Source organism: Siphateles boraxobius, unplaced genomic scaffold, assembly GCF_051911475.1.
Source record: "Siphateles boraxobius isolate OS27281-9 unplaced genomic scaffold, OSU_SipBor_1 9, whole genome shotgun sequence".
In the NCBI taxonomy this organism is placed as follows: domain Eukaryota; kingdom Metazoa; phylum Chordata; class Actinopteri; order Cypriniformes; family Leuciscidae; genus Siphateles; species Siphateles boraxobius.
Genome location: NW_027509219.1, coordinates 21234821 through 21286128, shown reverse-complemented (window position 1 = coordinate 21286128; position 51308 = coordinate 21234821). Strand labels below are relative to the sequence as shown.

Here is a 51308-nt window from a genome sequence, read left to right as displayed (position 1 = left end):
TGTGTGTGTGTGTGTGTGTGTGTGTGTGTGTGCTGTTGATGGTTTGTACACGCTAGCAGGTTTGACTGTGATTGTGTGTTGTGTTGGTTTTGTTAAGATTGACCTTTATGTCGTCATGGTTGATGCGCAGTTAAAGTGAACACTGATGATATGAAAAGTGATTTAGTGAAGACAGATAATCAGAGCACAGACTCCCCTCAAGTTAACATCTAACTCACTTGTTATTTCTTTCTGTCACTGTTAATGCAGATGGAAACAGGTGTGGAGGCTTAGACTTGACCTCGGTCACCCCACTGAGTCAGTGTAAACACCTCTTTACTCCAATTCATTCTCTAATTCCTGCTTTTTACACAATCACGATTCACAGCTCATGTGGTTTTGCTGTTTTCTCGCTAGGCAGTTAGAATTAAACCATGTAAACATTTTTTATGTATTTTACAATCATTTACTTTATATGTGAGCGTTTAAATGACATCTGTGTAGATAAAAATGGTTGATCATCTTCAAAACAACATGCATAACACCTTTCTTAGTAATAGCCAGTATTCTGATGGTGTGGTTGAAGCATTTTGTTTTCTGTGAAATGTTTTTCATGTGGATGTTTGTGTCATACCAGGAAAATTGAGCGGTGTGACTTTAAATATTGTATTTGATCAAATTTGCTTATATATATATTATAGAAATGTGTCCTGAATGTGAGCAATAGAGCTTCTGTGAAAGCAGTTGAGTAAAAAAACAAACAAAAAAAGAGGCGGTTGAGAAAAAAATATAGAATTTTGTGACTGGTATCAAGGTCTTTTGAAACATTCTTCTTTTTTGAAACAGGCTCATGTTCTTCTTGTGTGTGTACCTACTTAACTATATTTTGGGGACAAATTTGTACCTGTACGGTTGGCTGTACTTGAGGGCCAATTTTGTTTTAACTTGTGAGGACAATTGAAGGGCTCCTCACTGTCTGAAAGGCTCATAGTTCATGTTTTACTTTAAAAGTAGAAGTAGACAGTATAAATAATCATAAAAATTATAAGTATAAATTATACTTATGGACTTTGGAATGTTATTTTAACATTATTTATTTTTTTATTGCATGGCTTACTTCATAAGCAAAAGCAAATGGACAAATTTCCCTGTAGTGATTGACATATTCCATAAATGTTGTCGACAGAACCAAGAGCATTCCTTTAACTTAAGACTGAATCCCAACTTCAACGCCAAACCAACAAAGCTTATTCTCAGTCCCAGCTTCAAACTGTAGGCTAAAATCAGCCTTGCCCTTAACCCGTGCTTCCTTCCTAACTAACCACAGCCACAATCTTAACCGGAGCATAAAAACCGCCTTCATAATCTTAGTTTGAACCTCAATTTTGACCTCTGTCTCAACCTGAACTATCACATCACTGATTGTTGCTTGCTTATTATGCTGTTTACTATAGTATTTTTGTTAGCACAATCTGTCACTTGTGCTATTCTATACTGTACCCTATATATTGAATTGAATTATATATACACTTTAAAAAATTTTTTTAACAAAGATATTAAACATTTAAAAAATCTTAACATCCCAAACTTTTGAATAACACCTCTTGTGTGTTGTTTCATACCGTGTCTAGTTTGCAATTGTCTGTACAGTACTTCTGCTGTAATGCAGTCTGAGCCTTGTCACAAGCATTCAATGCCCAGTGAACCCTGTGATAGCTGTGCAAATGACAAATAAAAATAAACTTGACTTCACTTCACTCAGCCTCAAAACAAACCTCAGCCTTAATTTAAACCTCAACCACAAATCCCTTGTAAAGGAATGTTCCGGGTTCATTACAAGTTAAGCTCTATGGACGGCAGCATGCTGTCAGTATCCACAGAAAATAATTTTGAATCATAATAATAATAATGTCTTATAATACTGTATATAAAAAATCATGACTAATAATAATATTTCATCTTGATTATAATTGACTCAGTTTGTTAAAATAAAATAAAATAAATAATGTGTTTACAGTATAATACCCTTTTAGTGCAAGTTGATGGAGCAAGCATTGTCCTGGAATAAACGTTAAAGCTACTCAGTAATTAGAATAAAACGCACCAGCTATATGTATCACTTTCAGGATACTTTGTTCCTTTAATGTCCGTTTTAGGACAGAAAGTTCCTGTTTCTTGTAACTGCATGGAAAAGAGCAACTAGTACATTGTTCATAACTTCTCTTTTTGTATTCCACAGGAGAAAGTCTTACAGGCTTGGAACGACATGAGGGTGAGTAAATGATGAAATATCACTTTAAAATTGTGCAGCACTGCCCTCTTGTGATTATTTGAGTTGACAGGCTCTCTGATGGCATAGTCATCCAGTTTGTTGTATATTTTTGTATGTGAGTTTAGTTATATTTCTTTAATCGTGTGATTTCTGATGATCACTGATGCTACTGAAACACTGATGCTACATTTCCAAAATGAACCCCATCTTAATCATGAAACTTTGCAAAGTTTTGTGTGAGTGTAAGAGCCTAAACAGTGAACTTCCCCCAGGACCCCTAAGGTCCAAAAATCCTCCAGTCACTAAGACTTTGAACCACACTGAAAATCCCTCTCACTCCTCAGGTGGTTTATCCCCGTTGTGTGTGACCATGTGTATTTGTGTGCTCGTGTGTGTAAATGTGTTTTGGAGCCAGATGACAAAAGGAGAGTTTGAACATGGCATGAAACCGGAAAGGTCCACAAAGAGCGAGTGACAGAGAGATGGGGACAAAACCTTCTGGAGGAGAGAGGAGGGGCTGAGCCTTTGATCTGTCTGCTTTCTGAAAGAGGAGGAACAGAATCACAGGAGCAAGACGAAAAGAAAGCGAGAAAGAGAACGAGAGAGAGAGACAGTGAGGGAGATGGAGCGAAACAGGGAGAGAGACTGGAGACTGGGGGGGGGGGGTGTATTCAGGAGCAATAGAAGCGGCTGTAAGTGCTGGAGGAGGAGGGGGAAGGTCAGAAAGAGAGAAAACTGGGAAAGTGGAGGGACAAGGAAAAGGGTGGGAGAGAAAGGGGGAATCTGAGGAATTTCCAAATGAAAGGAGAAGGTTTTTCTTTTAATGCGATTAAAGTTTTCCATCTCACTGCATCTCCTGCAGACAGTTAGACTCTGGGAGCAACATCCCTCAAGAGTGTGACAGAGTTTGTGTGTGTTTCTATGTGTTCGACTTTGTGAACTTGGTGGCTTTGAATATAAGAAATGTGGGTGGAGTTTGAAAAGTGTTTGTGAGTGAGCAAATGTATACCACAAAATTAATTTCAATATGTCCCTCCTTTTCTATGTTACAGTGAGGCACTTACAATGGAGGGGGAATTGGGCCAGTCTGTAAATGTTAAGTTACTCACTTTTTCAATAGTATAGCCACAAGAAGTACACAATATATGTGTGGGAAAAAATGCTTACTAAACCTTTAAGTTATATCCAATTGTACAACTTTGTTACAACCATAAAAAAACAAAACTGTTTTTTTTTCAGTCAAATAATACTTTTACTGTATACTTTATGTATTTACTTTAATACTGTATTTGAAGGAGTCTCTTATGCACACCGAGGCAGCATTTTTTATATAACAATACAGTAAAAACAGTAATATTGTGAAATACTATTACAATTTAAAACAACTGTTTTCTATTTTCATCTATTTTAGTGTTGTTTATTCCTGTGATGCCAAAGCTGAATTTTCAGTGTCACATGATCGTTCAGAAATCATTTTAATACGCTGATTTGGTGCCTTCATTATCCATTTCATTATCCTAGCTATCCTTCATTATCGTATTTCATTGATCTGCTTAATATTTTTGTGGAAACTATAATACATTTTTTTCAGGATTCTTTGATGAATAGAAAGTTCAAACAGCATTTATTTAAAATATAAATCTATAGGGATGCGTAATATATCGGTATCGGCCGATGTTCATTTTTAATGTTATCAGTATCTTCCCGATAAGAAAATTTGGCTGATATATTAAAGCCGATAAATAATGATTTATTGATTATTTATTTCCTTCAGCTGAGACACTTCAGATGCGCACTGTTCGCCATGATTGCTTTGAATTGCTTAAAAAAATTATTAGGTAATACTTTACGATAAGGTTCATTAGTTAACATTAGTTAACTACATTAATTAGCATGAACTAATAATGAACTGCACTTATACAGCATTTATTAATCTTTGTTAATGTCAATTTCAACTACATTATTAAAATCTTGTTAACATTAGTTAATGAACTGTGAACTAGCATGAACAAACAATGAATGACTGTATTTTTTACAGCAACAAATGTATTGCTCATGGTTAGTTCATAGACTAATTTTATCTAATGAATCTTATTGTTCAGTGTTACCAATGACTGGAATCACTTCAAAACCGGAAAATACAGTTAAGTGCGACATGTGCTGTCATATAGGCCACTTAAATTCTAATGAGAATCTAATGATAAATTCTCTCAAAAATTATATAAATTAAAAATTTCGATTTATCAGCCAAAATATCAGTTTGCAGCTTTCAAATATAAAGAATTATCTGTTTTCGGTATCGGACAAAATTTGCATCCTTAGAAATATTTTGTAACATTATAAATGTCTTCACTCTCACATTTGATCAATGTAATGCACCTTTGATGAATAAAAGTATTCATTTATTTTAAATCCAAACTGTTAAACCGTAGTCCTCACAATAAAATCAACAAGGGAGAAATTGAAATGATTTTTGAAATTAACATTATGCCACAAAAGCTGTTAAAGCCATTAAAGGAAAGTTCCAGGTTCTAAAGGATGAAACAGAACAGCACACTGTATTCCACTCTATTGAATTCTTAATGTACTAAATGTGTTCATCTGAACCAGTACTCTTCCATCCACAGATATCAAGAAACCTTCATCCGTGAATTCATCCATGTGTGCTGTCTTGCTGACATCTCTCAGTGACTCATGAACCTCAGTTTAGGTTTGTGTGGGTACAGAAATGGCCTTTCGATTTAAGGGTCTCTATATGTTCTCTACATCGGCGTCTGTGGAGTGGGAGTGTGTGGAGATTCTGGTCTCGCTAAGGAAGATCAATTTTAGGATGTCCTTGTGTTTACTGGGGTCAGGTATGTGTATGTTTGCCATATGTAACAGGTTTTGGATTTAAATCGAAGATTTTGAGCTGTGATAAAGAGAATCTGCATGTGCGATACCTAAAAAACAGAAGCATATCACAACCGTGCCTCACATTTGATCAAACAAATTATTTCATCTAGCACCTTAAAAGAACTTTACAAAATGCCTCAACAATTACCTCACAGCCCCAAACTAATTTCTCCTCTTTGTTATGGCAACACAGGGGTTTTTCAACTCTGAAGGGACCACTGAGAACGCTCTCTCTCTCTTTCAAACTCTCTCACTTAAACACACACCCAGCAGGATTCTCCTCCCAGCATGCACTTCTGTGTGCAAACACATTCCCTTAGCCGCTGACCCCCGGCCCAGCTGTTACTATGGAAACCAGAGCCCCTCTCCATGACGACTGCTACCACCTCCCCATGACTCAGCCCAGGCCAGGGATCTCCAGGTGACCAGTCCCGCTTTTTCTCTTTTTCTTCCCTCTTCATTTGTTTTCACTTTTTTGGTTTTTGTTCCACTGTTTTTTCCCCCACCTATCCCTTCATCTATCCCCTCACTCTTTGTCCACCTTCCTCCTGCATGTTTCCTTCTGTCACATTAATTAAAATTTACAAGATTTTGTTGGCACGATTACAGGTAGTAACTGCTTTTGCCAACTGTTCAGATTAGAAGAATTAATTATAGCGAAATATGCAAAGTTACCAGAAACAAACTCTCAAAGCTGTGTATGAATTACGTAGATGTATTTGTTTGATCAAAAATACAGTTAAAACATTAATATTGTGAAATATAACAATTTTAATGTTTCGAACGTTATTCATTCATGTCCAGTCTTTAATGTCGCATGATCTTTCATAAATCATTCTAATATGCTGATTTAGAGCTCAAGTAACATTTATTATTATCAATGTTGAAAACAGTTGTGCTGTTTCATATTTTTTCTAAACAGTGACACGTTTTCTTTTTCAGGATTTTTTAAACCTCATCCTTCCCTTGGATCAATTTGACTCTAGATTAATTTTTCAAAGTTTTTTAAAAATTGATTGTTCATTGGAGTTGTCCAAAATCTTAGGACTTTTGTCTCACTTGAACCACGAATACACACAAAAACAAATTGACTGGATTAGAGGATTTTATGTGGTTGAAATGAAAAAAAAAAGGAACAAAACCTTCCCTCGCGGGTCAATTTGACCCCCTTATGAATGAATGGAATGGTTCAGTATACGTAAAAAAACCTAAAACATGCTCAAAATTAAAACTAAACTTTACCTAAAAAGGATTTTATAATGTCTACATTATATCTTAATTGTATCTTAATGTATTCTGAAGAGAAAAAAATTGAGAAACTGACTTTAGGACCCAGCGGAACAGCTTATTTGCTCCATATAGTGCTATAAGGCCATCTAGTGTCAAGAGTCATGACATTTCATGTTATATATACACTGCCGTTCAAAAGTTTTGGGTCGGTAAGATTTATAATGTTTTTAAAAGAAGTCCTTCTGCTCACCAAGGTTGCATTTATTTGATTAAAAATTCAAAACAAACCCAGTAATATTATGAAATATTATTTCAATGTAAAACAGCTGTTTTCTATGTGAATATATAGTAAAGTGTAATTTATTCCTGTAATGGCAAAGCTGAATTTTCAGCATCATTACTCCAGTATTCACTGTTACAGGGGGGTATTCAGGGCTTTGGGGGATCATCATATTAGAATGATTTCTGAAGGATCAGCAGTGTATATATGTTTTCCACAGTAGGTCAGCAGAGACTCCCAATGTGAGATATTTTGATCTGAATTAATCAGGGTTATGGATGAAATGTTGTTATTTTGAATTTAAGTTAAAAGAATGTTAAAGATTGTGTTTAATTATAATTTATTATATAAAATCTAGTAATTTAAAGGTAAATCGAATTAACAGAAACATATTATCCAAATAAAATGGAATAAGCTTTCTGGACAATTTTTTTATTTTAGGGCTTCGGGTCATTTTTACCCGTGAGGGAAGGATTTTTTACAAAGTGAGAGGGAAGGATGAGGGTTTTAATGTATAGAAAGTTCAAAAGAACAGCATTTATTTGAAATATAAATCTTTTGTAGCATAGTCACTTTTAATCAAATGAATGCATGATGCAAAAATCTTACTGACCCAAACTTTTAAACAGCAGTGTGTATCATGCATGGTTGCATAATCACAGATGTTATTGAAGGCAATTTTGTATGTAGGATGAGCATAGACAATTCAATAAGCAACTCATGTATGATCAACATAGGAATTGTCTTCTGTTCATTACATGGAATAGAATTAGTAAAGTCTCAAACATTGATCGAGTGTCTTTAATTGGGATGCAAAATTTCATAAACCTCATCATAAACTTCTCTGCACTAGCGTTAGATTTCAGTCCCCGAGCAGCTATTAGCGTCTAATAACATGCACACACAGGCAAACACATCTGCTTAATTTTACACAACCTGCAAACATCACCACAATGGTTAGGAAGTACTTAACAGATGCATTTCGCCCAATCAACAACTCTCTAGTGCCTGCACACCCGTAGCTAAACTTGAATACTTAACCTACGACTTGCAAGATTAGTGCTGGTTTTATGGATCATTCCAACAAATCAAAATATAAAAATGGTTGGATGTTCATGTTTTAGAGCAGGTTTGTTTTTCCCCTGCTTTTCTCATTGCACTTTTTGTTTTGTTTTTAGTTTGGCTACATAATTAGATTTTTTTTAATAAGCGCCGTGCACTAACAGTTCCAATAATTCTTCCAGCGAGAATCAGTGCTGGCTGAAGGTTAGGTGTTGAGGTTTATGATGTTCTCCTCAGCCCTCAGCCAAACTACAGTTTTCTGTTATTAAAATTTCAACCTTCATTTAAGTTCCTCGAAGTTCAGTGTGTTCGAATGAACGAGAGAAAAAAATCCAAAACATTTAACGTAGACCACTGCCACACTTACTGGCTACTTCTCTCTGTATTTTACTGTCTCTTGGCATCTTCTGACCTTTATCCCAAAAGACTAAGTGTGTGTGTGTGTGTGTGTTTGTGTTTGTGTTTGTGTGTGTGTGTGTGTGTGTGTGTGTGTGTGTGTGTGTGTGTGTGTGTGTGTGTGTGTGTGTGTGTGTGTGTGTGTGTGTGTGTGTGTGTGTGTGTGTGTGTGTGTGTGTGTGTGAGTGTGGCTGATTGGGAAATAGAGATATTTACCGCATTCCATCTCCCTGCTGTAGCCATGACAACCAACCAGCGGGAAGAGCTGCCTGTCTCACGCAAAAAACATACGCACGCACTGACTAACACACACACATCCACACACGTCGCTGCCCCATAACCTGGACATAGAGAGTGGGAGAGAGATGTTACATAGTTGACAGTAGCCTAAGGCCTCAAAAAGGTATTGATTACCTCTCACCGTTTAACTGTTATTTCTCCAGCTGCATAACCAGCACTGTGTAGGCTACTTATTGTTGCTTTATGCCCCTGTTAATGTTATTAGCAGTTTCTATGGACACTTTAACAGATTGCTGTTGCTGTCGAAAAGCTTTGGCAACACTTTTTCCAGTAGGTGAATTGGCAATGAAGCTTCCTTTAATTGAAGAGTGAGACAGAAGGAGGGTGAGAGAAAGAAGGAAATTATCCTGGAGGGGACCGTTAAGGACTTCTAATGTAACCCCAGGAACCAAGAGTCTCCACAGGGACAGATCATGGAAAGTTTGCAATGCATTGTGTAGAAAATAAGACATGCATTAACTGACAGCGACAAACTTTAGTCGCAATTTTCCAGAGATAAATCTGTCATTTCAACAGAAGATTAAGTTATGACATTTGGATAAAAAATTGCAAGGCCAAATTTTTTTATTATTTTTTAACAAAACATATGCATGATTAATAATAAGAATAAGATAAAATAAAATATACATTTACAAAATAGGGTGAATTTCCATTTCATGCCAACTTTAAAGGTAAACTCTCTCTCGCAATTTGATTTTTTTTTTCAATTTCAAATGAGCTTTATTAGCATGACTGTGTAGCAAAATGTTGACAGTACATTAACATATAAATAAAATATATGCATGCATATAGATAGTATAGTAGGGTTTTCTCCCAAAATATGTCCGATTTTTTTATTTTTTATTTTTTATTTGGTAGTGTCATAAAACCTGGTACTATTTGTTAAAATGAAGTCGGCATATGAAATGTTCTCAGTTCTCGCGGCTGCCATCTCGGTCTGTTCCGTCCTCTCTCTATAGCCACATATATACAGTGATCACTCAGCCTGTATTTGGTTAGTGTCTTTCTCACTTTGAGTTCTTTAACATAGCTCAAATATTCTGCTGGCTTGTAATCTCTTTACACGTGTAAATAGAGTTTCATCTTCTTTTTTAATTTAGTGGCATCTTTCCAATAGGAAATGCAATTTTGTCTTTGTAATTGTGTAATTTGTTTGGGCCAGATTGTGCTGTGCTGGTTTGGATGTAGTTTTGGCAGCAGCTGTTAAAGTGCGCTCCTGGAACTGCAGGGCTTCAGCCTGGTATGAGCTCAGCTCACTGCATTTTAGGTGCTTATAGAATTTCAGAGCTCTTTTTGGATACTGATTTATTAGGGGTATTGTCCTAATTCAGCTCTGCACGAGTTGTTGCTCTGTTTACTTTTAGGTTGCGTTTACAAATTTGGGTATGCAGTTTCGATTTCCTCTTTTTCCCATTTCGAAAATCTTGGGTTTTTAGGGGTCCCCATATCTCACTGCCACTAGTGCAATTGGTTTGATTATTCCTTTTAGGATTTTAAGACAGATTTGAATTGAAATTTCATATTGAATTGTATTTTTAATCGTGTTGAAGATTCTCGTTGCTTTTGCTTTCAATTCATTCAGAGCCAGATTGAAGTTTCTTCAAATTAAAACTCATTTTTAGTTTCATATAGGTGTATTCGTGGATTTGTTGGAGGACTTGGTTTCCTGCTCTGAATGTGTATTTATTTCCCTATACCTGGATCAATTTTGAGAAATCATTAGGTCAATTTTAATAACCCACGTTTGACTGAAAGTCTCTATGATGTCAAGTAGCTGTTGTTAGTCCATCTGACTAGACAGAATGACTAAATCATCTACAAAGAGGACACATTTATTTTCTGATTCAGTCATTTAGGCCGAAGGCAGTTGAATTAGTTAATGCTTTGGTTAATTTGATTATGTAAATGTTAAATAGAGTGAGGGTCAATGGGCAACCTTGTCTGACTCCTGAACATTTTTTGTTTGTTCCCTATTTTTACAGCACATTTATTGTTTTTATACATGGTGCTGATTAATTCAAATGTCCAAACCCATTTTCCAGTAGTTTTGGGAGGAGTCCTTTGTGCCTGAATCAAAAGCCTTCACAAAGTCAACAAAGCAGGCAAAGACTTTTGTTTGGATGTTTATCAATGATATGGAGGGTGTAAATGTGACATTTCTCCAGGATTTTGTGGGTTTGAGAAAGTTCTACAGTCTTTATATTAATAATCGAACAGAATATTTTCCACAGTTTGATTTTGACTCGTATTCCTCTGTAATTGTTTGGCTCAAATTGTCTCCTTGTTTAAAGATGGGTGTAATCAGGCCTTGATTCCAGGTGTAGGGAAAACATCCTACACTCAAAAAAATCATTTCGTTCAATATTCCATCATGCCTTGTTAGGTTTTAATGCATGTAGTTTATCTTTCAGCTTATTTACTGTGTTTGAGTAATTTTGAGTATGATTTATTCAGTTGTTTTGTACAGATTTTCAAAGTGTGTCCTCCATATGTTCCCATTCTTCCTGCAATTGTTCCAAAAGTTACTGGTATTTATTGATTCCTCCATTGCACGAAATTACTGTTCTGTTTGCTCTTCCTTTTTTGCTCTTAGAGTTTGTTTGTACACTTTAAGAGCTTCATAATATTGATGGCGGAGTTCTTGATCATCAGGATCTTTGTATTTTTGATTTGAAAAGATTTCGTACAGTTGTTCTAATACTTTTAGTATAATTATCAATACTGGCAATTGTAATATTTTTGGTTTCGCGAATGGGTGGCGAACTGGCATTTTTCATGCAATCTCATTCATATGTTTACACTATGAGGGGTAAGTTTAGTTTTAGTAAGGTTAGTTTTAGTTTTCTTTTCTAAAAACTGTATGTTTCGTACAAATTCATATAAAATAACCAACTCGTATAATCACCAACGTATGATTATGGTGGACTTAACCCTGTACTGTTGCTGAAAATCAATATGTACAGTACATATAGCCTACGGTATAACGAGAATCATATTAGAGCCTCACACATGACATGCGGAAAAAATATATATAGGCTATATTGTGGCCACAAATAAAAAAATTCTTTCCCACTACTTAAGTATTTCATGACCATGTTTTAAATTGTGTCTAAGGGAACAAATTAGTACAACTTGGCCATGATTTTACCAAAACAATTAAATGAATTAACGTAGCGAATTAATAAGTCATGGAAATCCATTTTGTCTTCCGCATGTCATGTGTGGGGCTCAGTACAAAACGATACATCTTATAAACATTTTCCGCAACAGTACATGATTGTTGGCCAAATCGTGGCCTCGATATCTTGTTCCTTCTTCCGCATGCCAAGCTCAGGGCTTCGTACTTTTGCAATTGGATCGAAACCATACTGAGCTCCCCACTACCTTGAACAGGAATTGCAATAGCTTCTGCACGGTCCGAGTAGAGAAGACTGCTTTCCCAACATTTCTGGATAAAAGGATAAGAAACAGAGATTTCATTCTTGACTGAATGAGGGGATGGTCTTATGAACTCAACCCTGACAGAGAACCCCTGAAAGAAATCTACAGCAGACGGTACTAACAGTCGTGCTCCTCTCTCACTAAATAAATGCACACTGATGATTGCCTTCATCCATATAGTACGTTGAGTGTGGGAGTAATACATAAACATAAAAAGGCTGATTTAAAATTGAAAGCACTGAAAATAGTGTCTAGATGTGTGTGTGTGTGTGTGTGTGTGTGTGTGCGCGTGTGTGTGTGTGTGCGCGCGTGTGTGTGTGCGTGCGTGCGTGTGTGTGTGTGTGTGTGTGTGTGTGTAGGAGGGGTTGCAGAGCTCTGTCAGAACTTCTCTTCCGCAGGCTGTCATGATCAAAGAGCTGTTGGACCCCCTATCAGACTCACACCTCATGCTCACACATACACATAAAATGCCATTCACTGCGCACACACACATACTACCATACACAATTTACCCAGCCATCCATTTTACTAGTATCTACAGAGCTCTTCACTTAAAATTACGTAAATAAATCACATCACTGTCACTAATTAAAGCGTGTGCGTGTGAGTATGTTGTGTAGTCGTGTGCGGTTGTGTTCTCATTTACTGGCACTGGTCTAGCTGCTGATTCAGTGATTCTAAAACTGTTAGTAGATGCTTATTTCAGCTGTGCGTGTGTTTGTGTGTTGTGTGCTTGAGCGAGAGTGTTTCAGGTGCCATGCGTGTCTGTTCCCTGGTGTTTGCGTGCATGTGTGCCCATGTGTGGCGGGCTGTTCTTTGTTAGGTAAATCCCAGTTGATTATGCAGTTCATTGTGTGGTTGTGCTGGTGCGGCGTCCAGAGAGCTGAGCGTGGAATTCTGACAGGGAGCCTCGCTGCAGACCAGATGACTCTCATGATTTTCCTGTCCCTCTTTTTGTTCCAACGGCCGACGCTGCTGTTCGCACAATCCCTCCGTCTAATCGCGCATGCAGGTGTGTCCAACTTTCAGCTGTGAAACTCAGGTAGTGTTTTTCACAAGAGAAACCACAGTCCTCTGCCTGGTAAACCGACAGGCAGGCTACCAAATTACTGATCAGCACTCTGTAAATACAGCTATTACCGAGCCTTGTCCTTCCACGCAATTGCTTCCATTTGCATTTCTTCAGGTTTGTTTGAACACTTACAAATGTTTCAAAACACCTGAATTCTCTGGCCGAATGAATTCAGGGTCCTTCAAGCATGCAAACTCTTAAACTATTCTCACCATTATCCTTGAAGAGATGCACAATTGTGTCTCGGCTCTTTTATCCTTATTACTGATGGCAGTGTCTCTTGGGTGGATCAGTGCTTGTGATATTTCACATATCACAAATGTCATCTGCTGTTTATTTAAAAATGAAATAAATAAGTCTAAAAAAGTGCAACTTTTTTCTCGTAATTGTGACTTTATATCTCACAATTGTGATGTAGTATCTCGTAATTGTGATTATATCTTACAATTTGACTTTGCAATGTGTCTATTTCAAATTTCATATTTCAGAATTCACAATTACCTGTTTAATTGTTTTATGAGGCATTGGAATTTGATAGCAAATTGAATGTTCATCAAAAGTTAAATATCTAGTACTGGCACAAATTATACATTTACTCCTAGTCTGCACCTGCTCTCCTGGTGTTTTATTTTTCTACACCTTCTCCGAGTAAAACCTCATCAGAATTATCCTAAAGTATTAAGATTTGTTGTTCTTTTGGCATTATGATAAAAAGGAGTCGCATTTATACATATTACAGGGCTTTTTGAATAGCTGATAATGATGAATGGATTTGAATCTGTATAAATCACACATTAGACCAACAATTTTCCTGTAATGTTGATCCAATATACCCAGATTTGTCTGAACAAAGAGTTTCATATTGGAAAATGTTTCTGATTTGTTTAGCGTTTATGAGTTCCCAGCATGCATTGCATTATGAATAAATTATGCAGTTACTGTTAGAATTATTTTGGCTGTTTCTAGACTTTATTTAGGCTGTTGTTATCTTTGTTGCCACCATTTAGTGTTTTTTTTTTCTTGTGTGGTGATTATAGGAACTGTTCATTTTACAATTGGGATATTCACCCCAAATTGAAAATTCTGTCATTTACTCACACTCATGTTGTTTCAAAGCTTAATGACTTTTCTTTCTGGAGCATAAAAGAAGATAGGCTATTTTGAGAAAAAACTTTTTTTTTTTGTCTGTACAGTGGAAGTCAATGGGCACCAAAACTGTTTTGGTTACCAACATTCTATATTTTCTTTTGTGTTCTGCAAAAGAAAGAAATGGTAAGAATGACATATTCCCCCCCCCCCCCCCCCCCCTCAATATCTTTTTTTCATTGACAAAGATATAAGAGTTTACTTCATTCAAACATCGTAAACATAAGCTATCTAATAGCCTAATTATTACTTAAAAAAATGTTGATTAAATTTAAAAGTTATAGTTCCTTAGGATTCGTAAAATTCCTAATGCTAGGAAGATGCATGTTTCCTTGTTTTACTTCTCTCTCTTTTTTTTTATTTAGTCTGGCACTCAAACGCTGTGCCCTCTAAAACCACAAGACCACTCACTTGAAAAAAAAGCATCAGGTTTATCCCAATTGGCAGTGGAATTACAACGCAGCCTCCTCCTGCCTATGTGCCAACATAATTATTTTTTCTACAGGCACAATGCAAAACAACAAAAACAACATGCAGCCGATGCAAGAAGAGTGACATCATTTGACATTTGCCTCGAATGGCTAGGCCATCGCCTGAAGAAAAGAAACCCTCAGCCTCCAAAAAATGCCTTCGACCCCATCTTTCCATCCCTCTCCCTCTTCGTTCCACCGTGATGTGCCCCGCTCGGCTCAGGGGAGACAGCAGTGGAGGGGCAAGAGGAGAGAGGGCGCGAGGAAACACTGTGGAATGTGCTGGAGAAAAGAAGGGGGGCAGTCAACCCTCCAAATGGCTGTGGAAGGTTTTTTTCTTCTTCTCTCACTAGACACTTGGAGCTGTCTTTTGTCTCAAGGGTCTGAGTCTACACTACAGTGTTGTTAGGACAACCAACATGCCAGACAAAGTATAAAAAGGGGAACCACACACACACATAGATTGGAGAGAGCAAAGAGGGAGGAAGAGAGACAGGGCAAGTGCAGGATGTCCTGTTGAGGTGTTCATAGAATAAAGGGGCAAGATGAAGGAAGAGTAGCCACACACACCTACACACATTTTTTACTGCTCACACTCCCAATGTCTCTCCTGTACTATTAGAGACAGAAAGAAAATGCTTTCTGGCGGTATTTGAAAAGAGGGTTAAAAAAAGCCCTATTCAGCGGCCGCAGCCCTTTATTAACGCGCGCTTCTCTAACAGATGAGGGGGGGAAATCCCCCGCGCGCACACGGAGGTTGGTCTCGTGCTCAGGTATGATGTCCTTTCTGTTCTCGCTGCTCGCCTGCCATTGGCCGTCCGGGCTACAAGGGAGGGGGTCTGTCCGCCCACCCCTCCTCGCGGCGGCCCCCTCGCCTCTGTTTGCGCGAGAGTGAATGGAGGAGCGCACATCTGCACAACGCTACTCAAACTCCGACCGGCTGACTGACTGACTGACGCTGCTGTGCCCCGTGAAACCGGGACTCTGATTGGGCGAGGCGACATCCACCTGCTGGCTCACAGTCGTTAATACCGATACCTATTCATGATCATCCGAAAGAGGCACTGGAGCTGGAAACACGGGCATTTGGGTCGGGAGGACGTGTTCCGATCCATGCTTTGGAATGAGGAATGCCGTTCCGCTAACTTTTCACCTCAGCCGCTGCTATATCGCAGACCTCTCCCCTCCAGAGTCTGGAGCAGCCGGACAGACTTTCACCGTTCATCATCTCTCTCCTGTCAGACTGCTGCGCCATGGCTCTTCTCGTCCGGTCACTGATATTATCGACCAAGGGCTATTCTGTCTATCTCTGTCTGACTCACTTATCTCTTACAGGGCAAAACTCGTGTAAAAAGAGTGTACGTCGAATTGTTAAAACAGAAAAGAAGGTATAGTATGGCACGCAATTTTAACATCCAAGCCGTAACTAGTTTTTATTTGTGTTGATACATTTAAAATATATATATTTTTAGCCTAGTAGGAATCCATAAAAGTCAGTGGGCTACTGTCTTCTATTAAATACGACCAATTGCACTTTTCATTATAGGCTATTAAATTCATAATATATCTATTAAATTGGTCTCTTCTCTAGTAGCCTAATTACTCCTTTGGTATTAGTCTCATTATCCAAATAGTCTCAAGAACTATTCCATTGTCATTTGTAATTAAAACCTATGAGGAGCTGTGGTTCATATAGGCTAGCTATCAACTATTCTTTTCCAACTAGAATAAACTAATGATTGTAACCTACATATTCCAGTTTTAATAGTTTTACCTATTCATTGTATTCTAGAAGCCTACTTATTTTTAGTTAATACTATTCCTACCTATTCTAGTTTTTATACATTAGAACATATACATTAGGAGCCTATTACCTATGAGACAATAGTGTATATCCCAGATATTACTAGCTTTTTAGTCTTGCTAGTAATGTTTTATTAATTACATCTAAAGTCAATTAGTTTCAGTAATAATATTTAATTAGAAAAAAATAATTGTAACTAGTGAGATAAAAAAAATTAGATCATGAATAATTGTTAATTTAGCCTACCAGTATGTAGTGAACAGGAATATTGCAAGGATGTCACACGGACGTTTCCAGTCGTTTCATCATCATCATGTGTTGGTCATCCTAATGTCATGTATGACGGGTGGCGATTTGCGCTGCTAGTTTTTACGCACCGAACTGTAAGTCAGCCGCTGGAGAACATAGCTCGACCTTCACCACGATGTGTAGTTTTGCTTAACCTGTCTTTTAATTTATTTTACAAGTTTTTTTAATGCAGAGACTCTCGTCGGTTTGTACTCCTGTCGCGCGTGCACGGTGGAGAGAAAATTCTGACCAGCGCTTTCACGTTTTTACTCTCAGACACCGCAATGGGTGGACAACAGGTGCATGTGCCGGAGATCCGTGTTATAAAAATGTGTCTACTGATGCCTTCGACCTTAAAATGCATCGATTATAAGGGGAATGTGAGTTTTATTCACAAAAAACGGGGTTTCTTCTCACACTGGCGTTGACATTTTAGCTCCAGCGGGTAAAATCTAGCGCTTTTTTTTTTTTTTTTAGTTTAGGGATATGACGTTATTTTTGTCAATGTTGTATCGGAAAGATTGTCCTGTAATGGTCACTACGGTGGTGGTGACGACTAGCTATTGCAGTGCGATATAAGAGCACGGCAAACTTGTAATACCAGACATGTCCACTGGATGTCGCGCTACCACCTTAAAAACTAATAAATCACGTTTTCTGTTTGCTCGCATAAAGATTCGATGGAATTATTGTGTGTAAATGTTTGAAAGAGATCTCTCTCGTTGCTCTTTGCCCCGTATGGCTTTTTATTCCTATCTGAGAGTGCTCAGGACTCATATAGGGATGGAAGCCATGCAGGGCTGGGGGACTGTCGTCATAGAGACTTAGTGCCAAACACCACTCTTTCTATGCCAATCATGTGACTCATACACCTGTCCTGGCATTGGTCCCGGCACAGATGCCCATTGAGTCTGGCTGACTGCAGGGAGCATATCTGATTCTACTCTGCCAATCAAGTACACAGACGGTTCTCTGAAGTCTCTTTCACTCACTCACACACACACACACACACACACACACACACACACACACACACACACACACACACACACACACACACACACACACACACACACTCACTGACTGACTGGACATCTGCTGCCAAGTGATGCCAAAACAGCTGTTCATTTGCATCAGGTACACACACACACACACAAAGTCAGGCCCAAATGTTAATGAACTTGACTGAATGAGGTTAATGTCCAATATAATACAAACTGCAGCAATTTCTAATATAAATAAACAGAATTGCATACCATTAACACTTCTTGTCTGTTCTGGTAAGCTAATATCACACCGCATCATAAATATGATCTCTATGTTTATGATCTCTACCTGTGTTTAACAGCACTCACTGATTGGTGTTTAGCTCAAATTTTCCCAAGCTTATTTGAAAACCTTCAAATAATAAAATAATAACTGTACAGTTGTCTATGTGTGTTCATTTTTTGATCTATAAAACATAAAATGGGATTGTGTTGTTAAAAAAACACTATAGTGGTTTTATATGGTCAGGACCATATATAGGTATATCATCATTATCAAGCTAGATATTTATGCTATGATGATTAAAGTGATAGTTCACCCCATAATGAAAATCCCTCAAGTTGTTCCAAACCTGTATGAATTTATTTATTCTACAGAACACAAAAGAAGATATTTTGAATATTGACTTCCATAGTATGTCCATCATATGGTCATAATGTGTCCATAATATGGTCCATCAACCGTTTGGTTACCGACATTCTTCAAAATATCTTCTTTTGTGTTCAACAGACGAAAGAAATTCATACAGGTTTGGAACAACTTGAGGGTGAGTAAATGATGACAGAACCTTCATTTTTTGTTGAAGTAATCTTTTAACACCTTGCTAACAATAAAAGAAATATGTGCAACATCCCCTCCTAGCGTTTAAATCACCACATTGCAATTATACAACGTTAGTAGAGGCGGATGTGACGTATGTTCGGATCTCCTGTAAGCAAAGTGCATGCTTTCGGTGTTATGAAAGGTGGGAAAGGGATTGTGTTGGGTAACAGTGGTCTTCGGATTACATTACACAAGACGTAGACGTTTAATGCAAGTCTATCACTCTTTCTCTGAATGCATCAGAGAGCATTTAGTCCTGGTACAGTCCGCGATCTCACAGAAACGGCAAATGGCAAAGAGAAAAGCTGCACAGCAGAAAACGGACACAAAGAAACAGAAGCAGATTGCAAAGAAAAAGCCGGCACCCAAAACCCCAAAAAACAAAGGTATCTACGCTCCAAAAAAAATGTACTTTGTCTCTCTGATGCTCAAACTTAGAATAATATGAATATGAATGAACAGTAATAGTTTTAATTTAGTGCATGGTTGATGCAGACAGCTGCAGTATGCAGGTGTGCAGCCATTCTCGCTCGAGTTGTCTTGCGGTGCTTGTTTTTAACGGATGCATTTAAAATGAAGCCCTTATTCTTGTCAGTTCATTGAATCAATGTCACAAATAAATGAGTGTGGGCGTGTCCAGCGTACATATTTGGGATCATGTGTGTTTTGGGTGCCTAGGGTCAATTTTAAGGGGATAGTCCACCCAAAAATGAAAATTCTGTCATTGTTTACTGTGTTGTTCCAAACATGTATGAGTTTCTTTCTTCTGTTTAACCCAAAAGAAGATATTTTAAATAATGTTGGTAAACCCGGCAGTTGACTTCCATAGTATTTTTCCCCACAATGGAAGTCAGTGTCTTCTGGGTTCTGTTTGATTACCAACATTCTTTAAGATATCTTTCTTTGTGTTCAACAAAACATTCATACAGAGTTGGAACAACTTGAGTTTGAGTAAGTGATGACCAAATCTTCATACTTATTTATTACTCTGACCCCTAATTTAATACTCTGGCCCAGGGATCTTCAGACATTTTATTTAGACAGTATTTAGAATTCTGTATAAAACAACAACAACATTTTTGAGTAGAATACACATTTAAGTAATAAAATGGAGACTGAAATGTCAATTGTGTCCAGCATTGACTGATGAGGTAATAAATGACTGATCTGCTTTCTGCTCTCTTGTACATATTTGTTCTGCTGTCATCCATGTCCTGCTTGTCTGTTTCAGAAAATGGTATTGTGGACAAAAACAACCGTAAAAACTCCAGGGTGACGTCCCTTGTGTCCAAAAAGGTCAAAGATGCCTCTGACGAGAGGACAAGCAAGTACTTCCGGGACAGCGAAGTTAAAACTGAAGAGCCAGAGGACATGAGTGACAACAGTGAGGAGATGAGCCCATCAAACCAAGTGAAAGAAGAAGAGGAAGAGAGTGAAGATGAGGAGGACTGGGAGGAAGTGGAAGGTACATAATCTCATATTGTGAATGAATGATATTTGTTTAGAGACTATATGTTTATACATTTCAATATCATTAAGTAAGTGTTCTAAGTAGGTATGTTTTTCAGCACTCATACACACTGATGTTACCCTGTTTTGAAATGTGTGCTTTCGCAGAGATGGCAGAACCGCTGGGTCCTGTGGACTCGACAGAACTAGCAGAACTGTCAAAACCTGTGGAGATTGAGATCGAGACTCCAGACATGGCTCGCAAGAGGCAGAGGAAGTGAGTGTGTGTGTTTGTGTGTGAGAGAGAGAGAGTTTAATAAGTGGCAGATTGCTAAGTGATGAAATTCTTTAGAGTGGTAAATGTCCACAAGATAGTTGCAATCAAAAGGAGCCGTGATGGTCAGAAAGATTAATAGAAAAATCGTAACACCATGACAACTGTTTCCAGAGAGAAAAGGAAAGCAGAGTTTGAAACTTATCTGCGTCGAACGGTGAAACGATTTAACAAGGAGCTGCTGGTGGATACCCACAAGGTATGTGTGTTTATGTCTGTTTTTTTCTTTTTCCAACTAAAAATACACATAATAACATTTTGGAAAGCCTTGAGGCCCCGATATACTCAGCAAAATTCTTTTTCGTTCTTTGTTTTGGGGTAAAAAGAAGTTCAATATACATGAGCAGTCGTATACTGTTAGCGAACATCCAATACCACCCTTTAAATTAATTTGTTAATATTTGCTGCACGTTTCCCTTTCAATAACAAAATAAACACAGCAAAAATGACAGCGATGAGAAAACAGTAGTTCTGAAAGCATCTGATCATGGGCGATGTGGATGTTAGCACAAGGTCTTCAATTCTGCACTCGAGTAAAATTAAGCCACGTTTATTTATGTACCCCTTTATACAATAGATTGTTCAAAAGGAAGCATCTTTACAGTATTACACATGAAAAAACAGTACAACTTGATTTTCTATCGTAAAGCGGCTCTCCAGTGTGTTCATGTTTTTACTTGCGGACGTCTGACCTTGGCGAACTGAACAGAAGAAATGAACCGGAGAAGATTTCCATGTGAAACAAGGTGGAGCCTCAGAACAGACCTACCTATTACATAATTGCCACGGACCAGTGGTAGTTCTATGGTGTTTACCAGCCAGAACAAGTTTTCTGGAAAGTTCGCTTTGGCAAATTGTTTCAAACTCACAAAACGTAATACTTTTTGGCCTGATGTTGTTCGAAATGACATCACACCAGTTCGTTCTTCAAAATCGCTTGAAGTATATCGGGCCCTTTATGCTCATCAAGGTCATCATTTATTTCAAATATTTAAAAGAAATCAGTAAAATAGTAATATTGTGAAACATTATTACAAATGGAGAGAAAATTTAAATAAATTTTTTCTATTTTAATATATTTTAAAAAGTAATATATTCCTGTGATGACAAAGCTGAATCTGCCATTCCTTTAGTCTTCCATTGTCACATGATCCTTCAGAAGTATTCATTTCTTTCAGAAACAAAATCGTACTGATCCCACTTTTTTGAATAATATAATTAGGGCTGTCAAGCTAATTTTTTTTTAATCTAAATAATCTAAAATTAATTGCACATCAAATTTGGCTGAGAAATTACACCCAAACGATTATTTAAAGTCATTATTGTGTTAAAAGAGAAAAGCCTCAAATAGACATTACAAATAGTCGTTTTAGAAGTAAATATTTTATTTGAATCAACATACATTTTTAAGCTACACAAGCTTTTTTTGTATGATTTTTTTCAGAAGCTTCATCTGAATTGGTATTTAGATGTACTGTATATTATATAATATAATATGTTTAAAGCAATAATATGCAGTAGTTATGTATAATATGAACTCACTTTATTATGTTTTTGGCTTTTTTACTTGTATACTGGTATATGATTTGATTTCTTATTTACTCTGTCTAACAGGTTCATTTGATTTGCTTATTGGCTGGTGGTTTGTTTAGAAACAGTCTCGTCTGTGAGCCTGACCTGTTGGCTATTGCCTTGTCAATACTGCCTGCCCACTTTACCACAGTTGCTATAAAACGCATGAACACTGGCTTCCTGGAGGGGCTTCTCAAATGGTAAGCCTGATTTGCCTTCTTGGCGGAGTATTACAATTGATCACTTAAAGGCATATTCCACCCCAAAATTAAAATATCATAATTTACTCGCCCTCATGTATGACTTTCTTTTTTTTGTTAAACATAAAAGAAGATATTTGAGAAATGTCTCCAAAGTAGATAAAGTGAAAAATAAAAAGTTTAATGCGTCTTAGTGCCTGTTTACACCTTGGAACTTAATGTGTTTTCTCTGATCGGATAGCTATCCAATCATGAAAAGACAAGATGTAAATGCCCTCCAAAACGCTTTTGAGACTGATATAAATCTGATCACTCAAACCGCTAGAGGTGGTTTGAGATGCATTCCAGGTGAAACTGGACAAGTGTAAATGCATCTGCTTGTTGAAGCCACATGTGTAAATTTTACTCCTCCCAAAATGTAAAAAAAATAAACGTGTGAGAGCCTTATAGGCTATATGATATGTTATAGCTAGATATGACAGCACTGCTGCAACACACATCGCCGCAGTAGCTGAGTATCTCTTCAGCATGCCAACGTGCAAACTGCTGCAAATGAAACCAAAAGTTAGTTGCAGATAATTAACACATAATCATCTTCATTAAAAGTAGTGAGACTAAAGGGTCTTACCAGTGCTGATGCCGCTCTCTCTCCTGTTGCGGTCTTTGATCTTGAAACTAGCTGATGATAGATAAAATGCTGCTCATATCTGTTGGCCTATATGGCGAAGTGTAAATGGAACCCTTTTAACAAATCAGATAGCTATCCAATTAGTAAATGACCCATATGAAGTAACCAGGAGTAAACAGGCCCTTAAATAATCAGATTGCTCTCTAAATTTGATTTACACAATTTACATGTAGCCATGAAAATGTGCCTCTGCAAAAGAAAAATTTGATCAAGTATTCCTGTACTATATGCAAATATTGGATTGATAATCTCTGATTGTGTTGTATGTAAATGAAACATTTTTGTGGTGTTACCCCCTCCCAGGTTTCAAGTGACGTTCACATTAAACCCCGCCTTACCTGAGGAGAAGGGAGTGGAGTTGAGGACGGTGTTGGAAAAACGAATTGGCTGTTTATCAGCAAGGGACCATGAGGAGATGACCTATGTGAGAGAGATCTTAAATGAATGAATTAAGCAAAAATAATGTGTATATAAGTAATGTAACTTGTACCCTAATAAGATACAAGCTACATTACTGTTCAAAAGTTTGGGGTTGGTTAAATTTTTTAAATGTTTTTGAAAGAAGTCTGTTATGCTCAACAAGGCTGCATTTAATTGAGAATTTTTTTTATTACAATTTAAAATAACAGTTGTCTATTTTAATTTATTTTAAGATATCATTTAATCCTGTGATGGCAAAGTCACATGATCTTTAAGAAATCATTCTAATATGCTGATTTGATGCTCAAGAAATATGTATTATTATTATCAATGTTGAAAACAGTTGTGCTGCTCTATATTTTTACTGAATAAAAGTTTTAAATCCTTTCAAAAACCTTGCTGACCCCAAACTTTGTGTGGGAGTGTATTGATGTTTAACTGAGTTTGGTTCTGACCTGTGATGTCACTTTCTGTAGCTGTTCTTATTGGTCCTGCGGTCATTGAGAATCTTCTGTCGCTTGGTGCTGTCTTTGCAACCTCTTCCTCTGAAGCCACCACCTGGTTCCAAGGTGATTTTTTTTTTTGGATTCTCACCGTTTCTTCTGCTTGTGAAAATTCTTTCTTTGTTTTTTGATGGACTGAGCATTTTTTCTTGCTTTTAGAACAAGACCACACCTACCAAGAGCTCTCCAGAGAAAAATCAATCAGAGAAACCCTCCCCAAAGCCTAAGATATCCCCTGGATCCAAACGCCCATTATCAGCGACTGCTGCAGTAAAAGAGGAAAGAGGTGGAAAGAAAAAGAAAAAGGAAGGAGGAGAGAAAGAGGCAGCAGGGGGCCTGAAACCCAAAAACAGCAGAAGAAGAAGTGTAGCTTCAAAAGTGTCATACAAAGAAGCCAGCAGCGAGGAGGAGGAACAGAGTGAAGAGGAGTTTCAGCCAACCAATGAGGATGACACTGAAGACTCCGACGGGCCCATGAAAGTATGCAGAAAGTCAAAGCTGAAAGGCAAAGGTGGGACTCCTCGGAGGTCGAGCGAGGTCAAACAGGAGGAGAGAAGTGAAGAGGAAGAAGAGGAGGAAGAGAAAGAGATAAAGAAACAAAGACGTAAAAGAAAAGAAGGGAAAGGGGCGGATGAGTGGTTGGAGGTTTATTTGGAAAGTACCGGGAGGTGGGTGTGTGTTGATGTGGATCAAGGAGTCGGCCAACCGCAGCTCTGCTCCAGTCAGGCGACTCAACCGATCACTTATGTGGTGGGCGTGGATGACGAGGGCTACCTGAAAGATCTTAGCAGCAGGTATGACCCCACGTGGCTGACATCATCACGGCGACGGCGCGTTGACTCCGAATGGTGGGAAGAGACTATGGAGCTCTACAAGTCTCCAGATACTGAACGAGGACAGAAGGAGGATCAGGAGGTACGTTTGCACTCTCTCTTACACTTGTGATCAAAAGCTTGGGTCAGTAATTTTTTTCTTTTTAGTAATAGTCTTATTCAGTTAGGACTCATTAAATTGATCTAAAGTGAATGTAAAGACAATTATAATGTTACAAAAGATTTATATTGCAAATAAATGCTGTTCTTTTGAACTTTCTAATTATTAAAAGATCCTGAAAAATTTATTCAAATGTATTCACAGTTTCAGAAAATAAATATACTCAAACAGAAAACTGTCATTTTTAATTGTAATAATATTTCATAATATTACTGTTTTACACTATTTTTCTATCAAATAAATACAGCCTTGGTGAGCATAAGAGACTTCTTCTAAAACTTGCCAACCTCAAACTTTTCAATGGTAGTGTTCACTCACTACATCACATGTGACGTGCATTAAGATTCACCTGTGCTCCTCATCATCAGATGCAGGCTAAGTTACTGAACAAGCCGTTGCCGACATCCATCGCAGAATATAAGAACCATCCACTGTACGCACTTAAGAGGCACCTGCTTAAATACGAGGCCCTCTACCCCTCTACAGTCGCTGTCCTGGGGTACTGCAGAGGAGAACCAGTTTATTCACGGTAAACCCCATATATTTTGTATGCTACAAGTGAATGTAGGTATCTCAACATTGTAATGTATGAGATGAAAGATGGATTCCTTTTGTAAATCTGCTTCAGAACCAGGCATACTGTTTGAATTATAAAATATATTAATACGGATAAACCACACATTTTTTGATGTTATGACAAACAACCAAAGATATTAAACCAAATATCTTTTTAAACCAAAGATATTAACCTGATATTAAACCAAAGACTTTACATATACAAAGACGATGCACTCATATTCCTTGTGAATGGGGGAAAATGCAACGCACAAAATAGCTGAATAAGTCCCGCCTTCTAAATAAATTATTTCTATTGGTAAAGTCATTGCATCACTGCAGCTGCCATTCAAAGCTCTGGTTGGCTGGTCAAGCCTGAATTAAAAAAAAAAAAGAAATTAAATAAGTGTTATTTTAGTATTTATTTATACAATATTACAGATTTTTTTCATATTTTGAATTGTCTTATTTTTATTTTACATTTAATATTTTCATTTTTCATTTAAATTTTTGTTTACGATTTAATATTTTATCATTTTTAGTTTTTTCATCTGATATTAATTTTCCATTTTCTTCCAGCTTTATTTTAATGACCAAAAACTATTTTTAATAGTTTTAGTTAACAACAACACTTAAAGAGAGCATCAGATGATGGCAAAGGTGATCTAAATCTATGGATGCATTCTTTTCCATTTCTGTGGATATATTTTAGATTTTAGAGTTTTCCCACATCTGAGACACTAGAACAAATAGAAGTGCAGGCCAAATTTTATTGGTGTTTGTTTATATTCAGAGACTGTGTGCAGACGCTCCATTCTAGAGATACCTGGTTGAAGGAAGCAAGAACAGTTCGACTAGGAGAAGAGCCATACAAGGTCTGCTTTGAGCATGATCTAACATGTTTTTTCGTACTTATTTAACCTTTATACAATAAATATGCCATGACTTGTTTTTAATATTAAGTGCTGTCTGTCAGATGGTGGTTGGTTTTTCCAATCGTTCTCGTAAGGCCAGGATGATGTCAGAGCAGAAAGGTGTGAAAGATCTGCCTCTTTTTGGAGTCTGGCAAACTGAAGAGTACCAGCCTCCGATCGCCGTTGATGGCAAAGTGGGTTTGAATTATTTCATTTTTTTAAATAAAATTTAAGAACATAATTGCATGAGATATACTGATCTGTTCTTTGCTGAAGTTCTAATCTGAATTTGTGTGTTTCAGGTACCACGTAATGAGTTCGGGAATGTGTACATGTTTAAGTCGTGCATGTTACCAGTAGGATGTGTTCACCTCCATTTGCCAAATCTGCACAGAGTGGCTCGAAAACTGAACATAGACTGTGCTACAGCAGTGACGGGTTTTGATTACCATTGTGGATTTGCACATGCAGTGTAAGTTTGTGTGTTTTATGTGTTTAACTTCTCCTAACCAGGTGCAATACGATAAAAGCGATAAATGTTTTGTCCTATCTAGCCACAACTGAGTGACAGGACATGTGGACATTTTGTCACTCGCTTGGTTTCTGTTTATGCAGATTCATACTGTGTAGCCCTACCCACTGTGAAATGTGATGGGTCCAAACTCATGCATCACATTACAATTCGCCTACTTAAGCTATACCCTTAAAATATGTTCTCTTTTTGTGAAGAAACAGTGCATACTTTTTGAACGTGTAGTAGAAGAGTAGGCAAGTTTTGGGACATACTACCACATCATTATTGCATCTTTCACAGACCTTGCTGTTGCATAGTTACCTGCATCCTGTCACTGTAAAATGGGCTGGCCCATCAATCGTCTTGTCACAGTTAAGGTCTTCATATATACATGTCACATTTCAGTTTATTTGATTTACACAACAATAGAGTGGTGCAGGTATAATGTAACTATAGGCCAACCGGCAGTTAGCTTGAACTTGTTCCCTCAACCAAAACCGACCAAAACAGATTTTTCAATAGGCTTTTGGGATATCGCAAAAAACAAGATCTGTGATCAACATAAGTTTATGATACTGTCCGTCAAGATCATTTAACTTCTATGAATTTTGAAGCCTAAATGCAGTTGCCAGAAGTAAAAAAATAAAGGCTATAAACGAACTGCACAACGGTCCCACGACTTCAACGTCGCCATCACTAAGCTTCCGACAGTTTTTTTCAGCTTGTATATAAAAACATTTTCCAAGAAAGTTTGAGTTAGAATAGTTTGTAATAGCACAATTGTATGCATTACAAGGCTATAAAAGCAGACTGAGTTTACCTGTTCAGCGTGATGGCATTTAATCTCCTCGACAGCCTCTGTAGTCCCATTTGGCCACTTGTTAGCAACCGTCTTCTTCAAGACGCATAACAGCTTAAAAAAATCGCGAGGGGGTAATATTGATATTTTTTATGTCGTAGAATAAAACGTGAAAGTATCTTGAGCTTGTGTTCACCACAGACCTTATTTCAGCCATTTAACCAAAAACCCATTAAAAAAAACCTTCGGGATGAATGAATGAGGGATTTATATAGCGCTTTTCAAATGTACTACTGTACACCCAAAGCGTGGGATAATGAAACGGGAAGTGCTAAAATGCTAACTCATACCTGCACCACTCTATTCTTCCTACCATATTGAAGAGAAAAGAAGTAGCATGTTGATCTGCCAAACACATCTTTTTAAAAGTTCACAATGTTGTTGCAGATGAAATAATTATTTTTCAGCAGGTGAGATTGATTATTAATCACTAAACCTCTTAATTATCTAAACCTCTCTACTAAACCTTCAGACTCGCACATGTACTGTTTGCAATGATTATGGGCAATATTAGATTACTGGTTACCTTTGCGATACTCATTTTAACATACTATGATTTGGGACACACAGTAGGCGAATTGGAACGCAGCACTGATTAGCTGTGATTGTGTATGTTTCACAGCAGTTTCACATTCAGTGTGGAAATGTTTCACATCTGGTTAGGACACACCTGTAAGAAATGGGTAGTTCTTATTGCATTCATTTCATACATGGTAAAAGAATAAGAATATAACGTGTATAAATTTATGTCTGTATGAAACATGCAATACATATAAATGTATGCATGTTTTCTGTACAATCTGTAATTTGACTGGATCAATGTGTTTCAGTAACGACGGCTATATTGTCTGTGAAGAACACCAAGAAATCCTGAAAGCAGCCTGGGAAAATGAGCAAGATATCCAGCAGAAGAAAGATCAAGAGGTGTGTTGATTTCTTGGTCTTTTTCTAGTGTTACAGAAAATTGTCAACTTTACCCAACATCTGAAAAAATTTTTTAGCAAGGATTCGGAAGTAGTTCTTTTGATTTTAATGTGAAAAATGTGTGCTTTGTAAATATTATGTTGACATCATTGTTCGAATCTTTTAACAGAAACGTGAGAAGCGTGTAGTGGCTAACTGGACCCTACTGGTCAAAGGCCTGTTGATAAAAGAGAGGCTGAAGCGTCGCTATGGGCAACAGGGGCTCGCATCGAGGACGGGGCTTATGCAAGGGAAAGAAGGCTTGGGTGAAGGACTGTCCTCCGATGAGGAGGAAGAGGGCAGGGATCAGAGAGCTCCACCCTCTCTGGCTAGTTCATGGCCGCAGAACAGGCAAGAGGAACAAGAGGATAAGATTGTAAGGCGTGTAACTAAACGAGAGAAACGCGGAGAGCAGAAAAATCTCTTCCCTTTTGAAAAAATGTGACTAAATCGGCCCTTTATTACTTTTCTTGTCTTCCTTTTAAATGTTTTTTGCATTTAAAAGCATATATTATCACTAACTGTGAGCCACTCTCCATTACTCTCCACAATCTTTATATAATCGCAAGTAAGGTGCATATGCAGGAGATTTTGAAGATGTCAAGCATTTATGTCATCATTTCAGACTCTACATTTCTTTTCTATCAGAATACATATTTTTATAGAACATGCTGTTGAAAAACAAAACCATGCAAATAAACAAATAGTTTGTTGCAGCTTTTTGTGTTTGTGAATGAATTCCGAACAGGTCTGGGCATTGAGTAGACGAATCTTTCACTCTTTTGAAGGTGCCCACCTACTGATCTCTATTTACCATTTTTAAATGAATCTTTCAGACTAATTTAGTGGATACTATTGAATACACGACACATTATTAAAGGCGTCTTGAAATCGCAGGACTTTTATTTCCTGTGTTGCAGTATTTTCAATTGAAACAGGAAGTTTGACTGAATTCAGAATAGCACAATACCAAATCACTTGATTTCTGCAATATCTTTCTATGGCAGACATAGTATGAGTATAATGGTAGTATGCTATTAGTATTCAGTCAAACTTCCTGTTTCAATAGGAAATACAGCAACACAGGAAAGAAAAAATCCTGCGATTTCAAGATGTCTTTAATAATGAACCATGCCCAACTATCTCTAATGCCACACAAGGGTACCAAGCATATCCCATAATAATTTCAAGAACTCCAATGTACGTTAAATTCATTAGATATTACATATAATTTGGTAGTAAATGTAAAGTGTTTCCTTTTTGTTCTCTGTGCTGAGTATGTGTATTTTGGGAATGTTTGCAACTGCTTTTAATCACTTGATTAGATTAAATTACGATTCTCAGTACTGGCAGGAAATGACTGAGGTGCCCTTGAGCAAGGCACCTAACCTCAAATCGCTCCCCAGGAGCTGCAGTGAATGGCGGCCCACTGGTGTGTGTGTGTGTGTGTGTGTGTGTGTGTGTGTGTGTGTGTGTGTGTGTGTGTGTGTGTGTGTGTGTGTGTGTTCACTACTCACTGCTCCTAATGTGTGTGCACTAACTTAGATGGGTTAGATCCAGAGGACAAATTCCAAGTAAGGATTACCATACTTGGCCTTCACTTCATGTCACCTCACTTCGAAATTAAATTGTGCTGTCTGCTATATATGGACTACTAAACAGACATTTTAAACTTGAAAATACTGAAAAGTTGTGCAAATATTGTAAGTGTGAGTACTGGGACAGACCCCTTGACTTTAAATAGATATAAGTTACATATAAGAACTACAATACATAACACGCGTTATCTAAATTTTTTTTTTTAATCTTTAATGTTAAGAAAGCAGCTAGGTCTTAAATCATGTGCTTTTAATGAGGGCTCTTTTCTCTTTTTGCCTTTGCACTTACAAGAACGTTGCACATTATAAATCAGGTTTCTTGTTTTGTTGACCTACATTTGCGTTAGCGCACGCGTGTGTGTTTGACTGCAAGTATGTATGTCAGTTTTGAGTATGTGAGCTCGTGTGTCTCGTGGCCCCTCCCCAGTAACAGGAGTCTGCTCTGTGTGGAAAACAGCCTCACTCGAACACGGAAGTGACGCCGCTCTAGAAATCCCCCCTTACTTCCGATCATCTTCAGCTCTGCTGAGACTCATCTAAGTGAACGGATCGGCTCTCTGTCCCAATATCTCTCTTCAGCCTGCGTCGAGTGGTGACCCGACACGGTCCGGCAGGTGAGTAACGTCAGTGTGTTGGGTACGACGGGGGGCTTTAAACGATCAGAGCAGCGGCTTTATCGAGCGAACAAAAATGGCCTTGTTTACATACGAATCCCCGAGCTGGAGTGTCCGCTAGCGGATGATTGTGAATAAGACTTTAAAACGATATTAAACGATCTGTGCATTCGCTTAAACAAGTTTAATTTGACTATATGCACTTCACACTGCGGGATATGTGTATTGAAACTGTAAATTTTAAGAAGGAGAAAGCGGGAGAAAGGACTGCGCATCGCTCGCGCTGCTATATGTGCAGTGATGATCTAACGTTAGAGTAGCGACAGCTGGTGCGGCCCGATTCATATGGAGTAAACAAAGCAGAAACCGTACTGTCCGTACCGTGAGTTTGCAGTATTTGGTCACCCCCACCCGACACCTGCGCACTTAAACCATGATCCCTAACCCAGCTGAGTGTGATATTTTGCGTGCCACCCAGCGCCGCGCGCTATTTATAGTCCCGGGTGGAATGTGAGGGATATACGGTGCCCGCGCGTGTGGGACCGGGCCAGGTCGTCCCATGACTGGTTCCAACCAATCCGGTACCGGACCGGACAGCTGCAGTCGCTCACCAACCCCGTGCTCACGTTGAGTCGAATGTGCAGTGATTGTTTATTCAGTTGGAATCGGTGACTCTCATCACATCAGCAGGCGCGCGCGCACACACGCTGAGCCCTGATCTCTGTGATCATCAGACGCTCGGGCACGCGGCCTGCCCTGCTCCTGATGTCCGGTTGAACCGTGTCAGTACACCGTGTAATCCGTTAAAACGAAGCACTAAGCCGCTCTGCATGTGAGTTTATGATTGTCTTACGCTCAAAGAGATTCTTGGTGACCGTTAATACGGAGACAAACATATACAAGTACAACCTTCAGATAGTTTCCAAGGTGTGTTGATTGTAAATAATGGAACAGCTCCTTGACCAGTGGTTCAAGCTTAGCGAGTTTCATTGAAATTAAGTACACTTGCAAGGCCACTTATTTAAACACAATTTAAATTCTACCTTGGAAGTACCTACCGATCCAAGTTTGGACACTAACTACTCATTATTATTATAGAGTGCAAAAAAACATCCCATTCACTGCGAGCTTTTAAATCGATAGCAGGCTACGTACTTTTGTTGAAGCTGTTAGGTGTGCATTATTTCAACTTATTTTTTTAAATAATTGTTAAACCTTGGAATTCCTGCTGAAGAACTACATTACCCATGATTCTGCAGAGAAATATCCAGCAATCAGAGATTCACGACAAGCACCAAAAGAACAAAATATGTATATCATTTAATTATACATAAATATAAAAATCCTGATTTGTTTAATTTGATTGTCATTTGCAATGCTTCATGGGTTTGCAGTTCTTTACCTCATTAAAGCGTATCTCACATTTGTCTTTTTGTTCAATTTATTGCTTCAAAAAAAGTTTAAAAAATGTTATTCACCTTGTAACTTGTTGGTTTGGTTCATGGCTTATAACTCTGAAGACTTTAGATATCCCTATTGAAAAAAATACTTCTCGTTCCAAGGCTGTTGAATGGGCGGCTCAGTGGAATACTTGATTCTGATTAGTCGATTACTGGATTAAATATCAATTAAGCTGTTCTTATAAATATTTAACAAATAAACAAGCTTTTATAAATAACTTTAATCAATATCTAATGTCCATGTATTTATTACGCAGTTGTATAGTAATAATATTAGTATATTATTATCCGTTATTATCGCACCGATAATGTACAGTCAGATGGTCATTAACGCAAAACAAATTCCAAAAATAAAAGGATTTGGAGCAGAGATTGAGTTCAGTGTTCTTGGATGCATTCTTCTCACTTGTTGAAATAATTTAAACTCAAATCAATATTTCATGTCATGCCCATACATTTATTTATGTAGCTGTGTATTAAATGGGGAAAGGTACAGTCAACCGGTCATTTTCACAAAATAAATACCTTTAGGAAAATGGCGGACTGTCTGAATAAAAAATAAAAAAGTAAAAAATAAAAATGATAGGTTTGTATAGAAATTCATAGAATCATTGACCATTTAAGCATAAGCTTTTAGACACTAAGTTTGTGAGAAATTTTAAATAAATGATAGTTACTAAATAATGTGTTTTTTGTTCTCTCTTTCAGTATTTTTTTCTCTGTCTGAGCTCATCCCTCTCTCCAGTTCCTCATGAGTGACGGGGAGTGTGATTTCTTTTGCTTTTTTCGGTGCTGCTAAAAGCCACAGGCCCCCCTGGGATTGGTGGTGCAGTCTGGGGCAGAGAGGAGCAGCTCAGTAGCTGCTGATTAGTGGAGAGCGGCTGTCAGTCAGGGAAAGGTCAGGCCCAGAGGGCTATGTCTGTGGATATGAGTAGCCAAGCTTCAGACAGTAACGAGGAATTCGAAGATGATGAAGACATCGTAGAGGGCGACATCCCGGATTATTATGAAGACCTAGATGACGACGTTGCGGTAGAAGAACCATTTGACCCGGAAAAGTACCTGTTCAATTGCTTGACATACAGAGATAGTCAGAAGGTACTAACTGAGGAAGTCAACAATGTAGCCAGTGCCCTGAAGGTGAGTGACAATGTTTAGTAGGATTAGTGTTGTGACTGACAATATTTAGCTGTATATTTCTATCTTCCCAAACTATAAATAAAGACTCTCCCTTATCTCCCCTTTAGGTGTCACCAGCTGTGGCCAAACTGGTCCTTGTACATTTTCACTGGCAAGTGTCTCAAATACTCGAAAGGTAATTAAGTACAGCAAAGCATGCACACTTGGGTAGTTGGCATGAAAAGTTAAATAGTGATAGTGGTGTGATATTCTATACTTCATCTAAAAATCTAAAAATTCTTAATTTTTTTCAAAAAAAATTTTTTTATCTCAAAATGATTTAAAACATTTTTTTCTAATCCTTGTATAATTACTCATCCTTTTTTTAAGACATCTGAGAGACTACACTACCATTCAAAAGATTGGGGGCTTTAAGAATTTTTTTTTTAAGAAGAAGAAGAAATTTAACACTTTATTTTACAGTGTCCTTGTTAAATATGTTACATATACAGTACTTACCATAATAATAACAGTAAATTATGGATAATTACATGCAACTAACCCTAAACCTAATCATACCCTAACCCTATAGTAAATCCATGTTGTTAATTAATATTACTCCGTACTTAAATATATATAATTTATGTATGTAAATAATGTAACAATCACACCTTAAAATAGTGTAATGCTGTTTTTTTTTTAAAGGATCCTGTAAAAATGTATCAGCATAATTAAAATGATTTCTGAATAATCATGTGACACTGAAGACTGGAGTAATGATGCTGAAAATTCAGCTTTACCATCACAGGAATAAATTGCCATTTAAAATATTAAAAGAGAAAACAATTATTTCAAACTGTAATCTTTTACTATATTACTGGTTTTACGGTATTTTTGATTAAATTAATTCCGCCTTGGTGAGCATATGGGACTTAAAAGCATAAAAAGAATCTTACCATCCCCAAACTCTTGAATGGTATTGTATATGGAATGTCACCGCATGACTAGGTGAACATGAAAAAGACTTTGTGAAAATGCAGCTAAATACTGCTAAAATAATCACTACATTCAAATAATTTTTATCCTAAAATCTTGGCGTTGAAAATAAAGTCTGTCTCAATATTTTTCTTGTGTTTAAAGGTATAAGTCCAACTCTTCGCAGTTGCTCTGTGAAGCCCACACCCAGCCCACAAGCACCTGCAGATCTCTCACTGTGAGTTCCCATAATGTGTCTTTACTCATGACAACTGCCATTTCAAGCTCTTTTTTAAATTGTTAACATTAGTTTTTTGGGGTTTCTTTCAAAACCCCCTTAAACTTGAGTTCCAATGTGTTGAGGCAATTAAAATGTGTAACTTGAAACCTGTTCTTTGTCAAATTGCATAATTAATTGAGCATGTCATAAAGCCGGGCTATTCAATTGGTGGCCCGCGGGCCAGGTCCGGCCTGCCAATCATCTCCATCCGGCCCGAGGGGCACCCCAACCTCCCTCCTTCTCTTTTCCTGGCGGTGCGGCTAAATTTGGTTAGATATGCGCAACTTAAAATTTGGTTAGACACAGTGCATATAGCCGTACAGCTGCAAATTTGGTAAATTTGGTTAGACACAGTGCGTATAGCCTGCAGCTGTACGGCTATACGCACTGTGTGTGTACCATGAGCGCTCCGACTGACCTGAGAAACGTTTTCAGTCCGAATATTTCAGCAGTTATTATGTGTGTCCCGTATTTCTGCCGACTGAACCAGCGATACCAATCATTCGTGAATTAATCATTCTTTGGTTCGATTATTTCCTTTCTATGAATTGGCCAAACTTGCTTGCATAACGGTCTGAAACGATTCGGATTCGTTCGGACCGTTCTGTCACTGAATCATCTGAAGCGGTTTCTCGTCAGTAACGACGAATAGAGAACAAATAGTGCTGTTTTCAGCTGTTTCACTAGTTTACTTTGAACTACGCAGCACGGCCCAGTGGATAACGGTCCCGGACACTATTATTAAACGGGATTGAGACATCCAGTGAGAAGTGTTTCAACCTGACAACTTCTTTCTGATACAAACCACAAATCACTCAATGATTTTAACTAGTTTTAAATCGGATGAAACAGCCTCAACATTCCCAACTGGACTGATGAGGTAAATAGCAGAAACATTGTGCCATGAACGAAGTTAGAAGGCTATCCCCTAATCACCACCCTTACAAACATTTACCGTGAATGTACTGTAGTAATTTACCATGGTTTGGGCAGAAATGTGGAATATTGAATATTATAGTCATGAGGTGATCCCACATTCAGGTGATTTACATCCATCTGTCAAAATGCTCACTAGTCTTCCTTGACCAGCCACAGCACTTTACATTCTGCATGGTAGTCTCATGTGCTTTGAAATAATTCTAGAGGGCTAGAGGAATATATAATTAATTGTGTGTATAGTTTTTACCTGTTCAGGCATTTTTTATACAGTGGGAGTGAGTGAGTAGCCATGCATGGTTTTACCTATGGTTACGAAGTCTCACTGTCAGAATATTTTAATTTAAGCCTTTAATATTTAATAATGGTCCTGTCATAAAGTTTTTTTTTTTTTAAGTGAAAATGACCAGCTGACTGTACTTTATCCCGCTTCTTACACGTCTTGCCAAATCATAAATGGACATGAAATATATTGATTATACGTTTTTCAATCATTGTGGTATCTTAGAAGTACTTCCTTCTCTTGACATGTCTGTGTTTTCAGGCTGGGACCTCACTGCATTGTGGGGTGTGTCTGCAGCTGGTCCGGAGAGACTCTCTCCTCTGTCTACCCTGTCAGCACTCCTTCTGCAAGGCATGCTGGGAGCAGCATTGCACTGTACTTGTCAAAGACGGTGTGGGCGTAGGTGGGTATACACGTGCACATTGGGCACAGTGTGCCGTATGTATTGCTGATTAGAGCGATCTGGTTATCTGATCTCTTCTATGGATTTTGTCTGTCTATAGAGATCTCGTGCATGGCGCAGGAATGCTCTCTTCGCATACCAGAGGATTTTGTTCTTCCTCTGCTGCCCAGCGAGGAGCTGAAAGATAAATACAGACGCTACCTCTTCAGGGACTACGTGGAGGTGTGTGTCAGTCTAGGGATGCACAGAATGTGTCTGTACCATATCTGTTATCTGCCAATTTTAGAGATTATTAGTCTATTATATCTAGATTACTTTGCTTACATTAAACAGTTTGTTTTAAAACCTTATACAGGGTTTCCACGGGGCATTAAAAGTCCTTAAATGGATTTTGTGAAAATTAAGGCCTTAAATGGGATTAAAAAGCATTAAATTTGATTCCTACAGGCATTAAAAAAAAAATTATAGTTTTGAAGAGAATTTTATATCAATTTATTTGAATATAGCCTTCATAATTAATAATCTTTATTTGCTGTCGCAAAATATGTACGTTAGTGTGATAAACACGTGGAACCAATTTGGTAATTGCTTCCGGCCGGAGCAAAAGGTGACTCGGGCATTTTGTACAGCGGTGGATGGGTTGGAACCTTGGAAAAATGGGAAAGTGCAAATTCCAGCCAAAGTGACTGGAAAACGAAACTTTTAAGACATGGTTGCAGTCCGTTAGGGGTAAAAATGAAGGATTTTGGCGTTTGTAAAAAAAAAAAGCATTTAAGTTAGTGACAATGGAAATAAGCGCCGTAAAATCCCATGCAGTGTGACGGCCACAAATCGGCGTAAAGAATCGATTTAAGTAGTAGGCCTACATCGTGTTTAATGAATGTTTTATACATTGTGTTACATTTGTCGTCTAATGTCCATAACCGCCGTATAACGTTAGCCCTTTGGAAAAAGGAGAACGCGGCACGCCTAGCATTTTCTACGCGTTTTTAGGCGCTATATGTGAGCGCAGCCTTAGTGTACAACGCGACAAATACTCACATCAAATGTTGACGCAAAGGAACGGGACACTGCAGTTCAGTGAGTTCACAAAAGTTCATCATTTGCATGTGCTTTAAAGCCTTGCCGGTTAAACATGTCATTCACTGCTGATGCGCTGTTCTAACATGCGCTTTACTGAGCGCGAACACCCGACGCGCACATGCACTAAAAGCCTGTCTGTCTAAAGTGCCTGGTTACTGGACTAAGTTATCTTTCGAGTCTTATTTCGCTAATACTCTCAAATACACACAAGGTTTACACAAGGAAAGTTGGTTATGTCTAAACTGAGAGCAAACTGAGAATATTGAGAGAAATCTGCTTGTCAAATGCGTGTATATTAGATGCGTCGTGTACAGGTCTTAAAGAGACAGTAGCCCTAATATTAAACATGCAGCCGCTTGTCTTTAAAGGGATAGTTCACCCAAAAATAAAAATTCTGTCATTATTTATTCACTGTAATGTTGTTCCAAACCTGTATTAAGTTATTTCTTGTGCTGAACACAAAAGAAGATATTTTGAAGAATGGGGGTAACCAGACAGTTGCTGGTCCCCATTGACTTCCATCGGGAAAAATATACTATGGAAATCACTGGGGTACATCAACTGTTTGGTTACCCACATTCTTCCAAATAACTTCAACAGAAGAAAGAAACTTATTCAGGTTTAAAACAACTTGAGAGAGTAAATGATGACATATTTAATGTTATTAAAACAACAAAACACAGAGGAAATCACTCACTGCTCTTGACTGATAACTTTAATAGTAGCTTTAATAAGAATCAATGTATAATTTATACAGTGAAGAATATATTTGGCTTTGACTTTGACTGAACATTTGCTCTCACTTTGCGGAAAAAATATTGGGATATATATGGTATATCGATATTCAGCCAAAATATATCGGGATATGACTTTCGGTCCATATCGGCCAGCCCTACGCGCCACTGATAGCAGCGGCAATGAGCACTTTGGTTACTTGATTTAAAAAACAACACATTTCAGATTGCCTCTTATTTAACAAACGAGCGAAATGAATGCTCTGCTAGTTAACTGGAGAGGTTTTATTTATTTGTATTGTTACATTCTTGCCACGAGATGTTTAAAAAATGGTGGGGACACAATCGACCTTGGCAAAAGTGGTGGGGACATGTCCTACCTGCAAATTACGCCTATGTGTTCCAGGAAATATATATATATACATATATATACCGTATTTTCCGGACTATAAGTCGCTCCGAAGTATAAGTCGCATCAGCCCAAAAATGTGTCATGACGAGGAAAAAAACGTATATAAGTCGCACTGGACTATAAGTCGCATTTATTTAGAAATTTATTTAACAAAATCCAAGACCAAGAAAAAGTTGGTCTATTACAAACAGAAGGCAGAAGGCATTTAAGTTATTCAGCTACACACAATACCACAAAGAACAACAGGCTGAATATGTGTCCGGTATGTTGCTAACGTAACGCATCAACAGTTAGCTACACAATAGCATAAAAAACATACCTGAGAGGCTGAATAGGATCAAATAAAATAAAAAAAACATAAGACAGCGAGTCCAACAGTTATCGGTAAAGCAATTTCACCAAGCTCCCGCGATCTTATTCCACATCACTGAAGAGAGATTTTTTCAGCGGTAAAACTAGCTGTAGTCTAGAGCGCATAGAGCGCTCTCTCGTGGCTGTAGACAGTAATGTCACCCCCAATTTCGGCAAATGATGCATTCACGTCATACCACAAATACATCAAAAACTCGCAAATAATAATCTGGGGCCGTCAGCGATCCTGTGACGCGTAAATCTTGGTAATTTTGATATATAAGTCGCACCTGACTATAAGTCGCAGGACCAGCCAAGGTATGAAAAAAAGTGCGACTTATTGTCCGGAAAATACGGTATATATATATATATATATATATATATATATATAAAATCTGTGGTTAGTCATGGGTCGTGTATGGCATTAAAAAGTTTAAAAATGGCATTAAAAAGGCATTCAATTTAATTTGAAGATACCTGCAGAAACCCTGTTATATTATATATTATATTATAGAATTATTATACACTACCAGTCAATACGTTCTTTTTTTTTTTTAAAGAAATTAATACTTTTATTCAGCAAGAATAAATTAAATTGATCAAAGACTGAAAGTAAAACATTTACATTGTTCCATTTCAAATAAATGCTGCTCTTTTGAACTTTTCATCAAAGAATCACGGTTTCCATAGACATATAATAAATGTATCTTGAGCACCAAATACGCATATTAGAATGATTTCTGAAGGATCACGTGACTGAAGAATGGCGTAATGATGCTGGAAACAACATGTTTACTTCATTTTTGATCAAATATATTTAGCCTTGGTGAGCATAAGAGACTTTGTTCAAAAACGTTAAAAAATATTACTCAATCTTTTGAATGGTAGTGTGTATTCAATTATAATGTAAAAACATTTAATTTAGTTTTATTTATTTATTTTATTTTTATATTGGCCATTTATAGGGCTTATTAGCCATAACATGAAAATTATTTTCACAGAATTTTGATGACATCTCTCCAGTTTTATCACATTCTAGGAAGGCACTGATCACTCTTAACCTGCTCATGTTTGTTTGTGTCTGCAGAGTCATTTCCAGCTGCAGCTGTGTCCTGGTGCCGACTGTCCGATAGTTATACAGGTCCAGGAACCTCGAGCTCGTAGAGTCCAATGCAGCCGCTGCCAAGAAGTCTTCTGGTATTACACACCATTACACACACACTCCTCAATTCCTAGCATAATACATGTGATGTGAAAGAGTGCACGTGATTGCATATGTGTTTGGATTGACTGTCCGTCTGGCTTCAGTTTTAAGTGCAGACAGATGTATCACGCCCCCACAGACTGTGCTATCATCCGCAAATGGCTGACGAAATGTGCAGATGACTCTGAGACGGCCAACTACATCAGTGCACACACTAAAGACGTAAAAAAGCACACACAGATACATTTAGGATTGTCAAATGAAGTATATACTGTCGATATATTATTAATATCATTTTATCCTAATGTTTGGATTTTTTTTCCACAGTGTCCTAAGTGCAATATCTGCATTGAGAAGAATGGAGGCTGCAACCACATGGTGAATAGTATATTCATTCTTTTCCGTTGCCTGCACACTTTGTAGTGCACTTAATAAAACACCCAGCATGTCAGAGTACTACTTTATTAGTTTGTCAGCTTCATTAGATTTTTGTTGTTTTTGAAAGAGGTCTCTTATGCTCACCAAGGCTGCATTTATTTGATAAAATACAGTCAAAACAGTAATATTGTGAAACATTATTACATTTAAATAGTGATGAAACTGTCACTAACCACAATAAAATTCCTGATTGTTAGTATTACTGTTATATATTTTTATTATCATTTAAAACTGTATTTGATTACCATGATTTAAAAATAAAAATAAAAAGTAAATACTGTCCAGCATTAAAGTCAGCATGAAATAGAATTGTAATAGTCTCTTTTTCCCCAACTCTGATTTATATCCCATTGAAACAGCTTCTCGAACAAGAAAAAAAAATGTAGGGCGGTACTTGATTTTTGCCATCAGAAATTGATTGGATCATTGGATGGTTGTGGTTTGCTATTGCTGTGATGTCATGTGAGTGACAGGTGGTCCCATCCTCGCACCAGTAAACACTTTATCAGAGAAGAGATGTTGTTACAAGAGGGAGGGGAAGTTATTTTGATTAAAGATTACGAGGCCAGATTCATTTAAAAAAAATAATGATGTGCATGGATAAATTATATATAATAAATACTGCAATATTACATGAAAAATAAGTATTGTCCATTTAATTTTCCTGGTGCAGCATAGGTTTTGTTTTGTGTGAAAACATAGCGGAAGGCAGTGAGAAGTTTTACAGCCTTAATACGACACAAGTGCTGAAATTTATGACACTGATTCTGATTGACTCTGATTATGATTCTCTGAAGGGAAACAATTGTCTTCAGAAATGTTTTGATGGCATTTACTCTCTCATCTTACCTCCATTTACAGCAGTTACCAGGGAAAAATCTCAATTTATGCTGTTGCCACCTACTGGCAGCGAGTGTATTTACAATTTTATTCAGCCTGTCTGCACTTTTTGTTTAGACCAATGCGAAAATCTGACATAATGTATATGCAGTTTTGTAAATTTGAACTTCTTGATGAAAAATAAGCTAATGAGCATTCCAAAAATCTCAATTCGAATGAGGTATTTTTATTAAGGGAGCAGATAAAATGCCTATAATCATGTAATCAATATAACCTATATAAAATAATTTATTTCTTAAAATTGGTTTAAATATGGTTAAAATGTGTAGTTTATTCACCAGTCTTCAGTGTCACAATATCCTCCAAATCATTCTGATTTGATGCCCAAGAAACATTTCTAAGTATTATCAGTGTTGAAAACAGTTGTGCTGCTCAATATTTTTGTAGAAACCGCAATCCACTTTTTGGGCTTCTTTGATGAATAGAAAGTTCAAGAAATACATTTTATATCATTTTTTAGTAACAATGTAAAAGTCTTTGCCATCGCTTATTTAATTGAATGCATCCTTTCTGAACAAAAGTATTTTATTTTTTTTAAATCGTACTGACACCAAACTTTTGAACAGCAGTGTATGTTTAGACTGAGAATGGTGATACAATGGGTATGTTTTTACCTAACATATATTTTTCTCTCTTTCTCTTTACAGCAATGCTCAAAGTGTAAGCATGGTATGTTGTTTTTTCCCAGTGATTTTTAGTTACTTGAAATCCCTTTTGAGTAGGAAAGTGGTCTAGATTGAAATTGCATTGTTTTGGCTGTTTAGATTTCTGCTGGATGTGTCTGGGGGATTGGAAGACTCATGGGAGTGAGTACTATGAGTGCAGTCGCTACAAAGAGAACCCAGACATAGTGAATCAGAGCCAGCAGGCCCAGGCCAGAGAGGCGCTCAAGAAATACCTGTTCTACTTTGAGAGGGTAAGACAAAAATGATAAATCAAAATAAATTTCTTTGGGGGGGAGAAAGATAGACCAAAGGCCACACTCATATAGTGTAGACAGGCATGCTAAACATTATCTTTGTTCCAAAACCTACCGAGCTCTTCAGTAGTGATCCTGACACAAAAGGTTGTTCCAAAAATTAGGCAGCAACATTATAGTTTACTTGTTACAGAAAGGTATCAATAACATTTTCTAATTCTAAATCTAATTTAAAATGGACTCGTTTACCCAATGTGTGTGCTATCTGTTTTGTTATTCTAAGAGTAGCATGCTGTTAGCTTAGCAACATGTTGCTGTTGAAAGAAATTACGAGTCGAGTCTATATCTGTGGTGCACATATACAGGTCCTTCTCAAAAAATTAGCATATTGTGATAAAGTTCATTATTTTCCATAATGTAATGATAAAAATTAAACTTTCATATATTTTAGATTCATTTCACACCAACTGAAATATTTCAGGTCTGATGATTACTGATGATTTTGGCATACAGCTCATGAAAACCCAAAATTCCTATCTCAAAAAATTAGCATATTTCATCCGACCAATAAAATAAGTGTTTTTAATAAATAAAACAAATTTCAACCTTCAAATAATTATGTTCAGTTATGCACTCAATACTTGGTCGGGAATCCTTTTGCAGAAATGACTGCTTCAATGCGGCGTGGCACTGAGGCAATCAGCCTGTGGCACTGCTGAGGTGTTATGGAGGCCCAGGATGCTTTGATAGCGCCCTTAAGCTCATCCAGAGTGTTGGGTCTTGCGTCTCTCAACTTTCTCTTCACAATATCCCACAGATTCTCTTTGGGGTTCAGGTCAGGAGAGTTGGCAGGCCAATTGAGCACAGTAATACCATGGTCAGTAAACCATTTACCAGTGGTTTTGGCACTGTGAGCAGGTGCCAGGTCGTGCTGAAAAAATAAATCTTCATCTCCATAAAGCTTTTCAGCAGATGGAAGCATGAAGTGCTCCAAAATCTCCTGATAGCTAGCTGCATTGACCCTGCCTTTGATAAAACACAGTGGACCAACACCAGCAGCTGACATGGCACCCCAGACCATCACTGACTGTGGGTACTTGACACTGGACTTCAGGCATTTTGGCATTTCCTTCTCCCCAGTCTTCCTCCAGACTCTGGCACCTTGATTTCCGAATGACATGCAAAATTTGCTTTCATCCGAAAAAAGTACTTTGGACCACTGAGCAACAGTCCAGTGCTGCTTCTCTGTAAGCCAGGTCAGGCTCTTCTGCCGCTGTTTCTGGTTCAAAAGTGGCTTGACCTGGGGAATGCGGCACCTGTAGCCCATTTCCTGCACACGCCTGTGCACGGTGGCTCTGGATGTTTCTACTCCAGACTCAGTCCACTGCTTCCGCAGGTCCCCCAATGTTTGGAATCGGTCCTTCTCCACAATCTTCCTCAGGGTCCGGTCACCTCTTCTCGTGGTGCAGTGTTTTTTGCCACACTTTTTCCTTCCCACAGACTTCCCACTGAGGTGCCTTGATACAGCCTCTGGGAACAGCCTATTGGTTCAGAAATTTCTTTCTGTCTTACCCTCTTGCTTGAGGGTGTCAATGATGGCCTTCTGGACAGCAGTCAGGTCGGCAGTCTTACCCATGATTGCGGTTTTGAGTAATGAAACAGGCTGGGTGTTTTTAAAAGCCTCAGGAATCTTTTGCAGGTGTTTAGAGTTAACTATTTGATTCAGATGATAAGGTAATAGCTTGTTTAGAGACCCTTTTCATGATATGCTAATTTTTTGAGATAGGAATTTTGGGTTTTCATGAGCTGTATGCCAAAATCATCAGTATTAAAACAATAAAAGACCTGAAATATTTCAGTTGGTGTGCAATGATATATATGAAAGTTTAATTTTTATCATTACATTATGGAAAATAATGAACTTTATCACAATATGCTAATTTTTTTAGAAGGACCTGTAGTTGCTGCCTATACAGTTTTCTGTTTCAAAAAGAAAGCTGCCTGTGAGGGAAACGAGAGCTCACTAGATTTTGGAACTGAGCTATTATATCATTGTATTTATATTAGAGATGTCAAATCGATTAATCTCATCTAACAAAAGTTATTTTTTGTTTCAAATAATATATGTGTGTGTGTTGTCTATACACTGAACAAAATTATAAACTCAATACTTTTGTTTTTGCCGCCATTTTTCATGAGCTGAACTCAAAGATCTAAGACTTTCTATGTACACAAAAGGCCTATTTCTCTCAAATATTGTTCACAAAACTGTCTAAATCTGTGTTAGTGAGCACTTCTCCTTTACCGAGATAATCCATCCACCTCACAGGTGTGGGATATCAAGATGCTGATTAGACAGCATGATTATTGCACAAGTGTGCCTTAAGCTGACCAACCCCAAGTAATAGCGATTAAATGATTTGACCGCAATAATTAGATTGCAGAATGCAATTTTTCATCTTAACTGTACTGACAGTTAATTACTTTAAATATTTATATGCTAGCATTAATCCTTACATTGTCTGTGGGTGCTCAGTGGGAGAACCACAATAAGAGCATGCAGCTGGAGGCACAGACATACCAGCGGATCCAGGAGAAGATTCAGGAGCGAGTCATGAATAATCTGGGTACCTGGATCGACTGGCAGTACCTGCAGAATGCTGCCAAGCTACTGGCTAAGGTACTGGCTGAATCCAGCTGTATTCCACACCAGGGCTGTATCTAGTGCCATTTAAAAAAAATAACAACATAAAATAAAGCTTCAGGTTTGCTGTGCTTGTTTTTAAGGCTGCACAATTTGGCCTAGCATTTTGTGATTTTTATATATCTACAGTATATAACTATAAAATATTATTATTATTATTATTACTAAATAAAAATATTAAACAAAGTAATAGATCTTATTATTTTTATATTTCACTATTTAATATAAATTGAGTTATAAATTGAATTTATAACAAGTTTGGTTGGCACATGTTGCTTTCCCAAATGCATGTTATAAGTGACCTAAACTTACTGTGAACTGAACTGAAAACACAGATCATGAGCTGCTCACATATAAAAGAACAGTGCCGCTCTTCACTCTAAAACACTCTGCGCATATATTAACAAGCGTCCAGGTTTCCACACACTCACACTGTCTTTGTTTTCTCTTAGTGTCGGTATACACTGCAGTACACCTATCCTTATGCCTACTACATGGAGTCTGGACCCCTCAAAAAACTGGTAAGCAACTGCGTTAAATGTGTGAATCTCTCATTGAACATCAAAGATCTCTTTAAGATCTGGCCTTGGTAATGGGATATCTCATTTTTATTTCCTGTAGTTTGAGTATCAGCAGGCTCAGCTGGAGGCGGAGATCGAGAACCTGTCATGGAAAGTGGAGAGAGCAGACAGTTATGAGAGAGGAGAGCCGAGTGCTAATGATAGAGGGGTGAGAGATGGAACAAAGACTGAAGGAAGTTGTGAACAGGAACTAAAAAATAAAAGCACAAGTTCATCTCTTCTTCTTATTTTCCTCTATCTCTCTGCAGGATCTGGAGAATCAGATGCACATTGCTGAGCAGAAGAGACGGACGCTGCTGAAGGATTTCCACGACACCTGAACATCCGTCCAGAGAGTTCACCTCAAGTTCGCTCTTCTCTCAACTGTCTTGCCCCCTTCTCTCCAAAGATACCCCTCCACTTTTTTTGTCAAAACTACACTGCATCTCAAAATATTTTGTCCGTTTCTGTTTTTCTCATTTATAGCATCTCTTTTCAAAGCTGTATTTTTACCCTTTTTGTTTATTTTTTTCCTCAATCCGTGCCCCTGTTTTGTTTTGTTTGCTTGGTAATCTTTACTTGACTGCAGGGTTTGAGAATAGCACGATTGTATCCTAGCATTCACATTCACAAACATTGCATTCTCACATCCCCATGTCAGCTGACATTACACACACGTCACATGCGCACCCACACACACTCAAAACACTCCACCGAAACGGTTTAACTCTTCTTTTCCTCCTCCATTGCTCCTGCCATAACTTCTGCCATCTGTTCTTCTCTCTCTTGCTTTCTCTGGTTTTTTTTTCTTTGAAAATGGCTGTTGATAGTTAGATCATTTAAAAAAATCTGAAAATGTAAAAAAAGATGAAAAACAAATGATGCTGTAATTTTCAACGGTTGTACATTAATACAGAAATAGAGTTACTGAGAGAAAGTTTTTAAACCAGACAGTGACTCTTGTGTTTTCTTGTGTACACACACTTTTAAAAAAGTATTTGCGCAACACTACAGTTTTGGAAAGAACAAAAAAATTCTACCAAGGGTACATTTACGTATTTGATTACAAAACAGTAAAAAGTGTAATATTGTCGTAGTATTAAAATTTAAAATAGCGTTTCTATTTTAATATATTTTAAAATCATTTATTTTAATATATTTTAAAATTTAATTAATTTCTGTGATGGCTAAGCTGAATTTTCAGCGTCATTACTCCAGTCTTCAGTGTCACATGATCATGTTAGAAATCATTCCAATATAATGATTTGGTGGATCAGCTCACTGAGGATTTTTTTATTATTCAATTATTTAATTTATTATTTTATTAATAATATTAATTTAATAAATTATACCACAATTGAAATGCTTGTGCTGCTAAATGTGTTGTGGAAACTGATTATATGATAAATCTTTTTCAGGATTTTTTTTATATAAAGTTAAACATTTATTTGAAATAGAAATCTTTTATAACATCAAATGTCTTTACTGGTATTTCTGATTAATTTAATGAATCCTTGCTAAATTAAAGTATTTTTTATCATTGATCCCAGACTTTTCAATGGTAATAATGTTACATTTATATATCGCTTTTCTGGGTACTGAAAGTGCTTTACATATGGAAGTGGGGAATCTCCTCAACGACCACCAATGTGCAGCATCCTTCTGGATGATGCGACGGCAGCCATAGTGCGCCAGAACGCCCTCCACACACCGGCCTACTGCTGGAGAGGGGACAGAGTGATGAAGCCTATCAGTATAATAATAGTAGTATATTGAGTAAATGTAGTATGTGCATTTGAAATGGCATATGCATGTAACCACAGACTTTTTCAACCAGAGTTACCCAGAATGTCAGAGCTGCCATATTTGAGTACATCTCTTTTATTTATTTATGCTATATCAGGATTGGAAGAGGCACATTGGCACAAACTGAATACTTGGACTGTTCTTACAAGATAATTATTACTATAGGCAAACCATGACCATGAAATACAACATTTGGTATTTATAGAAGTGAATAAACAATAGTGTTTTATGAACCACTTCATGATTAAGCTCATCTCTAGTCACATTATTTCACCCATTTTTTCCCCATCAAAACCAAACATACACAACAAGGAACAGATGCAAAGTCAAAATTTCTGTTAGAGAAAAAAAAAATTACAATACAAAAATATTCATATTTTCTCACAAGGAGGATAAAAGAACATGGTCAGAAATGTATACAAAATATGCTTAATTTTACTAACAACTAGTGAATATTGACTGTTTTTTATTTAAATGTTAAAATTAGTTAAATATAAGTAAAAGTTGAAAAAATAATTTCACATTAAAAAATAACCTTTCAATTGTGTTTGCGTGCTCTGGACGAGCGACATTAGGTGTCCTCGCGCGCTCCCGGGCCTGCATATTCAGGTCAGTTCACTCATTCCAAATAAAGTCAGCAGCAGAGCAGAGTGCGCAAGATAAAATTAAATCGAAGTCCTTCTCGTGCTGTGCACACATGCGCGCGACATAACGAGAGCCGACCCTCGTATAAACAGGAAAATGAACCCCGTTTTAGTGAATAAACGCCGCCCTGCTACAGCCCGGAAGTGACGTTCGAAGACACCTTATTTATATCTGCGGAAGACGAGGAGGACGTCCTCCACACAGAGACACGTGTGATGCTTGTGGGCACTGCGGGCCAGCTTCAGTCCCAAAAACAGGAGTACACGTTGGGTCTTTTTTATTCAGATCGGTCTCTTCATTAAAAACCTGTGCTTTTTGCGATATTTAATGTCATTAAAGGCTTTGAAGAGCGTGTCGGGTTGAAGCTAAGAGAAGAACAGAACTTACTGTCTTGAAAATAACTCTTGAGAATTTGGACTTTGACGCTTTTCATACACTATGGCGGACTATTTAATCAGCGGACAGACGGGCTACGTGCCTGACGACGGTCTAACTGGACAGCAGCTCTTCAACTGCGGAGACGGACTTACCTACAAGTAAATACCCCTCAAGTTGTGCCTCTCCATAATTAAGCTTGCTATTAAACAGGCTTGCCATTCAGCACTGCAGATGTGCTGTTTAAAACAGAGCTAAAATGAGCTGCTGTAGGTGTCGTTGTCGGTCCGTGTTTATCTGGTTTAGTATCCAGTATGTTATATTGTGACAGCACGCTGTCATTCATCTATTATGCAATTCTATTTCACGTAGGTCAGTACTGCATAAACATATAACCGTGGAAGGCACATATCAGTGCGGTGGTGCCACCTTTGCCATGTGGATTCACAAAAGATTAAGTCATGTCGGAACTCGGGAGTACTGATGAACTGTGGGCGATTCAGCACTTGAGATGCTCTGCTACCATTCCATAATGCCAAGTTCAAACAAGCCGAGTCATTCTATTCTTAAACCACTGATAACCCAAGCAGCTTTTCCTTTACCAAAATCAATTGCTGTCTATGTTAGGTCTTCCAAATGTGCTATAAATAGGTTGAACTTTGTGAAGTATGTTGTGGTTGTTTTCTCTACCAATTCTCTGTTGCCATGTAAAGCATTTAACATCTCCGAGTTAAAGCTGTTTTTTTTTGTCTTCAGAGACGCCTTTCCGTTTACCATTTAACATAAGAATTGTACGCTAAGAAACTGTTTACTTTGCACATAAGATTGCAGAATTGACGTACTCCGTTTTATCATGAAACGGGGCGTTACTTAACACTAGTAAACAGCATGGTGTGTGACATGGATAAAAAGACTCTTTGGAACATACATAATCAACATGTTGTGTATATCTGTGTACGAGCTCAGAGCGCTGAAAGTGTTGAATTTTGGTGAGTTGGACCTGAATCATGATCAAACTCCAAACAGCGATTTCTGCCGAATTGCCAGAATAAACTTGCAAATATAAGAATAAGAAATGCACTGTTTCCAAATAGGTTTTCCAAACAACCCTGAAATTAGTTTTTCAAAAAGTTTTCTGATTGTCTATGCGGTGTTAATTCTCATGGTAACTTTTTTCTGTTATATCTGTCCATTAATAGTGATACATTGTGTTAAAAATCACAAAGCTTCAAATTAATTAATCACCATCGCTCACATTTCCACACCCTTACGACCCTTTTCTCTGTTCTCTTTTTAGTGATTTCCTGATTCTGCCAGGGTACATTGACTTCACAGCTGAACAGGTGGTAAGTTAAACAATCTCCTCTATATAATATGTTTTCTCTTCTGGATGGATGATGTGGTTTAATTTTGTTTGGCTCTCCTTGTAGGACCTGACATCAGCGCTGACCAAACAGATCACAATGAAAACCCCACTGGTCTCGTCACCAATGGACACTGTCACAGAGTCTGACATGGCCATTGCTATGGCGGTAAGAAGATGATTGACAGAATTCATCACATAAAGGGGTCTTACTGCATATGCATTTGAATAACCACTAATGTCTATATGTGTGTAGTGTGCACATACCTTTACAAAAGAATCTGAACAGTTAATTTGTAAACATGTGGCGCGGCCTCGTATTTTGATATGAATAAAATCAATTAAAGACCCATGAATTAAGACATGAGTTTTGTCCCTTGTAAATCTGTCTGTTAAAAAATCACTTTAGCAGCCATACACATTTTACAGTCTTTCTCTTCCAGGAAAGGGGAGCAAAATATGGATTGATGAAAAAGACTTATGTCAAGTCTCCCCAAAACCACATGCCACTGATTAGCAATAGCATATTTATGGTTTTTGCTGGGCATGAATAAACAAATGGCTTTTTTTCTATTTTATTTTATTTTATTTTTTTTATATATATAAATAAGACCCTTTGGTACATCTCATCCCTCAATAGAGAATTCATCAAAAAAGTCTTTGTGCTTAAATTTACCAAGAATGATCTTGCATGTAGGATTATGTTCTAAGGCCTAATGTCATGTTATGGTGTCACAGCTGACTGGTGGGATTGGCTTCATTCATCATAACTGCACTCCAGAGTTCCAGGCTAATGAAGTCCGCAAGGTCAAGGTGAGTCTTTACATCTCTATGTCTTTGTCTTTTTATGTTTGTGTACCATTTTTCTCTTCTCTACTCATTCTTAATATATGTTTTTCTTCTGACCCCTACCCTGCAGTTGCCTTGTCCTTCTGAATAAGAAATCCACACCTCATTCTGTTTTATGTGATATGTATTGATGTGACACCCAAGTAGAAATGCCTAATAGAACATCCTTTTTTACTCCTCCACTCGACTTTTCTCCCTCCCTTTCCCTCCACTTGGAATTTTGCCCCCGCTTAGAGGTACGAACAGGGGTTCATTACAGATCCAGTGGTGATGAGTCCTAATGAGCGGGTAAGAGACGTCTTTCAGGCTAAGGCTCGGCACGGATTCTGTGGGATTCCAATCACCGACAATGGAAAGATGGGCGGATGTCTGGTCGGCATCATTTCATCACGAGATATCGACTTCCTCAAAGAATCGGAGCATGACCTGCCCCTCAGTGAGGTAGGTGGGACTTAACACAGAGGGCGAGGACTTAGCAGTTTTACTGAACTCAACTCACCTTATCTTTCTGTCACTTAGGTGATGACTAAGAGGGAGGATCTGGTTGTAGCTCCAGCAGGAGTGACATTGAAAGAGGCCAATGAAATCCTCCAGAGGAGCAAGAAAGGTGGGGTAGACTTTAAGCATTTATGAGAGCTCCTTACCTTTTTTCTTTCTTCCCCCTCTTATTGCTGAGGACAGTTTTGGAGTAATCATTGAATCAAATAAAACATTCACATGAATGTTAACTATTCATTAACCTATATGGCAGTGTTTCATGCACCACTTCTTGACAGTGGACTCTTAAAACTAGATCTGATCAAGTGGTATTCACCAGATGTCGTATAGG

The 51308-nt window shown here is 37.7% G+C and overlaps 3 protein-coding genes across 6 annotated transcripts in view; all 3 read left to right on the top strand.

Moving 5' to 3' along the window:
* The first annotated feature begins 18577 nt into the window (after positions 1-18577).
* xpc (xeroderma pigmentosum, complementation group C) lies at positions 18578-29184 on the top strand. The gene is made up of 14 exons (XM_077224148.1): positions 18578-18890; positions 19736-19969; positions 20122-20230; positions 20402-20486; positions 21902-22059; positions 23051-23171; positions 23644-23736; positions 23830-24585; positions 25032-25192; positions 26012-26093; positions 26195-26326; positions 26435-26604; positions 28336-28429; positions 28599-29184. The coding sequence occupies exons 1-14, from the start codon at positions 18713-18715 to the stop codon at positions 28911-28913; spliced, it is 2688 nt and encodes an 895-aa protein (XP_077080263.1). The 5' UTR covers positions 18578-18712; the 3' UTR covers positions 28914-29184.
* Positions 29185-30491: 1307 nt separating this feature from the next.
* Positions 30492-46392, top strand: arih2 (ariadne homolog 2 (Drosophila)). Its single transcript, XM_077223144.1, has 15 exons — positions 30492-30680; positions 32849-33280; positions 33388-33455; positions 34400-34472; positions 35995-36136; positions 36237-36358; positions 39804-39913; positions 40025-40142; positions 40248-40298; positions 41906-41927; positions 42023-42174; positions 44714-44857; positions 45334-45402; positions 45503-45610; positions 45711-46392. Exons 2-15 carry the CDS (start codon positions 33056-33058, stop codon positions 45780-45782), a joined length of 1476 nt encoding a protein of 491 aa, XP_077079259.1. The 5' UTR covers positions 30492-30680; positions 32849-33055; the 3' UTR covers positions 45783-46392.
* A 1667-nt stretch (positions 46393-48059) lies between these two features.
* The window catches only part of impdh2 (IMP (inosine 5'-monophosphate) dehydrogenase 2), an 11448-nt gene continuing 8199 nt past the window's right edge, over positions 48060-51308 (top strand). For 3 of the 4 annotated variants that reach the window (XM_077223143.1, XM_077223142.1, XM_077223140.1), the window contains exons 1-6: positions 48080-48428; positions 49565-49613; positions 49698-49799; positions 50369-50443; positions 50714-50920; positions 50999-51086. In XM_077223143.1, coding sequence (XP_077079258.1) covers positions 48331-48428; positions 49565-49613; positions 49698-49799; positions 50369-50443; positions 50714-50920; positions 50999-51086 — 619 coding nt within the window. In that variant the 5' untranslated portion in view covers positions 48080-48330. Of the gene's footprint in view, positions 48429-49564; positions 49614-49697; positions 49800-50368; positions 50444-50713; positions 50921-50998; positions 51087-51308 lie in introns of all 4 variants that reach the window. The other variant, XM_077223141.1, reaches the window with a different exon arrangement.

Bases quoted from the DNA above. Each gene is read 5' to 3' on its own strand.
- arih2 (XM_077223144.1), top strand. From the start codon at position 33,056: ATGTCTGTGGATATGAGTAGCCAAGCTTCAGACAGTAACGAGGAATTC. The intron at 40,143-40,247 runs GTAAAAAAGCAC...TTTTTTCCACAG, and splicing joins TCAGTGCACACACTAAAGAC to TGTCCTAAGTGCAATATCTG. The intron at 45,403-45,502 runs GTAAGCAACTGC...TATTTCCTGTAG, and splicing joins CTGGACCCCTCAAAAAACTG to TTTGAGTATCAGCAGGCTCA.
- xpc (XM_077224148.1), top strand. From the start codon at position 18,713: ATGCAAGTCTATCACTCTTTCTCTGAATGCATCAGAGAGCATTTAGTC. The intron at 20,487-21,901 runs GTATGTGTGTTT...TCTGTCTAACAG, and splicing joins TGCTGGTGGATACCCACAAG to GTTCATTTGATTTGCTTATT. The intron at 28,430-28,598 runs GTGTGTTGATTT...ATCTTTTAACAG, and splicing joins AGCAGAAGAAAGATCAAGAG to AAACGTGAGAAGCGTGTAGT.